This window comes from Argopecten irradians, chromosome 5 (assembly GCF_041381155.1).
Source record: "Argopecten irradians isolate NY chromosome 5, Ai_NY, whole genome shotgun sequence".
In the NCBI taxonomy this organism is placed as follows: Eukaryota; Metazoa; Mollusca; class Bivalvia; order Pectinida; family Pectinidae; genus Argopecten; species Argopecten irradians.
The window spans coordinates 32,797,020-32,855,130 of record NC_091138.1 but is presented as its reverse complement, the minus strand read 5'-3'; the positions used below and the strand labels follow the sequence as shown (position 1 = coordinate 32,855,130).

The 58,111-nt window shown below is 35.1% G+C and overlaps 1 protein-coding gene across 3 annotated transcripts; it reads left to right on the top strand.

Annotated features, from left to right (window-relative positions):
- Positions 1–483: 483 nt before the first annotated feature.
- LOC138323577 (bifunctional 3'-phosphoadenosine 5'-phosphosulfate synthase-like) lies at positions 484–41,989 on the top strand. 3 transcript variants are annotated; one of them, XM_069268279.1, is made up of 12 exons: positions 484–642; positions 30,674–31,024; positions 31,343–31,481; positions 32,525–32,643; positions 33,626–33,739; positions 34,088–34,199; positions 34,496–34,701; positions 35,033–35,164; positions 35,453–35,582; positions 36,094–36,236; positions 40,122–40,247; positions 40,695–41,989. In XM_069268279.1, exons 1-12 carry the CDS (start codon positions 604–606, stop codon positions 40,935–40,937), a joined length of 1,854 nt encoding a protein of 617 aa, XP_069124380.1. In that variant the 5' UTR covers positions 484–603; the 3' UTR covers positions 40,938–41,989. The 3 variants fall into 3 exon arrangements, with proteins under 3 accessions (XP_069124380.1, XP_069124381.1, XP_069124379.1); XM_069268280.1 differs by lacking the exon at positions 484–642 and adding an exon at positions 16,889–17,104; XM_069268278.1 differs by lacking the exon at positions 484–642 and adding an exon at positions 27,021–27,193.
- Positions 41,990–58,111: the final 16,122 nt, after the last annotated feature.

The window sequence follows — 58,111 nt, the reverse complement described above, 5'->3', positions numbered from 1 at the left end:
AATGCTGCATATTTTTTACCTACAGTACATATGCCACAAACAGTAAAGGATGGATACTGTACAAATAAATAAATATATTAATAAAGAAAAAAAAATAAAAGTATTAATTGTGTCTGATTAGTGATTATTTAAAAAAAAAATCAGAAATATATATTATATGTTTCTGAAAAAAATGAAAGTAAAAAAAAAAGAATATTTTTAACCTTTCAGTGAAATTCACCCGTGGGAAAGTTTTACATAAAATTACCTTCCCTAACCACAAGTACGTCTACCGTTAATTTACTGTTTTTAAGATGTTGTCAGATTTTGTGACTTTGATAAAGTGCTCTTTATTACAGTTGTCTTCCGACTGGTCATGGATCATAGATATTACATTGTAACGTGCTACTGGTGATTCCGGATTTATGTACTTGTTCATATCCGGATGTTATCATATAACAGCCTAAAGAAGTCGGGCGTAACCTGAACTATCAGCAACTGGTACAAGGTGCGTGTATATTCCATGTTCCGTGTAATAAGTTTTCTCAAGCTTTCTCATACAGAATCTGAAGCCAAGACAACCTCGATACATTTAGACCAACGAACACAGAATAACGTTAGGAAATGAATCAAGGGGAAAAGATATCGATCCTTTCGCAACACGTAAGTAGGTCTAGTCTAAAAAGAAAATCAGGATTCCTTTTTTGCCGAAAAAAAGCTGAAAACGTTGCGTGTAAAAATCTATGTTATTATTTATGCTCATGTGTAACGCGTTGATTACATTGGTTTTTTATAACTATGAACATTGGTTTTTTAACTATGAACTTTCTAATTAACTTCTAATTAGTAGTGATCACCTATTACAGTATTTATTCAAAAAAGTTAATCTGTCGTTGTGTTTATTAGGCCTAGTGTTATCTTAGTTACCTTCCCTTGTTTTGTATTGACTACATATGTACTAAGGCCTACACTAGGCCAGGCCTGTATCAGCTGCTACCTATTCAATAATTCATTTTATTCCACACTATTGTCACCGCATTATGAATAACCCAGGTACTTGTACATGTATGATACACCTGTAGATACAAGATCCTAATAGGTCAATGCCTCTCCATAAGTGTTTACGCTTTCAACGACCGATGCTGCCATCAGCGAAGTAATGTAAGACAATTTAAGGGTTTGCACCTTGCATCTTCAGAATACTTTGATGTGGATCTGCCAAAGCAACCAACTGTTGAACCTTGGATGTAAATTTACGTACCTTAAATTCAAATGTACACATTAGATATATTATTATACCTCATGTTTAATATGACTGAAGGCAAGGCCTTAAAGGGCACAGCCAGATGTTTCAGTAACCATTAGGTAATAACACAACGAAAAAGTGCAATTTATGGAAATAACTGAGCAGAACACTCTGCTTATTTTTATTCTGATATATATTCACACTCTATCCTTGTCCCAAAACCCGCATTTGAGAAGAAAACCCCAATTAGAAAATAAAGAAATTTTATTTCCGTAACGGGTAGTCCATTTTTAGTCAGCTGATTATATTGGAAGGTGGTCTAAATCACTTGAACGTTTATAAATGAAGAGCGATAGCACTGAGCTTCTGTCGGATAAAGATAACCTTAAATGTGTCATATCCATAGTGATTACCCATGATTCCCCTCCCCATATATATATGTATGAAAAAATGGCAGCCCCAAACTGAAGCTGTCAGTGTGTAGGATTGGATTTTGAAGATTGGATTTTTTCTTATATTTTCGTGTATGTGTTACTTTAGAAGTGCTTTGCTCTTCGTGCCCTGGCACGAAGGGCTGCGCCCTTATAATTATGACAGTGTCTGTGATTAGTGGAAACACATCACAGGACAGGGAAATAAAACATTATTTTTCCCTAGGGGGAAATAAAACATCATATTTCCCTTGGTTGCATGCCCCTGTGGTGACGGCCTGTCTTTCACACGGAGTTATCCCCCCTTGCGATTGTATAACAATTGATGACCAAAGAGTAAAATGTCATTTTTTACTCATCGCAAGTTTAAGGAATATTTATCCAAGAACAGCGAATCGTGAAGTTTTTTGTATAATAAAAAAAAATTGTCCCCAGTGGCAATGTGATTTGAAGGTTTATTTACCCTCAGATGTAATATTTCCCTCAGGCAAGACCTTGGGGAAATATTAAGTACCTTTGGGTAAATAAACCTCCGTACATTGTATCACACTGCCACGGGGCCATAAATGCATATACCGGTATATATAGGGCAAATATATATGCTAATAACCAGCCAACTAGCGCTTAAATTGTTGAACCTGGGACCCTCCAAACATTTGCTATATAGGGATGCATATATATACACTATGTATATATGCAGATCTGCCTATAAGCTGTTGACCATTAAATAGCAATGAAATACCAAAGAGAGATTTGAACCTGAGAGCTGAACCAGTATCCTCCAAATTACATGGCAAATTATTTTTTGTAACAAAAATTACCAAACTCTTCTCCAGTTATCCAATAAAATAAATAACAGAAATATTGAAAAATGATTTTGATTTTTGGAAATGATGAATATCGATATTGTATATTTGTTCTACATATTTTTATTTTTATTGGAATGTTGATTTGCTAACTTAAAAATTGTGAAAATTTTTAGTAAAGGTTATTTCTACATATTTTTATTTTTATTGGAATGTTGATTTGCTAACTTAAGAATTGTGAAAATTTTTAGTAAAGGTTATTTCACATATATTGTATGTATCCATGCAAATTAAAATGTATTGATAACCTTTTTTTTTTCATTTTTCATTTATGTTGTGGTATTCTTTTTTATATATGAAAAGAAACTTTCAATGAATTGATATAAATTGTTGTATAAATATACAAAATGAGCTTAAAATTATGATTAAACTTCAAAGGGCCGATTGACTTGCAGCGTTGTTTTGACACATATTTGTGTATGAATTCGAAAATTGCGGCGGGTGATGAAGTCATGCGTTCACTGGGCCTTAATGTATTTTGAGAATTGTATTCTGAAATTTCCAGTATTGTTGATCGATGCGGCAAACAAGCTTGATCATTTTTCAGAAATAATTCATATTCAAGCAGCAATGAAACAATGTAGCAAGTATTTTTTGCATCCATATTACATACAAAACTTGCGGTAGTCATTGCACGCCAACTTTGCATGCTCCTATAACTCGTTCAACGAGACGCTTGATATGTACATGATATGAACAAGACTACCCTGGAATGGCGGTTGTTACAAGGAAGCATGGTTTCTTCAACTTCATGATTACAAACTTAGGTTAATAAATAAACATATTTGAAAGTGCAAATGCTTTAATTAGATGTTTGAGTCAGTAATGATACTAAAGTAATAATCTACCGCTGCTGATGCAAATCATTGATGCAAATATATAGAGTTGAAAAACAAAATTAAAGAAGGAAAAAATTATGACAGCACAACTTTTATGCAAATATATTCGAATAAGCGTACTTCAATTAGGTGGAGTCTTCTGTAATAGAAAGGAAAAGTGTTAAGAAGTCGTATAGATTTTGTTAGATTTGGGTAGTTTGTTCACATCCCGCCAAACTCTTTTGTACAATTAATTGAACTATACAGTATGATAATTAATTGTCCCCTCAAATTTGCATTTTATAACTCATAAACTCTGTGCAAATGGAAGTGTTTTTTTGGTCCGAACCAACCATTAGTTGTACAATATAGTTACCATTTTCGTTCATATGTCAAAACTACATTTTACTTTCAGTTAATGATTAAGATCATGAACATACTAAACTATAATATTGCATTTCTTCAGGTGTTGTACCAAAGTAGGGGGAAGGGAGGTAACTCCTGCTATTATTGGAATATGAAAATGCAAAACAATGTATCATGGATAGGTTTAAAAAAAAAATCACAGTATTTTGATTATAATGGGCTAAAAATCTAGCTATTATAGTATACATAGAGTGATTAATTGTATTGATAGAACCTTACACCTCAATTAACCTATAGTGTTAATTATAGCACCTACAAGAAATGAAATTAACATTGGAAAGTGTACAGGAGAGTGTACTTTATGAAATGCTCCTATCCCATGTATTAAACAATGTTTTACAACTGTGAAATGTTTATTACATTGGCATTTTATCCCATGTTACATGAAATTCAGGTTAGTTCATGTGTATAAACATGTGAATCATGAGGTAATATATATATAATTACGTCTCAAATGAAAGAAGGCAGATATATATATTATGTAAGTTTCTGTGACAGATTAATTAAAATGCCATTATTATGCATATATATTGTTCAAATATGGTGATTTTATATTATTCATCTACAAAATACCATTTGGTTCATTGATAAGCACTCCCTTTGTTACTTTTTAAACACCCATGGTGCTAATAACGCACCCCCTTTGTTACTTTTTTTTAAACACCCATGGTGCTAATTATGTTGAATAATTATCATAAGGTACCACAAAACTATTCGGTGATTTACAGAAAATTCTATGATTAGATCCTCATCAAATGTGGGTGCTCTATGTTAAAGGGTAAAATTGCATCCATCTGTCTTTTCCTATTGAATTAGATCAGGATTGATAAATTATATGTTTGCCTAAATTCCAATTCGACCCAGGATTTTATGATTGTAGGCCTAGCTAGGTAGGAAGATGGGGCTTAATTAGCTAAGTTGGTAGAAAAGTAGTTTTATTCTGTTTACAAAGTTCATTTTAATCATTCCATCTTTGTTTTTTTTTGCAATTTTATGTACATTATAAAGGCATGGTACATATTTTGATATGTATTTTCTATCATGATTGTCGAAGACGAGTACCATGACAAGCATTTGCCAATAAAATAAATAATAAACAAACATTAATGAAAGTGGCATACTGTACTTTATGAAGTAGATACAATATTGTAATAAAATGATTTGAATTCGATTCAAGTAGATCAAGCAAGGACTCATGATTAACTAATCATGATCACCAGAAGTCAATAACGATATGGTTCAGAGGTTAAAAGGTCATTGTGTGAAAAGTCAAGGTCACTGGGTCACCGTCTTGCATTTTAACATGAAGCAAGTAAATTCCAGGAGTTTATGTTCCCCACTTTACCACATTTAGAATATGGGATATATCATTTGAATATCTTTCAGTGTCCAATGATAGCATGAGAGATAGTCCTGCAGTGTAAAATCAGTAACAGAAGAGAAAACAGCTATTATTCTATTATGGCCCTTTCCAGAGGGAACTGTTCTCCTGTAGTGTTGTCTGGTGAGGTGTAGTCACGGAGTCAAAGAAAAGGGGACTGATAATACTTGCCAGACAACAATATAGGAGAACTGTTCCCATGGGAAAGAGCCACAATAGATTTGGTACATCACATGACATTCATTATATTTATGATGTCATATATTTGGTCGTATGCTCATTCCTGGGGGAATATACTGTGGTATAGTTCCCTTAGTCAGGTATAGTCTCCCGTAGAAGGATATAGGGAACTGTCACAAAATAGACCGTGGCTGTTATCCAATCGCATTCCTAGTATTTATCATGTGAATCGTACTATATACAAATAAAGCAGCGAAATAAAACAACATATTTCAGTTTGTAAAATAGTATGGGTATTTATTCTTAAGGCTCTTAGTTTGTCTGGAGCAGTATGTTTGTTTAGGAGTATGTGATGAATAAATAAACACCTTTATCCCTTTTTCTGGCTACAGCAGCTGTTACCAGCATCGTTTATTGCTTAGTTGATATAGTTGTGTAGTAAAGCTGCTTAGTGATACCAATGGTAAGACTTTGTTTGCCTAGCACTAATCCAGTTTGTATGTATTTCACACAGATGTAGTACATTTATCTTGCAGACTGGATTTATTGTCCCAGGTAAAAAGATTACTTAATCGATTAATAGCTCTATGATAGATTATAGTGTAGGTTAATACATTTTTGAGAACACTGTAATTCAAATTCCATATTCGTTAGCAATGGAATTTCTCACAAGGTTCATGACATACATCCTGCCCTTTTATCAACTAAAAAAAATGTTTGTTTGTTTGATTTTATGTCCTTTTAACAGTCAGGGTCATTTGAGGATGTGATAGGCCAAAAAACCAGCTCTGCAATCAGTACCTGGCAACTGCCCCGCATAGGATTCAAACTCATGACCCGGAGGTGGAGGACTTGTAGCTATATATATATAGTAATTATAATATGTCAAGATATTTTAACCACTCGCAATTGACCACTGCGGCCCCTTTAAAAAAAAGATATACATACATGTGTAAATAATGTTGAACACTCAATTTTATATGTAAAATGTATAGTAGTAAATTAGTAATTATATATATATATATAAAAAAAAACATGAAATTGTATATGATCAGTAGTGGCAAAAGTTAAAGCAGATATCAATCTTATTGTGTAATGTGTATATTCACTGCATTCATTTTATTTGTGCTTTATACAATGTACATGCCAGAAAACACATGATTTATAAATGTGATGCATATTCTGTGTCGTGTTCCTGTCAAAAACACATATGCAATGATATATAATGATATGCATCAACTTGTATATATGTAAAGGATATTTGAATTTAAACAACTTATTGTAACATGTTGTTAAAAGGGGAAAAACTTCAATGATCTATTAGTTGACAGTAATTTGTGGATCTCTTTCGTTTATTCTTCGTCTCTTGTTGGCTTCAACAAAATATACACTGTCACTAATATTAACACATTGTTTCTCTTTTTGTCCCTTTATAAACAATGTATCTCTTTGTCCCATATACACAATATTTCTCATTAGATTTCAATTCTTTTAAAATAGTTAACAGCATGTCTCTTTGTCCTCTATAAACAATTTGTCTCTTTGTCCTCTATGAACAATGTGTCTCTTTGTCCTCTATGAACAATTTGTCTCTTTGTCCTCTATGAACAATGTGTCTCTTTGTCCTTTATAAACAATGCGTCTCTTTTTCCTCTATAAACAATTTGTCTCTTTGTCCTATATATATATGAACAATGTGTCTCTTTGTCTTCAATAAACAATGTGTCTTTTTGTCCTCTATAAACAATGTGTCTCTTTGTCCTCTATGAACAATTTGTCTCTTTGTCCTCTATGAACAATTTGTCTCTTTGTCCTCTATGAACAATGTGTCTCTTTGTCCTCTATGAACAATGTGTCTCTTTGTCCTTTATAAACAATGCGTCTCTTTTTCCTCTATAAACAATTTGTCTCTTTGTCCTCTATAAACGATGTGCCTCTTTGTCCTCTATAAACAATGTGTCTCTTTGTCCTCTATGAACAATTTGTCTCTTTGTCCTCTATGAACAATTTGTCTCTTTGTCCTCTATGAACAATTTGTCTCTTTGTCCTCTATGAACAAAGTGTCTCTTTGTCCTCTATAAACAATGTTTCTCTTTGTTCTCTATGAACCATGTTTCTCTTTGTCCTCTATGAACAATGTTTCTCTTTGTCCTCTATGAACAATGTGTCTCTTTGTCCTTTATAAACAATGCGTCTCTTTTTCCTCTATAAACAATTTGTCTCTTTGTCCTCTATGAACAATTTGTCTTTTTGTCCTCTATGAACAATGTGTCTCTTTGTCCTCTATAAACAATGTGTCTCTTTGTTCTCTATAAACCATGTTTCTCTTTGTCCTCTATGAACAATGTGTCTCTTTGTCCTCTATGAACAATGTGTCTCTTTGTCCTTTATAAACAATGCGTCTCTTTTTCCTCTATAAACAATTTGTCTCTTTGTCCTCTATGAACAATGTGTCTCTTTGTCCTCTATGAACAATGTGTCTCTTTGTCCTTTATAAACAATGCGTCTCTTTTTCCTCTATAAACAATTTGTCTCTTTGTCCTATATATATATGAACAATGTGTCTCTTTGTCTTCAATAAACAATGTGTCTTTTTGTCCTCTATAAACAATGTGTCTCTTTGTCCTCTATGAACAATTTGTCTTTTTGTCCTCTATAAACAATTTGTCTCTTTGTCCTCTATGAACAATTTGTCTTTTTTTACTCTATGAACAATGTGTCTCTTTGTCCTTTATAAACAATGCGTCTCTTTTTCCTCTATAAAAAATTTGTCTCTTTGTCCTCTATAAACGATGTGCCTCTTTGTCCTCTATAAACAATGTGTCTCTTTGTCCTCTATGAACAATTTGTCTTTTTGTCCTCTATAAACAATTTGTCTCTTTGTCCTCTATGAACAATTTGTCTTTTTGTCCTCTATGAACAAAGTGTCTCTTTGTCCTCTATAAACAATGTTTCTCTTTGTCCTCTATGAACAATGTTTCTCTTTGTCCTCTATGAACAATGTTTCTCTTTGTCCTCTATGAACAAAGTGTCTCTTTGTCCTCTATAAACAATTTGTCTCTTTGTCCTCTATGAACAATGTGTCTCTTTGTCCTCTATGAACAATGTGCCTCTTTGTCCTCTATAAACAATGTGTCTCTTTGTCCTCTATGAACAATTTGTCTTTTTGTCCTCTATAAACAATTTGTCTCTTTGTCCTCTATGAACAATTTGTCTTTTTGTCCTCTATGAACAATGTGTCTCTTTGTCCTCTATAAACAATGTGTCTTTTTGTCTTCAATAAACAATGTGTCTCTTTATCCTCTATGAACAATGTTTTTTTCCTCTATGAACAATGTGTCTGTGTTCAATATTCAATGTGTCTTTTTGTCTTCTAAAAACAATTTGTTTCTAAAAATTTGTCTTCTATAAACAATTTGTCTCTTTGTCTTTATAAACCATGTGTCTATGTGTCTTTTAATTTGTAACCAATTTATCTCTTTGTCATCTATAAACAATTATCTTTTCCCTCTATAAACAATGTGTCTTTTTGTCCTTTCTAAATAAAGTATCTATTTTGTCCTCTATTAACAGTGTGTCTCTTTGTCCCCTATACTTAACAAAGTATCTCTTTTTTTCCTCTATAAAGAATGTGTTTTTTTGTCCTTTAACAACAAAGTATCTCTTTTTAGGTCACCTGAGACAAAGTCTCAAGAGACTTATTCTAGTCGCCTTTTGTCCGTCGTCGTCCGCCGTCCGTCATATTTCCGTAAACAATTTACATTTTCGACTTCTTCTCCAAAACTGCTGAAGCAATTTCAATGAAATTTTGCACAAACCTTCTAAGGCATAAGGCCAATCAAAATTGTGAATTATATGGTCCCCACCCCCCAGGGGGCTGTGGGAGGGGCCAAAAGGGGTAAAATTGAGTAAAATTTCAAAAATCTTCTTCTCTACTCGCAGATGTGGTAGGATCAAATACTCTTCATAGATAGAAAGGTCTTATGGTCCTTTACAAAATTGTGAATTGTATGACCCGGGGGTCTCTTAGTTTCCCCCTGGGGAGGAGGTTAAGTTTACTATAGTTTATATTGGGAAAACATATTTTTGAGCATTATTTGGTCATTTGTAATAGGAAATGGGTCAAATGTTGTCAGAATTATCAGTATGAGATGGCCATTTAATCTAATGAACAAATTTTTAATGACTGATCCCCAGGGGCCTTAGGGGCGGGGTCAAAAGGGGTCAAATAGGCTAAAACTTCAAAAATCTTCTTCTGAAATTCTGGAAATGGTAGAATCAAATACTTTTCATAAATAGAAAGGTCTTAAGGTCCTTTACAAAAATTGTGAATTATATGACCCTGGGGTCTCACGTTTCCCCCTGGGGAGGCCAGGGGGGTCAAGTTTACTATATAGTTTATATAGGGAAAACACATTTATGAGCATTTTTTGCTCAATTTTTATTGGAAACGAGTCAAACTTGGTTAGAATTATTAGCCTTAGATAGCATTTTAACATCATATCCATATTGGTCCAGGCCAACCCCTGGGGGCGGGGCCAAAAAAGGTCAAATAGGCTAAAACTTCAAAAATATCCATCTAAAATTCTGGAAATGATAGAATCAAATACACTTTATAGATGAAAAGGTCTTAAAGTTTGTTTTATAAAAATTGTAAATTATATGACCCTGGGGTCTCATGTTTCCCCTTGGGGAGGGGGTCAAGTTTACTATAGTTTATATAGATAAACACATTAATGAGCATTTTTTGCTCAATTTTCATAGGAAATGAGTCAAACTTGGTTAGCATTATTAGCCTGAGATAGCATTTTAATATCATATCCACATTGGTCCTGGCAGACCCCCTGGGGGCAGAGGGGCGGGGCTAAAAAAGGGTCAAGTAGGCTAAAACTTCAAAAATCTTCTAAAATTCTGGAAATAGTAGAATCAAATAATTATAGATGGAAAGGTTTTAAGGTGTTTTATAAAAATTGTGAATTATATGACCTTGGGGTCTCACGTTACCCCCTGGGGAGGGGACAAGTTTACTTTAGTTTATATAGGAAAAACATATTTGTGAACATTATTTGCCCAATTTTCATAGGAAATTAGTCAAACTTGATTAGAATTATTAGCCTAAGATATAGCATTTTAACATCCATATCCGTCCTTGATGACCCCCTGGGGGACCAGAGAGGCAGGACCAAACAGGGTCAAAATGATTAAAATTTCAAAAAATACCTCTAAGTTCACAGGTTTGATGGAAGCAAATACTCTTCATAGTCTAAAAAGTCAAATTTATAAATCACTGACCAACTTCAAGGCCCAGCATATAGTGTTTATATGTCTTTAATTTGTTTCATTATTTGTTTCATTATATATTCTAACTCAGGTGACCGATAAGGCCCATTGGCCTCTTATTTCATCTATTTAAACAATATGTCTTATTGTCCTTTCCAAACAAACTGTCTCTTTGTCCTCTATAAACAATTTGTCTGATTTTCCTTTGTAAAACAATTTGTCTGATTGTCCTCTATAAACAAAGTGTCTCTTTGTCCTCTGTAAACAAAGTAAAACTTTTTGTCCTCTATAAACAATTGTCTGATTGTCCTTTCTTTTGTAAACAACAATTTGTCTGATTGTCCTTTGTAAACAAAGTATCTCTTTGTCCTCTATAAACAATTTGTCTGATTGTCCTTTGTAAACAAAGTGTCTCTTTGTCCTCTATAAACAATTTGTCTGATTGTCCTTTGTAAACAAAGTGTCTCTTTGTCCTCTATAAACAAAGTATCTCTTTGTCCTCTATATACAATTTGTCTGATTGTCCTTTGTAAACAAAGTATCTCTTTGTCCTCTATAAACAATTTGTCTGATTGTCCTTTGTAAACAAAGTGTCTCTTTGTCCTCTATAAACAATTTGTCTGATTGTCCTTTGTAAACAAAGTATCTCTTTGTCCCCTATAAACAATTTGTCTGATTGTCCTCTATAAACAAAGTGTCTCTTTGTCCTCTATAAACAAAGTGTCTCTTTATCCTCTATAAACAATTTGTCTGATTGTCCTTTGTAAACAAAGTATCTCTTTTTTGTCCTCTATAAACAATTTGTCTGATTGTCCTTTGAAAACAAAGTATATCTTTGTCCTCTCTATAAACAATTTGTCTGATTGTCCTTTGTAAACAAAGTGTCTCTTTGTCCTCTAGTATATAAATGTATCTATTTGTTCTGTGTAATTGTTGCTCTTTGTCCCAATATAAACAACCATATTTCTCATTCTCCCATAGACAATATTTTTTGTCTCCTATAAACAACTTGTGTCTTTAATTTCCCCTAACTTGTCTTATAACGACTATGATCTACTATACAAATCATGTTTTTAACCTCTTACTAAAAATAGTTTGGGTTATTTTTGTCCACCGCAAATACTTTATTTTCTGACATTGTCCAATACAATACAAGAATATGCATTAATTCATTAGATTTGCTAATTTATATTCCCATTTCTAAAGAATAATAACAAAAGTACACATATCACACTGAATTTGATGATTATCCCCATTCTTAAATGAAATATCTACAAACCTGTACAATGTAGCAAACTCCCATTTGAACTTATAAACCAGCATGACATTTAAGTTACTGAAAAGTAACGACATTGCTTACAAAATGAAAACACTTTCAGAGTAAATTGGCTCAGAGTACCTTCATGTGAAATCGCTTTTTCAATTAGTAGAATTCTAATGACTGTCAATTTAAACTTGAGAGACTGTCAGTGTATATAAAAGGACATTGGCTGTCATAATTGATATTTTGCCCCAAGGTTGTACACATGTAGATACAGAGGTACAGCCCCTAGCTCTATAGATAGTTATCATGGTAGAAATTGTATTAGTCTGCAAGTACTTGATTTGATTAAGTTCTCAGTCAATCAAAACTGCTAATATTACCTCAACCATTTCTGTATGTTTTTGTTGTCTTGAAAAAGATGTTGGCATTTCTATACATCACAAATTATTGAACCTTTGATGGGAAATCCATTTTTATGCTCAGTTAGATTATACATGGAAAATGCATTAGGTTTTTTACAGAGTGATAATATATTTGGTTGAACACATAGTTAATGGGCCTGTTTGATTGTTAATTAATATGCTGTTTTACCTGGAACAGGACAATATGTCATATTTATTGATACGGACACATTATAGTATTTAATTAACACCTCATGGCCTTTCTGTAATTTAAAGGTTCAGAATTAGATGTAGGAATTAATACGGTATATTGTTTTGAAATTATGATTTTGTAATCATGGTGTACAACACTGGAGATTATATATATATATATGTCTGACTGCAGGATCAAAATTCCTGTACATCCTAATGATAAATGCCCTCTCCCCCCCCCCCTTCCACCTCCTTGCTGACCTACATCCAGTCTCCACCCTTATAATATTACCTGGCCCACAAGTTTAAAATATATAGCTGGTTCATGATAATTAGCTAGTTGGCCTAGTCCTCACCCCTCATACACCTGCATGTTTCAAAAACTAGTGCCACATTACCAATATTGTCAACTTCAGTGCTTTCCTACAAGTTATACAAATAGGCTTATCAGCCCCACCCCTCCTTGCCCAGTAGCTATATATAGCTAGTACCTGAACCGTTTAACGTTCCCAAATTTGCGTTTCGTTTGCGTTTGCGTTATTTCCGTTAGCAATCGTTAGCGTTAGCAATCGTTTATCGTTAATCGTTATCGTTTGCGTTAGCAATCGTTAATCGTTAGTTGCGTTTACAATCGTTTGCGTTAGAAATCGTTTGCGTTAATCGTTAGCAGGACCCACTTCCGCTAACGTTAGCCACTAAAAATAGAACCAAATGCCGGTGAGATGCTTTGACGATCCGGATATGATATTACGTTTACCGCTTCGTGTAGAAGCGATTATCATAACATCTATGAAATAAAAAAAAATATAAAAAAGTGTATTGTATTGCATTCTATATCTCTTTTGGATGTATATATGTTTGTTAGATGTGGTTGAAATAAAAAATATGTACAGTAACAAGATCGCATACATGACGTACGCTCCTATCTGTGAAAACGTTCTGAAATACTCGTATTTAAATGACATTTCAAAACTTAATGTGATTATCACTTTTTTACCATTATTATCAGAAACGTAGTTACTATGATTTCTGCGAAAGCAATTCAAATATTAACGAAACTGTCTTACAGAATATTAATGTCAAAAGCATTATTTTAGAAAGAATCCACGACAACTGAAAGATTACACAAGAAAATAGCTAAACAGATAATAAAAATATAAAAATGTTATTACAGACACGCTGCATAATATTCGTCTTGTTATGTTAAATATTATCAATGTACGAAGAACGCAAAAAAGACTCGGGAGATTTGTAAATAAATTCGTGAAAAAAAATCATTAATATGACGAGTTTGAACACGGGGAATAGGTGAGATTTGGCATTTACATGTACATATTTTTCAAACGCAATTAATTAGTACTTGTATCTATATGAAAATGGAATGAATGATGTAAATGTTTGCAATGTACGAGTCAAGGACGTATAAATCCTTGGTACGAGTATACCTACAACTACATAAAGAACACGTGTAGAGAATTCGAACTGTGCAGGGGTACATGTATCTGTACGTTACATTGTAAGCCTTCACACGTACTGTACGCGTGTCAAATCAGACACGGATATATACGTTTAGCTCATATCAATAAAAACTGGACAGTCACATTCTCACATGTGTTCGTTGTTATTTGTACCTGGATCTTTTCAATTCCCAGCGTGACGCGCACGGGTATTTTACCTGCACAGGTTTATAGGTCACGACTGGTGTTACCTTGTGTCGACCCCCTGTAGCTGGCCACGGGCGGAGTTCACCTGTAATTAACACCTTCTTGGGAGGGAGATTAACTGTATACCCAACTTACCTGTGCCCCGTACAAAAATGTACACTGTGACAGTACATTTCACGGACATAATTTATATGTACTGTCGTATTTCAAAATTTTGATGTGTGCAATATGCTTTCCTATAGATTACGGTGGAATGAATTAGCTTACACTTATACATTGTATGAATAATTAATTTGTTTAAACTGTAAATTGAGGAGTTGCTTGATGTGAAATGTGATCAAATAACTATATTTCTTACACCAGTTACAAATATACGTAGACAATTTTACAGTTATCTTCAGTGTACATACATGTATGCATGTGCATCACTATCTTCATCGTCGTTGTCATCAATGATTATGCATAATTGAAATTAATTTGAATATAAACAACTGGAAGTGAAATATTTTTCATTCTTTATATCTTTATTATATGCATGAACTATAAAATGAGAGAACTGTAAATGGCGAAACACGAATTCAAATGTTCAATCTTTAATCTTTATTACAGTAGCTGTGGCGTATGTACGTGCATTTGTAAATGTACATGTACGACCCTAGTCAATTGTAAGCAATGAGCTTTTATGAATGCACACCCTAGTAATATACAGGTGTAATCCGTTATGAAACAAATATTCCGAGAATACAATTTTCCATGATAAGCGGAAGAGCCTTTCGACAATCTGAAAAAAAACCCTGAAACTTGTGATTGATGCGGGAAACACTATAAGATGTTAATTATTACCATTGTTGAGTTATGGAACATCGATAATAGAAATCAAACATATAGATGAAAATTTGATTTACAGCATTTTAAATGTGTTTTAGTCCGAATGATTCTGACTATCTATCCGGATGTCAGTATAAAAAGCGGATAGATAGTCAGAATCATTCGGACTAAATGTGTTTGTGTGAAAATATTTCCATTTAAAGTACATGTACCAGTATACGCATGATCGCTTCACTAATTATATATAAAGTTATGACATTGTGACGGTAATATTATTAATACAGTGTTGTTGTAACAATTTGTTTGTTATTTCTTAAAATGTCGGACAAATATGACACTTAGAATAATACAATTCTCTCTTAATACATACGGTTGTACAAGTAATTTGTAAACGTACGTGTGAAGTGGAAACTTCGTATCGAGTACAGTCGTGTTTGACTTCATTGTGTGATTATCAGTAAAGAGATGTTGTAACAATTTGTTATTTCTTAAAATATCGGGTAAATATGACACTTTAGAATAATACCATTCTTTCTCCATACATACAGTTGCACATGTCATTCATTTTGTAAACGTACATTATTTTGTCCATGGAAACTTTGCATCGAGTACTGTCGTCTTTGACTTCATCGTGTCCATATAGTTTTCATAGGCAAATGTTTATATGATATACAGAAACTTTAATCCCGAACATACTCCAGTTTTGCCTGTACTTTCGTTTGTATTTCAAAACATCAAGATCCGTAATTCATTTACCGTCAAGCCGTGTCCGTGATTATAACAATGGTATTTCCGGTTTATCATAGCCGATCGTTTTGCGTTTTGCGTTAATCGTTAATCGTTAGCCGGTATTGCGTTAATCGTTTATCGTTAATCGTTAATCGTTAGCGTTAGCAATCGTTAGCGTTAGCTAACGGACGATTTTCTTGCGTTGCGTTTGCGTTAGGCTGGGAACGTTAAACGGTTCAGGTACTGTAGCTAGTCACCCTTAGTCCTCACTCGTCATAGCTGGCCAACAAGTTTGCCCCCACTCATATTCGCTGGCCCATGAGCTGGTCACCATATTTGCAGTTGCATTGTATATGTGCACCCCTTCAAAAACAAGCTAATCCCAAATACATATCCTCATACACTTATATTTGTGTAGCTGCTATATATGGCCAACAAGCTATAGCTGGCCTGCCTACTAGCTATATAGAGACCCCCATCTCCCACACCTGAAGTCAGGGACAGGGTACCTCCTCCTCCAGCTGCTGTTGTCCTATTTTTCCTTGATCTTTGTAGCTATAAAAGTATGTAGGTGATGTAAGATACGAGGTAAACTGGGTCATTTAAATGGGTGTTGTGACAAAGAACAAACAAAAGTTGAGCATGATATTAATTCGTTTAGTCATAGCAAGTGATAAAGAACCCTAAATTGCCAATGGTCGCATTTATTTTAGGTCTGGATATTGAACTGGGTGATTTTGTGTGTCTTCATGTTCTAGAAATAGACCCCACAATTTTGTTCTAGAATTGAACCCCTTAACTGTGATCTAGAAATGCACCTCTCTAGTGAAATCTATGTTATAATTTATCACCTCAAAGTGATTCAAAGTCACTCTGCACCCATAAGGGGTACTTCTAGATAATAAGGGGTACTAAAAAAATATCTTTGCTAATTAATTCATAAATATTTGTAATTATAATTCAGTGTACCAATATACACAGTTTCACTTTAATAATGATAAATACATTGTTCATGATCATTGGACTGTAAAATACAGTTACTGTTACACTCTCTTAGTATATATGTTCTTGATGTTGCAATAACTTGATTAGAGCAAAACCGTAGAAAATGAAAATAGCAAGAAGAGTTTGAGCGATCTAGATCTATACCAATATATATACATTTGTGTAGTAAGATGTCGGTGATACACAGTGTCGTGAACTTGTATATGTAGTGTTGGACAGTCGTTAACACCTGGGATAGGTAGAAAGGTTTCCCTGGTGTGGCCTCCGATGACATCGGTACAAACTCCATGTAACAGCTGGATAAATGGCTGTGTATATATAAAAGTAGATTTTAGCATCTCTATTTACACGTAGACACAACTTCTTACCCAAAAGATCATGGCTTCTCTCAATCTGCAGTTTGCTTTTAATCAGGTAGGTTTGTTTAAATAACAGATCACTTCTGTTTATTTCTGGGATTTTTTATACGTTGTAAACCGTTTAATTTTTAGTTAAAAAATTTGGTGCAAAATTAAAAAAAAAATTAAGCCCAATGTTTACTTTGTGTTTTCGCAATAATTGTGTCTTTTATTTTATATTAATTTAAATGTAGATACAGCAAATGTAATTCTGGCTGTGTTAATATACTGATGGTATGAAATATCTGGCAGAAAGTGTGACCACAAAAATATTTACAATTTCAGTATGTAAACCAACTAAGTTTGGCAGCATTTAAATTTTGCTTTTTCCTGCCAATGACTATTTCATGGCAATTTAATTTCGCAAGTAACAATTAAAACATTCTCTTGAAGTGTGCTAATTATTGAAATTGTTCATGAATTTTCATATAAGCCTGCAAAGTTCGCAAAATTGAATCTAATGCGTAAATAAGTATAATTTACAGTATATGAACATTTTTTATAAAAATTGATTATTAAACTGTAATGTGGAAAAAAAAAACTTTGTAAGAAATTTTAGTGTATCAGCTTTATAGAATAGTATTAGTACAAAATTACATAATTGAATGATATCACCAAATTAAATAGTTTGATATGAAATTGACTGTTTCGAAAACTAAATTAGATCGATATAAAGTCAATGTATAAAGCCATTAGAGTCCAAAGATCACTTTCTTGATAACTTTTATAGGCATTGAATGATAAATTACTGTAGGCAAGGTGATTGAATATTTGTCCAATGTACTACCAGGTTATAGGTCCATGCTACCTATTGGCCATGCCTCAGTAATGTAAACCAACTATCAATTTACTTTCAACCTATGTAAATTCACGAAAGTTTATATTTGCGAATAAGTAATTCCCAAATATGTATTGAATGGAAATTTTAACAAATTTTCATTCTGCGAACTTGTTTGAAACTAAAATTGACTTCAAATTCTATGTGGTGCAGTTGCAATGGAGGCACTAATTATACTGCTGGTCGGTGTTTTTTCTTCGGGTACTCTCCAGCTCGCTTTCCTCCACCTTATAAACCTGGCATATATTGTTAAATGACTCTAGCTATTAATAGGATGTTAAACTAAACAGATCAAATCAAACCTCACAGTGATGAAGACCATTTGCTTTTATTAATTGTCTTGATATTAAAGCTCATGATCACAATTTGAAGATCATTTCTGCTTTAATTGATTGTCAGGATGAAACTTTGACCTCAAGAGTAAAGATCTTAAAGCTTAACTGACAAGTCCATTGTCCTGATGGTCAAAGACCCTTAGCTTTAATTGTCCTAATATAGAACCAGGCAGTGTTAAAGATCCTTAGCTTTAATTGTCCAAATATAGAACCAGACAGTATTAAAGATCCTTAGCTTTAATTGTCCTAATATAGAACCTGGCAGTGTTAAAGATCTTTAGCTTTAATTGTCCTAATATAGAACCTGGCAGTGTTAAAGATCCTTAGCTTTAATTGTCCTAATATAGAACCTGGCAGTGTTAAAGATCCTTAGCTTTAATTGTCCTAATATAGAACCTGGCAGTGTTAAAGATCCTTAGCTTTAATTGTCCTAATATAGAACCTGGCAGTGTAAAAGATATTTAGCTTTAATTGTCCTAATATAGAACCTGGCAGTGTTAAAGATCCTTAGTTTTAATTGTCCTAATATAGAACCTGGCAGTGTTAAAGATCCTTAGCTTTAATTGTCCTTATAAAGAACCTGGCAGTGTTAAAGATCTTCAGCTTTAATTGTCCTAATATAGAACCTGGCAGTTTTAAAGATCCTTAGCTTAAATTGTCCTAATAAAGAACCTGGCAGTGTTACAGATCCTTAGCTTTAATTGTCCTAATATAGAACCTGGCAGTGTTAAAGATCCTTAGCTTTTATTGTCCTAATATAGAACCTGGCAATGCTAAAGATACTAAGCTTTAATTGTCCAGAACCTGGCAGTGTTAAAGATCCTAAGCTTTAATTGTCCTTATAAAGAATCTGGCAGTGTTAAAGATCCTCAGCTTTAATTGTCCTAATATAGAACCTGGCAGTGTTAAAGATCCTTAGCTTTAATTGTCCTAATATAGAACCTGGCAGTGTTAAAGATCCTTAGCTTTAATTGTCCTAATATAGAACCTGGCAGTGTTAAAGATCCTTAGCTTTAATTGTCCTAACATAGAACCTGGTAATGTTAAAGATCCTTAGCTTTAATTGTCCTTATAAAGAACCTGGCAGTGTTAAAGATCATCAGCTTTAATTGTCCAGAACCTGGCAGTGTTAAAGATCCTAAGCTTTAATTGTCCTTATAAAGAACCTGGCAGTGTTAAAGATCCTCAGCTTTAATTGTCCTTATATAAAACCTGGCAGTGTTAAAGATCCTTAGCTTTAATTGTCCTAATAAAGAACCTGGCATTATTACAGATCCTTAGCTTTAATTGTCCTAATATAGAACCTGGCAGTGTTAAAGATCCTAAGCTTTAATTGTCCAGAACCTGGCAGTGTTAAAGATCCTAAGCTTTAATTGTCCAGAACCTGGCAATGTTAAAGATCCTTAGCTTTAATTGTCCTTATATAGAACCTGGCAGTGTTAAAGATCCTAAGCTTTAATTGTCCAGAACCTGGCAATGTTAAAGATCAGTATCTTTAATTGTCCTTATATAGAACCTTGCAATGTTAAGGATCCTCAGCTTTAATTGATTTATCCTGATGGAATGTTCAAGGTTAAAGATTCTGCTTTAGTTAATAGTATCACACCCTGATGTAGACCGTCGATTACACCATGTACATGTTCTGGTGGAACCTCGCATGGCTAAGGTCCTCTGCTGAAGACATCTTGATATAGAAGGTCACAGTTCTCACAAGGATCTTATCTGAACTTATCTTTAGTTCATTGCCGTGGTAGAACCTCACCATAAATAGCATTATAATTAGCTGTTCTCAAATAGAATTTGGCATCAGTCATTATACATTATCAGTTATAATTGTATTATGAGTACCTCTAATTCCTTGTTCCCATCCATATGTGTTAATTTAAAATGTCATTTATTCAATTTCACACCATCTTGACAAAAAATCTGAAGGTTATGTATCTCAAATTATTCACTGTTTATAAATATTATGAATTGTAATTTTGGAAAATGTCAAGCAAAGTTATTTTTATTTCAATTAGTATATATGAACAATGATTTACTAAATTGCACCTAATGAAGTTGACGAGTGTCATTTATATAGAGGTATTATTTATAGACAGATTTCTTTTATATAGAGGTATCATTTATAGACAGGTATCCTTTAGATAGAGGTGTCCTTTATAAACAGGTATTCTATATATATAGGTGTCGTTTATAGACAGATTTCTTTTATATAGAGGTATCGTTTATAGACATTTCTTTTATATAGAGGTATCGTTTATAGACAGATTTCTTTTATATAGAGGTATCGTTTATAGACAGATTTCTCTTATATAGAGGTATCCTTTATAGACAGGTATCCTTTAGATAGAGGTGTCCTTTATAAACAGGTATTCTATATATAGAGGTGTCCTTTATAGACAGATTTCTTTTATATAGAGTTGTCCTTTATAGACAGGTATTCTATATATTGAGGTATCCTTTATAATCAGGTATCTTTTATATAGAAGTATCCTTTATAATCAGGTATCTTTTATATCTATCCTTTATAATCAGATCTTTTATATCTATAGAGGTGTCCTTTAAAATCAGGTCTGATGTATTATTTGTTCATCTTTTGTGCTTTAAAACATTACTTTTGAATATGCTAGATGTCAATGTAACATCTGTGAAATTACTTAAATCTTATACAGATGCAAACTTACTTGTCATGAATTTTGAATCTACAAATATTCAGATTTGAGAAATAGTGTATTTATAAAAATATGCATATGTAATAAGGGACCCAAGATGTGCTCTATTGAAGTCAGTTATAAGTTAGACAAATCATTTTATACACTCTCAACTATCCTCATCATTCTTAAATCTGATCATGAGTTGAATAAGAGTTTACCTATAGGTTACAATGTTATTTACCTATCTTTGAAGCATGACAGTTTTTAATCTCAGGGGTGTGGTATTTTCAAGGACTAAATATATGTATTCATCTCTAAGGTGTGAGCTTTAAGTTCTTGCGTCATAGCTAGGGAAATTGACAAGAAGAATATGTAAACAAATTACCTAAATCCTAAGGACAATGAAAAATGTCATTGATAAGATAAACAAACATCTATAATCAACTTGAGATTTGCAAAATTAGATCTCTGTGAACTACTTTTAAAAATCGTCATATTTAAAAAGCAAAAACATTTACTTTTAGAATTATGATTAAATTAACAAAACATGTAAATTTTGAATTTGGCAAATTAGATATACTGTGATCTATACTGTTACAAGTTCCAATCTGATTAAAATACAGATCGTTATTATCACTACATTTGATAAGAGGATCTGACAACATTCCATTAGGGGTCACGTCCAGATGACCTTTGGAAATGTCCAATCAAATTTGGACTGCCAGAATTTTGACTGGGGACGAAATATTTTGAAAAAGCTGTCCTAATTATTCTCGTGTTCGTAGTCATCTCACCCAAAGAGCACAAATAAGCTAAACGTATACATATACTCGGATGAAATGGCGTTATCAGTTGACGTAGCAATGTGTAGAAAAAGTATATGATCTGAAGTACACGTGGTAGGAAGGTCATCCGACCATGACCCTTTATGGGATGTTCTCAGATCCTCTATTAAACGGAGTGGTTATGAGGAACTGTATTTTATCAGATTGTTACAAGTTCATTAGACAATAAATTTAGAAGAATGACACATTAATGATGAAGAAAATATAAAAAGTTTGAATTTGTCTAAATAATTAAGTCACTGAGATTTACCAAAAACTTGCTTTAAGACAAAACAACATTATCATATGATATACATCTGTATCAGTATCACTTCATGCTGAACTGGAAATTACAAAATTGGTCATTTTAAACAGCTTTTCTGAAATGGTAAAAAAGGGCTATAGACAAATAGGTAAATGTATGTTCTTGTAATCTTTACATTTTGAGAAATAAAGAATGACGATAACGATGATGATGATTTGATGATGCAACACATTAGGCTTGATGTGAATATTGCAAAATTAGGTCATGATGTGAATTGAAGTTTCAACGTACGCCATCATTGTTTTGGGTTTTGAGCAATTTTCATATAATGAGGTGAGCATTTAGTGCCATGAACATTTTTCTAATGTTGAATGAAATATAGTTTTATGTATTAATTGGATCAAAGCTAAGAGTAACCATGTTCTTATCAAGTAACATCTAAGAGATGTTAATATGTATGCTATCTAATCATGGTAACACAATACTCTTTGTGGTATCTGTGTACATGTGTGTAAACTAAACCTGGGGACTACTTGAGCTTGTCAACCCTAATAGGGTCAGAAACTAGGCCGAGTAATATTGTGAGTTCAAAATTTGGAACATTCGATTTTTTAGTGTCAATATTTAGTAAGCTTAGAATCAGAATTTGACAGCTACCGTATTTAGAATTAAAAAGCAAATTTTACAGTGTCATGATTCGAATTAAGAAATAATGATAAGAAACACATTTACAATTTCCTTTTTCTTAGATTATAAGTTCAGACTGTTGTGAAAAAATGACTGGCAAATATAAAGTATGAGTTATGCTGTCTTGACACATGACCAAAGATATGTTAACCACATTTGTATAGTGTTTTTTCTTCAGATAGTCTATATCTTTCCTCTACCTCCTATATTTTGTATGTCCTTTAATAACCCAGGCTGTTAATTTACAATAAGACATAAACAAAAAACAAACGATGCTGTCACAAAGGTTTAAAGTTTGGGGTGTCTCGATTTCAAACGTCATGTTCTGGCATGTATGGTAACTATTTGGCTACAGCTTATTTTTATTTAAGTACAAGGAAAAAAATAAGTATCATTTACCAGTATAATAAGCTTTAAAGTTAGTTAAGTATGTGAGCAAGATGCACTCCACTGAAGTCTGCAGTTTTAAGTTAGACAAATCAATTGATACACTCTCAGTGATCCCCATCATGCATTCTTAAATCTGATCATGATTTGAATAAGAGTTTACCTATAGGTTACAATGTTATTTACCTATCTTTGAAGCATGACAGTTGTTAATCTCTGGGATGTGGTATTTTCAAGGACTATAAATATATGTATTCATCTTTAAGGTGTGAGCTTTAAGTTCTCACGTCAAAGCTAGGAAAATTGACAAGAAGAATATGTAAACAAATTACTAAGTCATGCTGACCAAGCCACTATCCTAAGATACATGCCCTAAGGACAATCTAAGAATGCCATTGATAAGATACACAAACATCTATAATCAACTTGAGATTTGCAAAATTAGATATCTGTGAACTACATTTAAAAATCGTCATATTTAGAAAGCAAAAACATTTACTTTTAGAATTATGATTAAATTAACAAAACATGTAAATTTTGAATTTGGCAAAATAAGATATACTGTGATCTATACTGTTACAAGTTCATAAGTGTTACAAGTTCATAAGTGTTACAAGTTCATAAGTGTTACAAGTTCATAAGTGTTACAAGTTCATATAGTGATTGGATTTCGTTTTTATGTTAACCATGCTTGTATGGAGCAATTCCTCTAAGAATATATTCTATGGGGCGCGTTATATTTACACTCACACGACTTTTTATTAATATTTTATGCAATAAAATTGTCATTTGAAAGTGACGTAATTATTCAATAAATGTCAGTCAAAAGTGGGAGGAGCTTACTCATTTGAACAGCGAATGGTGACACTTCACGTAAGGTAGAATTATTCATCCGCGACGACAAAAAAGTTCAATATTTTAGTGTAAAATAAACATGACAAACAAAGTAAATTTCAGAGATAATTTTATTTAATCAGATCAGAACTTTAAATATATATTCAATTTTGCTAAAAGTTAATATATAGCGTAATAACAAAGAATTTGTACACGGCCACATGTATGAACTCGGTGACCGTTATTGTGCAGCGAGGCGAAGCTGACGCACGCTTACACACTTTAGTTTGCCGAAGTTGGCAAAACACCGATTTTCAAGTAGCTCAATGTGTTTGAGATGTCGTCTGACTTGATGGTATTACATCCTTGGGAGCCATGTGATTATATAATCTACGCTTAGATCCATATCGCCATCGATAGATGAAACAAATTCACTTGTGTTCGATGGATACAATGTATTTGGGGTGACGCGGAACTGTCAACACGTGGATTATTAGCGGTGCATGTTTTTTTTATAATACACATGATTAAATACTCAAAGAACAAAGACAAGAGGATATGTTTATAACTGACCTCTATCAGAGGGTCTCACACCCGTCCACCCCAAAGGCTCGATCGTAGGATGAACATAGGCACAGAGGTAATGTTTACATTTGACATCCATCATTTTTAACAAAAATGAAAGCACGTCACCCCGGTCGGGATATTTTTCCGTTTCTTTATTATACAATTGTAAATTTAAAAATTGTTTGAATCATATATAAATATAAAACATGTATATATTGTTTACATTTTTCCAAAATTCTATGAAAAACAACAATATACACGTAATGTTGCGTCAAAATGTAAACAAAGCCATGTGTTTCTTTTTTTAAAAAAGTAGCCCCTTTTACGTTGCACAGAACATTTCCTTACGCAAGTTCAAAGTTCAATGTTACCATGCAGTTATGGTAAACAAAATCGGCTAGTATTAGCGTATGGTGACCAAGCATAGCAAGTGTAAATATAAGACAATAAATTTAGAAGAATGACACATTAATGATGAAGAAAATATAAAAAGTTTGAATTTGGCTAAATAGTTAAGTCGCTGAGATTTACTCTACCAAAAACTTGCTTTAGGACAAAACAACATTATCATATGGTATACATCTGTATCAGTACCACTTCATGCAGAACTGGATATTACAAAATTGGTCATTTTAAACAGCTTTTCTGAAATGGTAAAAAGGGGCTATAGACAAATAGGTAAATGTATGTTCTTGTACTCTTTACATTTTGAGAAATAAAGAATGACGATAACGATGATGATGATTTGATGATGCAACACATTTGATGTGAATATTGCAAAATTAGGTCATGATGTGAATTGAAGTTATAAAGTACGCCATCATAGTTTTGGGTTTTGAGCAATTTTCATATAATGAGGTGAACATTTAGTGCCATGAACATTTTTCTAATGTTGAATGAAATATAGTTTTATGTATTAATTGGATCAAAGCTAAGAGTAATCATGTTCTTATCAAGTAACATCTAAGAGATGTTAATATGTATGCTATCTAATCATGGCAACACAATACTCTTTGTGGTATCTGTGTATGTGTGTGTAAACTAAACCTGGGGACTACTTGGGCTTGTCAACCCTAATAGGGTCAGAAACTAGGCCGAGTCATATTGTTGTGAGTTCAGAAATGGAATGTCAAGATTTTATAAACTTTGAATTAGAATTTGACAGTTACAATATTTAGAATTAAGAAAGCAAATTTTAAGTGCCATTATTTGAATAAGAAATAATGATAAGAAACACATTTACAGTTTTACTGTTCTTTGATTATAAGTTCAGACAGTTGTGAAAAATTAAAAATTGACTGGCAAATAAAAAGTATGAGTTATGCTGTCTTGACACATGACCAAAGATATGTTAACTACATGTGTATAGTGGTTTTTTCTTCAAATACTATACAGTGTATATCTTTCCTCTTTCTCCTTAACTTGTCCTTTAATAACCCAGGCTGTTAATTTATAATAATACATAAACCAAAATCAAACGAATGCTGTCAAAGGTTTAAATTTTGGGGTGTCTCGATTTCAAATGTCATGTTCTGGCATGTATGGAATCGTTTTGGCTATAGCTTATTTTTAATTAAGTACAAGGAAAAAATAACATATTATTTACCAGTATAATAAGCTTAAATTTAGGTATATAAGCATGTACTTGTATACTTCTATTTATTCCATATTTGACCCAATAAGCGACCAGGGCGTTTAAAAAAATTGAAAAAAAAAATTTGAAACAGTGTTTTTATAATAAGACTAAATATTTGGAAACCTGTACATGTACAGTTATGGTCTTTATTTATGCCCATGCAATTGAAATTGAGGCCTCAAGAGGGGGAGCGGCACTTAAAGGGACATGGGCGCTTATTTGGTCAAATACAGTACATTGACAACAGATTGCAGCTCAACCAGTCACTCAAGTCTGAATTAAATTTATATGCTTGCCTACTATATGCTCTTTTATAACAAAATTTTGTTCAAAATACAGAAAATCAAAAAATGATATTAAATTGTTTAAAGTTTAACTCTAGTATTACTAATTTTTCTGTGGTAAAAACTCCATAATTATATATGCCTACTGACAATGTGAGTTTGCATTTCCACACAAAGCTTTAAATACATAATTACATAGGAACTGGGTCAGTTACAGCCAGGGCTACTAACTATGTATAATAGCCATGTATCTGAATATAAGAGAGACCTACTTGCTGGGTAAAACTGTCAGAATTGCCTATAAAAAGAATAACAGACCAAAAAAACCATAATACATGTACCCTTTAAAAACTATATAGAGCTTATGAACAAATAATAATAAGGTTAAGATCTTAACCTAAGATAAAAAGACAACTTTCTTTTCAATAGATAGTGGTAGTATTTCCCAATGACAGTCTGTATGGGTGTGTGTATTTAGCTCGGGTATTGTGGGTAGAAGGACTAGAAGCCCCGGGCCTACTGTGACGTGAGAGAACTAGATTGTAGTTTAAGTCAATATTAAGATAAAGGATAGGTGAGCCGCCACGTTTTCAGTGATCGCTGTACTGTCAGACACGCTTGACTGCCTACTGCATGCCACATCACCAGGTTTCCATTCTATATATATATAAATAATAATTCACGTAGATATAAAAAGCAAGCTCTTCTGCTCTCACCACCTCACAGTCATGTCGACTACCACTCAACCACTCTCTTCAGTACAGATGAAGGATATAAAGAAAACTTCACAGGTATGTACGGTTTACGATAAAATCATCCAGAGATACAATATAAGTTTAAGTATATTCTTATCATAGTAATCTTCTCAGGTATGTGTTTGTGATAGTAAAAATAATAGAAAACATGGAAGTCTACACTATTTATATAGTACATCTCTATGTATAGCTAGCAGTAGAACAGTTTCTCAGGTAAAACCTATAGAAAACATGTGTTAACATAGTAAATATTGGTTGTGAGGTGTGTCTAATTAATTAATGATGAAGGAGAGAATATCTTTACACTAATTTAAGGTTTAATCAATAATGTGAGTATTTACGCTGGTACAATTTGTAATTAAATGATATATATATACATCTGTAGAACACTACATATACTATTGGAGTAGACGGGGTCAAGACCAGGTGGCTTATTTCTCGTTAAAAGCCTGTAGGAACCCCAACCATCTCGGGCAGCTATTAAAGATTTACAGACACCTATTCAAAACACACTGAGAACCCTGTAGATATGGTTATGTAGTAGCAAAATGGCAGGTTTTGGAATAGATAGCTGGAGAGAAAGAAAGCAGAAGGTAGAAATAATTTGACACTATACTGTACATATACTGTACATATACCTTTAATAGAGGGAGGACCGAGGATGATTTGGAATATATCTTGTGAGAAAGAGGGAATTTGTAGAAATAATTTGACAGTACCCGATATACTACTGTACATACATAAGGAGAAGACCGTGGATAAGCTTTTGACAATTACATACATTTTACTGTAAATAAATGTACTACTGTCATAGGTGTAACCGCAGAAGCATGAGGTTGTTTACCTTTCAGAAGCAATATTAAATTAATGCTACAGTGATTTCCTTGAGTACAGGGTGGAGTTAAGTTCATATAGCGTAACATAGCTGTAGTGTGGATACTTGAGTTTAAAAAACCGGTTGTTTTACTTAAAACTTGTGTGCAATGTTGAGTTTATAATCTTGTCTGGGAAGGCTGTGATAGCACACTGCTTGGCACTCCACACACCATTCAACATTAAAACAGGATATATAGCCTTAATTTGCCAAAGTCTACACTGTACTGAGGTTCTGAGAGGTAGTCAGGGTTATGTACTCTGGTATACATGTATTTCACTTCTGCTTTATTTCGCAGAACAAAACTGAGCTTTACCTGGTACATTAAAACTATTGAATTTTTGTTATAACATTCAATCTAAGGGTAGGTCATGAAGCAGTTTGGTTTTCAATTAGTTTAAAAATGTTATAAATTAATTGATCATGAAGATGTGGAATACGACTTCAGATTGATTTATTTAGCAATGTGATCGAAACTGTGGGATCATTAATTAGTATAGTGATAAAGATTATTACTGGTATGATATATATTTCACAAAACAAAGGCAAGTCGGATATTAAAACTCTTACTTATACATTTTGAAAATAATCGTATATCGATCCTTTTTCAGTTAATCATCTTATCTTTGTAAAACGTTTATGTGTATAAAACGGGTAGGCACATGATATAAAAAATATGCTACAACCCATATATCTCAAAGTAAGGTTAAAAGTTAATAGATGTAAACAAACAGAGAATCTCTATAGACAAGTGGTTTTATACATAGGTCAGGCTGTTAAAATGACTATTCTTCTATTCTTTTGTCTTATCTTTCTTCATTTCAACAAATTTTAATGACATGTTGCAGTCAAAAGGATTGAATAACAGGCAAAGCCTATATGAATTCTTCCCTTGTTAAAATGACTAATTGTAACCCTAAAAATTAAAGTCACTGGATGACCTGTATTTCATATAAAGAGGGTTGATATACACTGTATGACACAGGTTTATCTCATATTCATCCCTGAAATTCAGTAATGGACTGGTCTAATCTTTGATTTAGAAGAGCCTAAATGTGTCTTCAGGGGTGAATTTATTGTCCATCACCAGAAGGTTAACATATATTGCAGATTTTAAAACATATGTATCAGCAGAATTTACACATATGCATCTACATGATGTACAAACTATAAATCATCTCGAGTGAACATGTTTATAAACGTAACTACTTGAGACAATGATAAATGTTGCTACAAAATTTACAGTAGCTGGTTTTGCCTTTTTGGCAATTCATTAATAAATAAGGTTGTTAAAGGTGTGACTGGTTAATGTTATCACCTTATCCATGTATTATTCAACCCTATGTGATTATATATCATCAGATATTGACCTCCGGGCCGTGGTGGCTGATCATGAGTGGGTAAGATATACTGATATATTACCACAAGCTCTCTACCTTTTGGTCGTGGGTTTGAATCCCATGTGGGGCAGTTGCTAGGTACCAACTGCTGGTCGATGGTTTTTCTCTGGGTACTCTGATTTTTCTCCACCATCAAACCTGGCAGGTCTTAACATGACCCTGGCTGTTGTCGGATGTAAAACTAAACAAACCAAATATAAATCACCGATCTACATATTCTAATTCTGCAGCTGTATAACATGAATTTTTGTAACCATACATATCAATGTACCGGGAAATTGCAAAAAAATCTTCACAGAAATAACTGGCCATACATGTACAGTATACAGTACATGACCAGCAGTCTTGTACTGTACAGTAAACAGACACACAGATCAATTACTTGGATCTATTTGACAAACTTTTCATGAATAAAGTACTTAATTTATAGGAGGTCTGTTTCTGTGGCTTCTCTTTTAATTTGTTTTCTTGAAGTGAACACAAATGATGTTTGACGACGTTACATGAAAACAGCTGTCGCTGTACAGTGGTGATGTACAGAAATCAATGTGTAGAGGCTATAAATGTGGACTTACCCTAGCAATGCTGGACAGGAGGCGTTCAGGCAGAAATACCTTAAATCTTATTAATGAATATATGCATTGGTTTGCTCTGCAAAAACTTTGGATCCGTAAAAGTTTTGCTGCGACCAAGATAATGTTGTCATCCTGAAAATCAATACCCTATTTACATATACCATATATATAAACATGTCCGGATGACAAGGCTGAGAGAAAATTTTTTGGTTATCTAGGGCAATTATGCCTGTGATATTAGAAGAGCAAAAAAAAAACAAACAAAAAAAATATCATTTGCTCCGTCCTAAAATGACGTTGGCTGTTAATAGGACTTTTAACGTATTAGATTAAAGCTGAATCGGCTAACAAACACTGTGATACGTTCAAAATATTCTGTTAGCATTTCTGTTTCTCTGAATTCTGGAATTGGCTTACTATATAATACAGATTCAGTGAAAAAGAGCAAGTTCTATAGCTAAGAAAAGCATATTTTCAGAAGATTTAAAAAAAAAATAAAAATAACGTGGTATGATTATGCATCTGACTGTTAAATGTTGGTGAGAAAACGTAAACATATACCTCCTAGTTCAAGGTTTTATAATAAGTTGACATTTACAACATATATAATAGTCCTAATCTGAATGTCTAGGTGATATTTAATTTCTGTGATAAATTGTCATTGCAGGCGGTACAGCGGGCGACCAACGTCGTATTCCAGCCTAATCATGTCTCCCGAGACAAGCGTGGGAAAGTCCTGGGAGCCAAGGGCGGGTTCCGAGGCTGTACCATTTGGCTGACCGGCCTGTCTGGTGCCGGTAAGACCACTATCTCCTTTGCTTTAGAAGAGTACCTTGTTAGTCAGGGGATCCCAGCCTATAGTTTGGACGGTGACAATATCCGTACCGGACTCAACAAAAATCTTGGCTTCACTCCTGAGGATCGTGAAGAAAACATCCGCCGTATTTCTGAGGTTGCCAAGCTGTTTGCTGATGGCGGGATCGTCTGTATCACCGCCTTTATCAGCCCTTATGAAAAGGTAAGATTGCACTTCACCATTAGATTGTGCTTTGCTTTATGATGTCAAAAAATAAAAATTCAACATCAGTATAATAAGGCTAAATGAGTTTATTTTTTTGATAAGTGTTAATGGACAAACTTGTAAAAATTTACAAGGAAATCTTGTATTTATATAACTATAGGCGAAAATTTGAAAGAGAGAAAAGTAACTACCGGTAGATAGAAATCTGAAGAAAAATATCTTGACTGTTGTAAGCGAACTTGTTTTAAAATACTGGCCAGGTTTAATAAACTTTTGAGATATATTTTTATTCCTATACTATTTTGTGCTATATAGGACCGAGCTAAAGCAAAGGAGCTCCACGAGGCTAACGGCCTGAAGTTTGTGGAATGCTTTGTGGACACGCCCATAGAGATATGTGAACAGAGAGATGTTAAGGGGCTGTACAAGAAGGCCAGGGCTGGTCAGATCAAAGGTTTGTAGTGTTACAATTCTCTCTTCATGTGTATTACAGAGTTACCTGCCCTTGCAAGTATGTAGGTATTGATTGTTCCCATTTTATTGACAAAACTTTTAAATACCAATAAGATTAAATAGCAGGCAAGGCATATCTTAGTCCTCTCCTTGTGTAACAGATGGTACAAACAAACAGATATGAAACATATGTGTGTAGATACTAAGTTTGATGAAAGAGAAAGGAGGGGAGGTAACTCTATGATGTTTGGTTTGGTTAAAGCATACTATAATTTATAGACAGGGTTAGTTAAGAAAATATCAGGTTAAGGAGCTGGAGGAAAGCCAGAGTACCTGGAGAAAAAACACTGATTAGTGGTCAGTATGAACCTGGCAACTGCCCCATATGGGGTTCAAACTCACAAGTGTGGAGGACTTGTGGTAATATGTCTAAACCGCTCGAGCTCGACCTCTGCGGCTGAATATTATTACTCTGATGAAGAAGATTAAATACATTAATTATAGTTATAGTAATGCCAAACTTATCAGAGAAAAAAAATAGCAAGTGTGATGTAACAATACCTATACCCTCTAAAACAGATCATTCCGTAATATGTAAAGATTAAATAGAAAAGGATGTGTGATTTCATGTCATTGTAAAAACATGTACCCCTGTAGATAATCATAAGACCAGTGTTTCTGTATATTGTCTCTTTTTTCATTACTTAATTTTACAGTTGCATTCCTTTATTTAGACATCAGAAAAAGCTCTAGTCATATATACCAATAAAATAGATTTTCAACCGTTAGTTACACTTGATATTAAGCTTATATATGTATATAATCATTCCCGTGTCAATAGATACAGCATATATTCATATAACAAACAAAAAATTAATGAAATCAAAATATGGTTGACATATGAAGTATTCCTGTATAATCATGTAAAATCATCATACCTGTAAGTACAAATATATATAAGGTTGGTTGGATGGGCCTTATGTCCCAGAGTTATATATTAGGTGAACTCTCTAACATACAGTAATGAACAGAACTTTGTTACAGGCTTCACTGGTGTTGATGCCAAGTATGAACGTCCTCCTAATCCTGATGTACGTGTGGAGGCTGGAACTGATACCATCGACGAGTGTGTGCAGCGTATTGTACAGCACTTACTTGAATTGGTGAGTTACCTCCCCTTCTCCTAAATATTACATGTAAACTATATACAGCTTCATCAACAGTGATATAATATATAGTAACTGGAACTTGGAATAACCTTCCCTTCCCCAGACATTGAACTGTGTCTATACAGTGATATACAATGAGCGAGTTCGATCAATGACTATGGCCATGCTGTTCTATTTATTGAGATTAAACATGCGTATAAGCCACAACCAATCACTGCCATGTTTTCAAAAAATGACGCATGCGCAAAAGAAGTTTAGTTATTGTTGAACGACTAAAGGAAATCGGTGGTTGAGCTCTAGTCGATAAGACATGCGCATTACAATTTATTGTTTCTGTGCACATGTGCACAACATGAAACTAAAGTAAGTTCGATCACACTTTAGTTTCACTACGGTGACTATAGCTTGTGATTGAACTCGCTCAATGTAATAGTAACTGGAATCAAAGAGTTACCTCCCATTACCCTAACTGTTAAATAACTAAAACTTTTGAGTAACCTCCCCTTCCATGAACTGTTAATATAGGGCCTTTTTCGTTTATTCGGAACAACCGGTTCGACCATTGGTAAAAGTCATTATTTCAAGTATAAATCCAGATGGACCTGCAGTTTTTGATACAGGCCTGTGAGGGCTTGATAACAGTGCAAAATCACCAGGTTCATCTTTAATTAATAAACAAACAACTTGGTCCAACCAGTCAAACCATATAATCGAAACGGCCTAGACATAGATGATATACAATGTAATGGTAACTGGAACTAAAGAGAGTTACCTCCCCTCCCCCAAACTGTCGTACTGTATACAGCTTATAGTAAAGTCTTTTGATGAATCATTTTTATGTCCTTCTTGAAATGGAATGGGACTTAAAGTGTATTGTATGATGTTTCATTTTGTCCTATATGGAGTCGGGGCATTTATTTTTCACTTGAACATAAAATCAGCCACAGCAGTAATATATCTTATATGATGTTAACAGGAAGTCGTACCATCCTCTGCTGTCAACACTGTACATGAGCTGTTTGTACCTGAGAACCAGGTTGAGAAAGTACGAGCTGAGGCAGAGAACCTGCCATCACTGGAAATCACCAAGGTAGGATTTAGGCTAAATGGTGTTAGTTATTATATAAAAAACTTAACATGAAGGACAGTTAATAAATTTCATGGTTTATTCTACAAACTTGCCTAAATATACCAAGTAGTCTAAAGTCTAAGTTGTATGAAAAATAATTGCTAAAGGAATGCATTATGCAATTTTTTTAATGATTATTTTAGTTCAAAATGTTAGAAATATGAAATTGAATTTCAAAAATTTCTGTATAATTAAAGAAAGAACAATTATTTAAATAATATTAAAAAAAATAATGCATAAGAATGTTTTTGTTGTTTGAAATGATATAATGAGAGAATAGAAGAGTAAATGTAGCACTTGTTTGAACAGCTTGACAAGCAGTGGACTCAGGTGTTGGCCGAGGGATGGGCATCTCCTCTGAAAGGATTCATGAGGGAACGAGAATATCTCCAGTGTCAACATTTCGGCTGTTTGTTGGACGGTAAGATTATAAGGAATTTTTTAATAGGCTGTTAATTCTATTAAAAAAGGCATTTTGATCAAATTGAAATAAAGGCAAGGTTGCAATTGTGTAAGGAGTAAGAGTTGTCACCCTTTAACCAGAAGCATGCATGAAGCCACTAAAAAAATAAATAAGTAGAAATTTATTTCTGGATATTGCCATGTAAATATGACTATCGCCTCATTATGTAACTTTTTTTCTTTTTGTGGAGAGAGAGAGTCTGGATATTATTTGGTAAAGATATCAAAAATGATTTGACTATTTTTGATGTTCAGGTGGAGTATCAAATCAGTCCATTCCGGTGGTACTGCCCGTCCAGACTGGAGACAAGGAGAGACTTTGTGGATGTGATGCCATGACTCTACGCTATGAGAACAAGTGTATTGCTGTGTTGAGGAACCCGGAGTTCTTCCCTCACAACAAGGAGGAGAGATGCTGCCGCCAGTTTGGTACCAGTAATAATGGACATCCTTATGTCAAGGTACAGCAAGACCTCTCTATATACTGTTATCCTACTTCATGTGCGATTTACTTTCACGAATTTCACAATAAAAGTAATTTTGCGAAATGTAATATAATTTTGCATATATGAGAATAAGACCAGCTTCCTAAGGCTATATTTTCAGCATCCTAAATGGCCAATTTCAGCGCAATTTGACCTCTGTATAAAGACCACTTGGTTTTAACGACAACTTTTTCTTTTCCTTTCTGTGGTCTTTATTGACAAAATGGACATAATAGTGCCAATGTTATGTTGAAAATGTTTCTGCCAAAAGTTTGGCTAGTAATACCCAGCCTGTGTTGAATTGTAGATGATCTACGAGAGTGGAGACTGGCTCGTGGGTGGAGAACTGGAGGTTATAGAGCGGATATACTGGGAGGATGGACTGGATCAGTATCGACTCACACCCATGGAGCTACGGGCCAGGTTCAGGCAGCTAAAGGTGTGTACAGGCTAAAAGGTGTTGTTTCCATAGGGCATTATCATTCATGAACATTGTCATGTACATCTGGCATTGATCAAAGTTTTCTCATATTCAAATGGTCACAAAATGGTAAAGTCATAATATTAATATAAATAGTTACTTGAATTAGGTGCAACAATATTTTAAAAATTTGAAAAAAAAGAATGGCCTTAATCTATTCTCCATATTATAGGAGTCATATTTGTTAAATCTTTTAAAGAACCTAACCCTATTCCAAGATGTTACTTTATCCATTGTATTTTACAGGCAGATGCAGTGTTTGCTTTCCAACTACGTAATCCTATACACAATGGTCATGCCCTGCTAATGGCGGACACCAAAAAGAAGCTTCTAGAGAAAGGCTATAGAAAACCTGTGTTACTCCTGCATCCACTAGGTATGTATCTGTTTACATGTCGTGCTTAGAGCTCCTTGAGGAACATGTATGTAGGAGAGAAACTTCTAGAAGAACTTGTATGTTAATGTTTATATTGGAGGGGATTTTCTTGATAACATATACATATGAAGAAACTCTCAAGACTCATGTTAACTTTTATGTTTGTGAGAACTCTAGTGTAACTTGTATGTAGAAGGGAGCCTTCATGTTAACTTATATGTAGAAGGGAGCCTTCATGTTAACTTGTATGTAGAAGGGAACTCTCATCTTAACTTGTATGTAGAAGGGAACTCTCATCTTAACTTGTATGTAGAAGGGAACTCTCATGCTGAATTGTATGTAGGAGGATCTCCCTTATTACAGTATGTACTTTGTATGTTAAATGGGAAAATGTTCACCTGTAAAACTTATATACATGTTTATAGAAGGTGAATTTCCCTTGTTAACTTTCAAATTATCAATGGGTACAAAAGTTTCAATGATTTCTCAATTCAGTTTGTGTATTTTCTAGGTGGATGGACAAAAGATGATGATGTACCACTGCCAACAAGAATGAAACAGCACCAAGCTATATTAGAAGACAAAGTTCTTGATCCAGACAGCACTGTACTCGCAATATTCCCATCACCCATGATGTATGCAGGCCCAACAGAGGTAATGGTTTTATACTTCTCTCTTTAAAATCTACATATTGGTAATCTTAAGATATTCCTGGTTCTAAAAACTAACACAGTTAAACTATACCTATCATAAATTCTTAAGCTTGAATTTTATATCTGTTCCTTAGAGTAAAATATCAAAGAGTGTATAAGAATCATTTTCAAGGTTTGTCTCTGAGGGCCATTCAAAAATCTGACTTATCACTGGACATAAAAATCACCACCCCTTACCATATATTGAAAGCCAGAATGCTCCTCTCTACTCTTATGCATTGTAACTGCTGCCTCCTGTCCTCTTACTCCTTATATATCCTCTGCCTCCTGTCCTCTTACTCCTTATATATCCTCTGCCTCCTGTCCTCTTACTCCTTATATATCCTCTGCCTCCTGTCCTCTTACTCCTTATATATCCTCTGCCTCCTGTCCTCTAACTCCTTATATATCCTCTGCCTCCTGTCCTCTTACTCCTTATATATCCTCTGCCTCCTGTCCTCTTACTCCTTATATATCCTCTGCCTCCTGTCCTCTTACTCCTTATATATCCTCTGCCTCCTGTCCTCTTAACTCCTTATATATCCTCTGCCTCCTGTCCTCTTACTCCTTATATATCCTCTGCCTCCTGTCCTCTAACTCCTTATATATCCTCTGCCTCCTGTCCTCTTACTCCTTATATATCCTCTGCCTCCTGTCCTCTAACTCCTTATATATCCTCTGCCTCCTGTCCTCTAACTCCTTATATATCCTCTGCCTCCTGTCCTCTAACTCCTTATATATCCTCTGCCTCCTGTCCTCTAACTCCTTATATATCCTCTGCCTCCTGTCCTCTTACTCCTTATATATCCTCTGCCTCCTGTCCTCTTACTCCTTATATATCCTCTGCCTCCTGTCCTCTTACTCCTTATATATCCTCTGCCTCCTGTCCTCTTACTCCTTATATATCCTCTGCCTCCTGTCCTCTTACTCCTTATATATCCTCTGCCTCCTGTCCTCTTACTCCTTATATATCCTCTGCCTCCTGTCCTCTTACTCCTTATATATCCTCTGCCTCCTGTCCTCTTACTCCTTATATATCCTCTGCCTCCTGTCCTCTTACTCCTTATATATCCTCTGCCTCCTGTCCTCTTACTCCTTATATATCCTCTGCCTCCTGTCCTCTTACTCCTTATATATCCTCTGCCTCCTGTCCTCTTACTCCTTATATATCCTCTGCCTCCTGTCCTCTTACTCCTTATATATCCTCTGCCTCCTGTCCTCTTACTCCTTATATATCCTCTGCCTCCTGTCCTCTTACTCCTTATATATCCTCTGCCTCCTGTCCTCTTACTCCTTATATATCCTCTGCCTCCTGTCCTCTAACTCCTTATATATCCTCTGCCTCCTGTCCTCTTACTCCTTATATATCCTCTGCCTCCTGTCCTCTTACTCCTTATATATCCTCTGCCTCCTGTCCTCTTACTCCTTATATATCCTCTGCCTCCTGTCCTCTTACTCCTTATATATCCTCTGCCTCCTGTCCTCTTACTCCTTATATATCCTCTGCCTCCTGTCCTCTTACTCCTTATATATCCTCTGCCTCCTGTCCTCTTAACTCCTTATATATCCTCTGCTCCTGTCCTCTTACTCCTTATATATCCTCTGCCTCCTGTCCTCTAACTCCTTATATATCCTCTGCCTCCTGTCCTCTTACTCCTTATATATCCTCTGCCTCCTGTCCTCTTACTCCTTATATATCCTCTGCCTCCTGTCCTCTATATCCTCTGCTCCTCTCTACTCTTATGCATTGTAACTGCTGCCTCCTGTCCTCTTACTCCTTATATATCCTCTGCCTCCTGTCCTCTAACTCCTTATATATCCTCTGCCTCCTGTCCTCTTACTCCTTATATATCCTCTGCCTCCTGTCCTCTAACTCCTTATATATCCTCTGCCTCCTGTCCTCTTACTCCTTATATATCCTCTGCCTCCTGTCCTCTAACTCCTTATATATCCTCTGCCTCCTGTTGACTGCCCCTTTCTCCTTGTCCTCTGTCCCCTACCAACTGCTTGTTTCCACTGTCTGTTGCAAACATCCCATTCTCTTGAATACTATCCCCTTGTCTTCTACCAAACAGCCCAGCCCACTGCAGCATCTTGTTTTTTTTTTTGTCCCATGCCTTTGCCCCATGCCGATTGCCCTCTTTTCAATACAAAAGACCTACTGTCCTTTGTCTTTTGCATACAATTCCCTTGCTTACAGCCCCCTTGTAAGTTACTGTCTCTTGAATACTATCCTCTTGCCTTCTTCCCGACCGTCCAACCCACTGCAGCATCTTGCATTTTGTCCCATGCCTTTGCCACATGCTTTGACCCCATTTTCAATACCAAAAGTATAATATCATTTGCCTTTCTTGCTTACTGTCTCTTTTTAAAATGTAAATTTGCATTTGCATCTCTCTTACTTAGTTTCTTGTAAATTTTTCTCTTTTCTACTACCCCCTTCTCTATTGCCCCCTTGAATGCTGTCCCCTAGAATACTATCCCCTTACCTACTGTCCCCTTGACTGCTTCCCCTTGAATCTGTCCCTTTACCTACCGCCCCCTTGCCTATATACTACCCTTTCCATACTGGCCTATTGAGTACTGCCTACTCCCTGACTAACTATCCTTTGACCATAACTTTGGATCACCTTTGACCCTTATTGTATGACAAAACCAATCAAGACCTAGAGTTTCAGACATGCTTTCATTAAGATTAGGGTTTACCAAGAACACTTGCTTTAAAGCATTATAGGCCCAATCAATACGACCAGGAGGATGAGAGTTAAGGCTAATTGTACACTGTCTCATCAGGTAGCGCTGTAGACAGAGACCTGTCTCCTGTAGATCGGTGGGGAGGAATATTTCTCTAGTGAAGAGCAAGGCCATACCAACAATTACCGGGGAAAAAACAGCAAGATGAATATCACACCTTCACAAAACCAACATTTAAATGGATTAGAACTGATGGAATAATGCAAGGGTTGAAACTTTGTGTTGAGCAAGAGGTGCAATAAGGGGAATTTCTGTTAGAATTAAATTATAGGATAGTATATGGATTGGAAATGCCTTGTTTAATTTTAATATAGGGAAAACAGTGAAGTTTAGTATTGGACATGAGGTACAATTAGGGGATTTTCCATTAGAATTTAATTATAGGACCGTATATTGATGAGAAATGCCTTGTTTAATTTTAGTATTGAGAAAACAGTGAAGTTTAGTATTGGACATGAGGTACAATAAGGGGATTTTCCATTAGAATTTAATTATAGGACCATATATTGATGAGAAATGCCATGATTGATTTTAGTAAATGACAATTGGTGAAGTTTAGTATTGGACATGAGGTACAATAAAGGGAAATATCAATTGGAATTAAATCAAAGACAATAAATATGTACAAATAGGATCAGCATACACTATTTCAATGCTGCTTCATTCATCTTCGTCCGCCTCCCGGCATACGTAAACTTTTCACATTTTGAACCTCATCTCAAAGGTTACAGTAAGGGGAAATGTTTATTGGAATTAAAGTATAGGACAATTTATACAAATGGGAAATGTCTCAGTGACGTTTATTAAAAAAATAAGGGGGTACACAGTAAGGGGAAATGTCTGAAGGAACTTTAACATTGGACAAAAGAGAACACTGAGGACACGTGCAATAGAAGTTTAGGATAGGATAAGTAAAGGAAAATTGAAGCTTAGGACAGGAGGTACAAGTAAGGGGAAATTTTAGAGGAAACATTTTAGTTTAGGACAGGATGTGTAAAAAGGAAATCCTCAAGGAAGTTGGTTTAGGACAAATGGCTGAAGGAACTTCAAATAAAAATAGTCAAGAAGAGTGTCATATCTTATTTCTTTACAGGTGCAATGGCATGCCAAAGCTAGAATGTCTACAGGTGCAAACTTCTACATTGTTGGTCGTGATCCAGCGGGAATGCCACATCCGGACGGCAAAAGAGATCTATTTGATCATACACATGGTTCAAAGGTGAATATTTGGTGTTAGCTATGATAAGCTTAAGGTTACAACTAGTGTCTATAGCTGGGTGAATACTGATGTTTGATGTTCATACCTTGGTTACACTGGAACTGATGTTTATACCTTGGTTACACTGGAACTGATGTTTAAACCTTGGTTACACTGGAACTGATGTTTAGGCCTTGGTTACACTGGAACTGATGTTTATACCTTGGTTACACTAAAACTGATGTTTATACCTTGGTTGCACTGGAACTGGCGTTTATAGTTAGGTGAATAATGATGTTTATAGCTAAATGATACTGGAACTGATGTCTTTATATAGCTGAATGTTTACTGATCTCTGTGGCTGGATGATAAATGATGTTTACAGATAGGTCAAACTGATGTTAGTCAATAGATGCTTATTGTAGTTGATCATAATAATAGATGTTTTTGTTGCTGTTTTTTGTCCAGGTGTTGACCATGGCTCCAGGTTTAACACAGTTGGAAATCGTCCCATTCAGAGTAGCAGCATACAACACCAAGCTCAAACAGATGGCTTTCTTCGACCCGGAGAAGAAGGAAGAGTTCGATTTCATCTCAGGCACACGCATGCGCAAGATAGCAAGAGAAGGGGGCAATCCTCCGGACGGATTCATGGCACCCAAGGCTTGGACTGTCCTCAAGGACTATTACCAGTCACTCCTACAGAAATAGACACTACACTGCGGGCATATGTATCCTAGAACATTTTACTGCTTTAGAACACTTTATATTTTTGAGGGATTTGGCATTTGGAAAAAATTATTTAGTGCTTAATCTTTTTTTTTTTTTTTTTTTTTTAAATCTGTGGACCAGAAGTACAGTATTGAATTTTACTACTTATATATGACATGGAAAATGTCGGTCATCAGCGGCTGTGATTTTTACATTTCCTTATTGATTCTACAAGGTTAGGGATACTCTAGTTCTAATTTAGGGGTGTAATCATTTGGGTATATATACTGCTGTTGTAGCATTGTCTGTTGCTGGCATGACGTTCACACGCAAACTGCTGGAACCTATCGTTAGAACTTCAGATATTAGTTTGTATCAACATCATACAGCTTCAACTCTCAAATAACCGTTTTATACACAAACCATTTTTATGGACCAAAATTTTTAATGGACCAGTGTTGATTTGATGAGTATTTTTTGGAGATTAATTGCATACATTTTACCTGGAAAACATCTAGTTTACAAATGAAGTAGGCATTCTGTCTATAATTAGTTGTTTGTTATTTAAATCATACATTGTTACTGTATTTAAAAATTTTATGAAAAACTATACTTTTGTTGTCAATTTATATTTACATTGAGTGAAAAACAAGTTATATTGCTGTTTCTGTGTCCATCATATTTACATTGAATGGAAAAATGTTTTAAATCACTGTTTCAATCATTGATCAGTCAACTTCTAGTAAATCATGTGTCGATTTATGGTATTGCATGGAAATGAGAAATCAATAAATTATCACAAAGCATTTCATTTCAGCATTCTTAATAATTTACTTAATGATAGCCAGATTTATTTATTTAATGTGACACAAATTGTTCTTAAAAGTGTTCATATTGTTCTTAATGAATTGTGATAATTGTGGAGACCAAATTCAATTAAACAGACCCTTTACAATAGTTAAGAATTTAATGAGGAGTTTTATATACATGTAGCCTGTTATACAAATTATACCAAAACTTAAACAAATTAAAATCTGTAAGTTTTAGCTGAACACTGACTTATTTGTTATTTGTAAATTTTTTGTGACAAAGGGGACTAATATGGCCATTTTTCAATAACTCGGTCACCCCTGACAACACATTTAAGCTTTTCTAAATCAAAGACGGGGCCAGTCCATTATAAAACTTCAGGGGCGAAGGAGTCACATGAATTATATATATAATGCATAGATCATGTTTGTTCATCATACGTATGGATAGATATATAACAGAAAGATAGACAAAAACATCATATCTTGTTTCAATGTATCAGCAGTGCATCAGGTAGGTAATGTACAGTGGGAAGAAAGGTTATTAGACCAACACCGCCATTAACTTGAATATGGTGATATGTCAAAGCTGATACTATTCATTAGAATACAATATATGATGAAAGAGCTCATTCATGAAAATGTTGAATATGACGTTACATGTAGGACTGACACTGTCTATCAATTGAATATAGTGATTGACATTAGTTTTCACACTGTTTATCAATTGAATATGATGATGAGACGTTAGGTTTGACACTGTTTATCAATTGAATATGATGATGAGACGTTAGGTTTCACACTGTTTATCAATTGAATATGATGATGAGACGTTAGGTTTCACACTGTTTATCAATTGAATATGATGATGAGACGTTAGGTTTCACACTGTTTATCAATTGAATATGATGATGGACATTAGGTTTGACACTGTTTTATCAATTGAATTTGATGATGAGACGAACATGTAGGTTTGACACTGTTTATCAATTGAATATGATGATGAGACAGGTTTGACACTGTTTATCAATTGAATATGATGATGAGACGTTAGGTTTCACACTGTTTATCAATTGAATATGATGATGTGACGTTAGGTTAAACACTGTTTATCAATTGAATATGATGATGAGACGTTAGGTTTGACACTGTTTATCAATTGAATATGATGATGAGACGTTAGGTTAAACACTGTTTATCAATTGAATATGATGATGAGACGTAGGTTTGACACTGTTTATCAATTGAATATGATGATGAGACGTACATTTGACACTGTTTATCATTTGAATATGATGATGAGACGTACATTTGACACTGTTTATCAATTGAATATGATGATGAGACGTAGGTTTGACACTGTTTATCAATTGAATATGATGATGAGACGTTAAGTTACACACTGTTTATCAATTGAATATGATGATGAGACGTACATATGTAGGTTTCACACTGTTTATCAATTGAATATGATGATGAGACGTACATTTGACACTGTTTATCAATTGAATATGATGATGAGACGTACATTTGACACTGTTTATCAATTGAATATGATGATGAGACGTAAGTTTAACACTGTTATATCATTTGAATATGATGATGAGACATACATTTGACACTGTTCATATCATTTGAATATGATGATGAGACGTACATTTGACACTGTTTATCATTTGAATATGATGATGAGACGTTAGGTTTGACACTGTTTATCAATTGAATATGATGATGAGACGTTAGGTTTGACACTGTTTATCATTTGAATATGATGATGAGACGTAGGTTTGACACTGTTTATCATTTGAATATGATGATGAGACGTAAGTTTAACACTGTTATATCATTTGAATATGATGATGAGACGTACATTTGACACTGTTTATCATTTGAATATGATGATGAGACGTTAGGTTTGACACTGTTTATCAATTGAATATGATGATGAGACGTTAGGTTTGACACTGTTTATCAATTGAATATGATGATGAGACGTACATTTGACACTGTTTATCAATTGAATATGATGATGAGACGTAGGTTTGACACTGTTTATCATTTGAATATGATGATGAGACGTACATTTGACACTGTTTATCATTTGAATATGATGATGAGACGTACATTTGACACTGTTTATCAATTGAATATGATGATGAGACGTAAGTTTAACACTGTTATATCATTTGAATATGATGATGAGACGTACATTTGACACTGTTTATCATTTGAATATGATGATGAGACGTACATTTGACACTGTTTATCAATTGAATATGATGATGAGACGTAAGTTTAACACTGTTATATCATTTGAATATGATGATGAGACGTACATTTAACACTGTTTATCATTTGAATATGATGATGAGACGTACATTTGACACTGTTTATCAATTGAATATGATGATGAGACGTAAGTTTAACACTGTTATATCATTTGAATATGATGATGAGACGTAAGTTTAACACTGTTATATCATTTGTATATGATGATGAGACGTACATTTGACACTGTTATATCATTTGAATATGATGATAGTCTAACAGAAAGGCTATTCATAAAGTACTTGAAAACAGTTCACGATCACAGAAATGGACAAATGTACATGTATTAGAACTCTCGACAGTTTTTCTATATATTTTATTCATTGACACTTTATGAATGTCTTGTGAAAATTAGCGTCATATATTTGTTAAAGGGACAAATCAATGAGACTAATTCTGTTACATACCGATAACCACAAAGCAAAATATGGCATACATGTATTGTTCTACATTCCTTATGAAACATATAGCAAGAAATATTGACAAATTCCACGACATTGTTAAGTAATTTTATTAATACCGTTGAAATTCTAAATCGTTGATCAATACGATTAAGCAGGTACAATATTATAACATGTATGCTGTTCCCAAACCCGAGCAAAAGTCACGAACGTTAATCAAATGCAATACATATTCATGGAGTGTGTAAAATTATATTTAGACAGGAATATGCACTTAATAACGTAAACATACTACTGTAAGAGCGATTTGATTAGTTCTAGACAAAAATTTCTTTACTACACTGGCAAGGGGCAGGGTTCGGCATACAATACGTTCGGCCACAATGTGCAATGGCGGACAGCAAGCGAGATTGAACATTTCACATATATTTCACTACAGTGGACTTTTCTGGCACATCATAATAAAACCAACTAATCTAATTTCCATTAGAACTGATTTGTTTCTGATATGTATGCAAATTTAAATGTACTCTTAAACTGCATTGTCCCTTTAAGAGTTTAAATCTGCTATTTAGGAAAAAGACAACGCAAAAAATATGTTTAAATATTGTCAAATGAAGTCATTCTCGATATACTGAATTTTCAATAGAATCTATTTGAAAACGAAGCTCTAGAAATAAATGAAAATATATCCAAATGATTGAAATATATAGCCAAAATATTGAGCGTTTGCTTTGTACGTAGTTTCATTAATGTTCATGGAATATTTTTTTTAATATTGAAGTACTTTGTCATACTTTCCCCCCGCCATTAGAACTGTTGCGATGGCTTCTCACTTCATCGTATTGTACAGAAAAGACGGTTCAAGGAAACGTTGATTTTGGCGGCAAAACGCACGATGTTTCCGAACGGGTAGAATGCCGTTTTTAGAGGTCAACATATAACGTTTTATTCCTATTGATCTACAATTTGATGAAGCAGTGACATTTTTTCCATTCAGTGGATTAATAGAATGAGGTATAATGAGATAATATGATGCTATTGGTCTAACGCGGTTTATTAAATGGATATGGTGGTGTGGTGTTTATCGTTTGGTATGTTGTTACGCCTTACCCCGTATAATTATAACAATTAAATATGATGATAGGATGTGTGTTTGAGTGAAAATATCGCGATGATTATCGATAATTCCGCGTGTGACAGTACACAGTACAGATATTGACTGTTTGGCATTTCACGTGCGCGGTTAATGCCACTCCACCTGCCTTTTGTCAGATTACGTGTTATTGCGGTGGTAGCCATTTTATAACGTTCATCATCCAGTTTCTGGCCTCATGGTTCTTTTTCTTGTCTTTCCACAACGTGATAAGTATAAATAAGCCTCGCTCCTGGCCAAAACGTGCCACCCAACGGGTCGGCCGAAGTCAGAGCAAAGACATTTATTCTGGATTCGTGAGTCACGTGGCCTTTGTACCGATTGATTTTTTGCTTTCCTGCCCTTTGAACGATTTGGCAAGAGTTATTTTTTGTTCCTCATTCAACGACATAGTTTCGTGTAAGCTTTATTAAGATTAACAGTAGACCTCGCCAACCAGGTTAGCAATGGTTGTTTCAGGATGGGGGTATAGTTAAAGATGCATGGTTCCCTTCTCGCGTCTTTGCACGCAGTTTTCGTTTTCTGCAAAACAAATTTCATCTTTCTTGAGTTGTATAAATTATGATGTTTGCATTAGTTTAAAATTTTCAAAGTTACTTGCAGAATAAAAAAAACTCTTTAAATAACTTATGTTTCGAACTAAGCTCAAAAATTACAAAACCCAAGGAAAGTACAAAATTGAAATATGTTTGTAGAGAAAACTGAGCATTCGGAAACCCATTCTTTATGAAACATAACAAGAAATATTGACCAAATCGACGGCATTGTATTTTGATCGATACCGTTGAAAATTGAAATTCCCAATCGCTAATCGATACGATTAAGCAGGTAACATTAATGCTGTACCCATACCCGGACAGCAAGCGAGTTTGAACATTTCACATAGGGCTTTTCTGGCATTTCACAGTAAAACCAACGATTTATACCAGAACTGATTTGTTTCCGAAATATGTGCAAATTTTAATGTACTTTAAGACTGAAATGTCCCTTCAACGAAATACTAACAGAACAAATATTTCCCCTGAGATTGATCCTATGAAATGATAGTACTTAATAAGAACTTAATCAGGACTGTGTAAAATCAGATTTTTAAATATGAATAAGCAGACACAAATTCACACCCAAAATACAGTTAAATCTTTCCATCGTATTTCATAAAAATACATTTTTGCATATTCAATGAGTAACTTAGCTATTTTTTTCAGTAGAAGTAAAAGTTGATCGTAAATCCTCAAAATTCACCGAAGTTCTGAGTTTTTACCCAAAAAATGCTAGAAACGGGTGCCGAATGATTTTCTTTCGCGTGTGTTCTTTTAAATACTAAGGATAACTTTTAGAAATATAAGTTTTTAGCCTATATACCATCATCAGATGGTGAGCTATTCAAATCGCCTTTCGTCTGTGGTCCTAGAAAGAATATACGTACCCGGCCTGCTATACCTTTCGGCCGGGTACGAATTGGTCCCTATGTGTCGTAGTTGAGCACTGCCTCCGAAAATCACTCGGGCACATTTTTCTATACTTTTTTGTAGGTTTCCAATTATTTTATGCGTATACATGCATTTACATATTATTTTTGTCAAAAACAAACATAACTACCATTCTTAATATCTACCGTACCGCTCACAAGACGTCAAATTCACAATTTGTGGACTTGCCGTATAAATAACCTTCAGAAAGACCTCCATACGTATTATGTTAAAAAAATACCTCGATAAGAATTTGATGTTTTATGTGGTTCAGTTTTATTGCCTAGTAGGTGATATCAAACAAGTACGATAAAATGCCAACAAACGTTTTATTATGGTTTGCATAATCATTAATTTGCTCCATTAGCAGTAATAGGCACCGATTGTAGCTCTAAAGACGACACCATTTTCTGTCTTAAAGTCTTTTGAGCTACAATATTGCAGCTACTGTGGTCCGTGATCCGTCCATCCGCCCGCCCGTCCGTTAACGATTCTTATTACCTCTATTTCTCAGAAAGTCCTGAAGGGATCTTTTTCCAAATTTCATATGTAGGTTCCCCTAGGGCCTTAGTAGTGCATATTGCATTTTGGGACTGAACGGTCAACGAGATGGCCGACCGGCCGCCATCTTGGATTCTGATAGTAAAAGTTTGTTACCGGTATTTCTCAGAAAGTACTGAAAGGATCTTTCACAAATTTCATATGTAGGTTCCCCTAGGACCATAGTCTCGCATATTGCATTTAAGAACTGATCGGTCAACAAGATGGCCGATCGGCCGCCATCTTGGATTTTGATAGTTAAAGTTTGTTACCGCTATTTCTCAGAAAGCACAGAAGGGATTTTTCTCAAGTTTTATCTGTAGGTTCCTCTAGGGCCACAGATGTGCATATCGCATTTTAGAACTGATCGGTCCACAAGATGGCTGGCCTGCTGCCATCTTGGATTTTGAAAGTTGAAGTTTGAAAAGCAGAGAAAAAATCTGTCATATGTCAGATATAGATAATTCTTTGGTGGGCGCCAAGATCCCCCTTGGATTTTTTTGTTGAACATTACTCGTATCTTTTCTCTAAATTCTGGACGTGATTTTTTACGTCATGCTTTTATTAACGTAATGTCTTTTTTTTGCCAGAGAGAACGATGTCATTTTTGCCACAAGGCAATGACAATACTGAAAAGGATATAACTCTTTATCATGCCGAGACGGAATAGGAAGTGGGACGACTGCGATGTTATTTGATAAGGTGTGGTTTCACGCTGATATTCTATCCAGAATGCTTCATTGAGAAAGCACTATAAGAACAAGACAACGAACGAGACAAAGCCATACAGATTTATCAAGAGTTTTAATTTCTTTAGTTTTACTCCGTCGGTACTGACGGAGCGAAACTAAGGGAAGTAACTCTGATAGGTCAGAATGAACTGAGCTAAAGTTTACAAGAAGATATCCACTCACTACATAGACATGAAAGGTTTCACTTAAAAATAGACAAGACGCCGTTAAATGAAATAAACACGACAGGTCCAACCTTTATTCTCGATGTACCGAGGTTTAGCAGTGATCTCTTGTACATACAGTTGAAGAATGACTGTAGTTATTGTATATGACATACAGCCCTGTTTTGGCTAATGAATCGCAATTCCAAGTTTTATTATGTGTAGCCATCGTGTCTGTCCGATTTGCTCTGTCTACTCTGTTACAAAGGCCGACCAAAGTACTGGCTGATGACCAAATATCCATGCAAATAGCCTATAGCCTTCATTGGGTACCATTATTGACCCGACGTTCTGCAATTTATGTTTCTCGTCACAAAATGTGACATAGTCATCTCCTGTCATCAAATGTGACACACATTCGTTTTTGTAACGCACGATCTGTCATTACGTGTAACATACGTTATACCTTGTCATCATATGTGACATTCGCAACATTTCGGAGAAATGTGATCCACGACGCCATAAGTCACTATACAGATATGTGATTACAACATTTCCCATCACCAACAGTGACAAATCTCAACTTGTCTCAGCATACGTGGCGTGGCGTCATACATTTGGTCAGTACATGCGACAAATGATCTCCCCTCAGCATACGTGGTGCCATTTGTCACTCCAACCGACAAATTACATTTCCCCTCAGCACACGTAACGTGACGCCATTTTTCACCACAAATGACATTTCCCATCAGCACACGTTACATGACGCCATTTGTCACTCCAACCGTCAAATTACATTTCCCCTCAGCACACGTGACTTGACGCCAATGACATCGGCCCCTCAGCACATATGACGTGATTCTATTTGTCACTCCAATCGACAAAATACATTTCCCCTCAGCACAAGTGACGTGACGCCATTTTCACCACAAATGACATCTTCCCTCAGTACACGTTACGTGATGCCATTTGTCACTCCATATGACAAATGACATGTCCCATCAGCATACGTGACGTGACGCCATTTGTCACTCCAACCGTCAAATTACATTTCCCCTCAGCACACGTGACGTGACGCCAATTTTCACCACAAATGGCATCTTCCCTCAGCACACGTTACGTGGTGCCATTTGTCACTCCAACCGACAAAATACATTTCCCCTCAGCACACGTGACGTGACGCCATTTTTCACCACAAATGGCATCTTCCCTCAGCACACGTTACGTGGTGCCATTTGTCACTCCAACCGACAAATTACATTTCCCCTCAGTGCACATAACGTGACGCCATTTTTCACCACAAATTGCATCTTCCCTCAGCACACGTTACGTGGTGCCATTTGTCACTCCAACCGACAAATTACATTTCCCCTCAGCACAAGTGACGTGACGCCATTTTTCACCACAAATTGCATCTTCCCTCAGCACACGTTACGTGGTGCCATTTGTCACTCCAACCGACAAATTACATTTCCTCTCAGCACACGTGACTTGACGCCAATGACATCGGCCCATCAGCACATATGACGTGGTGCTATTTGTCACTCCAACCGACAAAATACATTTCCCCTCAGCACAAGTGACGTGACGCCATTTTCACCAAAAATGACATCTTCCCTCAACACACGTTACGTGATGCCATTTGTCACTCCATATGACAAATGACATGTCCCATCAGCATACGTGACGTGACGCCATTTGTCACTCCAACCGTCAAATTACCTTTCCTCTCAGCACACGTGACGTGACGCCAATTTTCACCACAAATGGCATCTTCCCTCAGCACAAGTTACGTGGTGCAATTTGTCACTCCAACCGACAAAATACATTTTCCCTTAGCACACGTGACGTGATGCTATTTTTCAACACAAATGGCATCTTCCCTCAGCACACGTTACGTGACGCCATTTGTCACTTCAACGTTCAAATTACATTTCCCCTCAGCACACGTGACTTGACGCCAATGACATCGGCCCCTCAGCACATATGATGTGGTGCTATTTGTCACTCCGTGCGACAAATGATACCCCTTGACACACGTGACGTGACGCCATTTTTCACCACATATGCCATTCATCCCAGCACACGTGACGTGGTGTCATTTGCCACTCCATGTGACAAATAATATCTCCCCTCAGTACACGTGATGTCACGCTATTTGTCACTCTATGCGACAAATGATATCCCCCCTCAGCACACGTGACGCGGTGCCATTTGTCACCACAAATGACATCTCCCCTTTCATCACACATAATGTGACACACGGTATGTCTCGTAACCATATGTGACCCACGACATTATGTAATTGTACTTTGCTTAATCTCGCTCTGCTCCTCGTACATAAATCTAAAATCGATACTAAAACGTCAAGAATTTTGATATGTTAAGTCAGTTTGTTTTTAGAAATAAAAAATAAATGCTTAATGTTTGCATATTACATTTTAACTTGGTTGAAATAGAACCTGTTTACAATAAAATACTTGAGAAAAAACTTAGCGTCATTACATCAGAGTTGTCCATTGATCCCCTGTTTACGGCGTTTCATCGCCCGTTCTAACTTCCAACATTTGACACGGGTCCATAGATCTTCCATAAACACTATGCTGCACTCTAAACTTTGATTACCCCATCGTGTGCACGCCTCGGACGTCATAAATCTAGCGGGGCTGCAATCTGGTGTTTGGTGAGACGCCATGAACGGGACCTACAAATCACGCGCTAAAGGCGCGAGCAGATTAGGCGCCCTTATAGTGACGTTAGTCTCACGTGTCTAAAGGGTTTCGATAGTTAGGCTAAAGGTATTACTATAAATCAAGACCTTACGTTACCAAGGAAGTCTTTATTTCCAGTACCAGTGTTATATAAAGATCAAGCAATAGCCCTGTTTGTTGTCGAGAACCTTTTATCTGTATTCCATACCAATTGCATATAATGCAATGTGTGTGGGGATGGGAATATCTTATCATATCTCACTAAAACAAAGGCGATTTCTTTATTTGGATAAGTGTGTATGACAGATTTGCTTTTGGAATCGATCTCGTGAGTGAGGCCGGAGATGCACGCGACAGCTACTGTCGTACAAACATTGACCGATCAGATTAAACGGCAGCGATAGTCCAAGTACTGAAGCACGTGTTCCTCATACTGACGAACACGTGCTGGAACTATACGCCTCAAAGGATCGTTTTCATTTATATACTTTTATATCGAACCGTAAATACACGCAATTCACGTTCAAATGAACTACAAAGTCATCCTAATACAGCCACACAATTAGCATCAAGAAAGATAAAGCATTACAAAATATACGTGCAGCAACTTACATCAACACAAAAGAGACACATGAAACAAAATGCAGCTATATAAATAGTATACAGCCAAACAAAGCTTTAATATAGCAATAGACACGTGACGTCAAATACAGTCATAGAAGCAAAGTAAAGAAAATATAGTCACACAATTACATCATATTCCTCGCGACGTCAAGTATCGTATCCACGAATACCGGCCACGTTAGGTCAAACAGCAAAGCAAGCCACGTGCCGTCAATAGCATTAATGAAATCAATGTGACATCATTTATAGCAACGTAAGCCATGCGACGTTAAGTTTAGCAATGCAAACCATGACTTCTAATACAGCTTAATAAGCTATGTGACGCCAGCAACACTAGTCACGTGACGTCAAATACTGTAATAAAGTCATGTGACGTCAAATATAGCAATACAAGCCTTGTGACGTCAAATATAACAACACTAGTCACGTGCGCCAAATAAAGCAACACATGCACGTGACGTCAAATACAGCTGTCACGCGGTTTATGACAGGTTCCTATTCGGACATTTGTGATGTTGTTTATTTGTTTTAATCTACTCGAACATAATTAATATTCTATGTTTAGAAGTAAAATACAAAGCTTCATTTTGAAAATAATAGCCGTTTATTTATAGTGATGTATTGCTTTAACGTATTTAACTGTGTTTCTTTTAGCTAATTCTTCTTAGCAGTTCTCAATACCAGTAACGCTTGCGTCAGTTAATTAGCGACTATTGTATATCACGTTTAGACTAAGTGCTGTTTACATGTTTGTTCCTGTAATTTTGTATATTATCATTTTGTATTACTTGTATATTCACTTTAGGCCTAGGTTTGGAAGTGTAGAGTTGGATATTTCTCCGCTCCGCACCCGACTGTAATAAATCCGTATATAGAAAATTCTATCTTTGGATTATCCTTTTTCACAGACTACGTTAGAGCTATTTCCCCAACACACTAGCTGTAGCGCTGTGAAACAGCAACACAAGGCACGTGATATAAAATAAAACAATACAAGTCATGCGAAGTCTAATACAACAACACAAGTCATGTGACAGTCAATAATAACAACCTAGTTACCAACCTCTGGAGATGCCAAAAAGGGAGATCTGTTGTGTGACCATAAAATGAGGTTTAGTGCACTTTTATCGAAATCACGGTAACAGTTTTTAAATTTTCTTCTGTTATTAAAGCTGCCCAGGAGACGCCATATAAAAATAGGCCATATACTGTTTATGATATCAAAGGATTTCTTTGTTATATCTGTTAATTTGTCTGGCTGTTTGACACTTAAAGATATCACACACAGGTTTAGCGGTAATATATATATATATATCACAAATCTTCGTGTGCGAATCTGTTTCTGTTTTTTGTTTGTTTGTTTTTTTCCAGCGTTGCTCAAAACACGTTTTTGTCAACCGGAGCAACTGATGTATGCCGAGGGATAATGTATGCCGAGGGGAGATAATGTATGCCGAGGGGAGATAATGTATGCCGAGGGGAGATAATGATTTCATAATGCCCAATGTCGTTCAGGTTGACGTCTTGGTGGGAGGCAAACGTAGAATAAAATTTTCTCATCGAGAACGTGCAAGCTAGCCAACATGCGTTAAAAACAGTTATACAAAATTCATGACATTAAAAACAGTCACATGTACATGGTAGGTCATGCAACAGTCACACAAACATATGATGGCGACAAATATAGCCACATAAACCACGTGCCATCAAATTAAGTTACAATATTGTACATAAATATAGAATCGCAAACCACGTGATATAACTTCTCGCTGAGCTGTAAGAGAAAAGCAGCTGCATAAACGCGTGACTCAAAATGACATCACTTGCATCAAATAGAATAAAGTTTAATTGATCTAAATATATCATCAGAAGCTATGAATGCCGGTTAAACACACATTTCACCGTGACACGTAGGCTAAGTATTTGAAAACAGTGACGTAAAACAATCAGTTTAGTAAACTGTTCTCTACTTCAAAATGTACGTTATAACCAATTGTTCTACTTGACCTTAAGAAACAAATGTCGGAAATAAACAGGGATTCATAGGGACGTATTACACTTAACAGCATGTGTACATATCAAACCTTGAACATCCAACATACAAAGGGTTGTGTGCCCTTCTAAGGTTTCAGTCTCATTAAAATATCAAAGAGCTTTTTTTGGGAGGGGGGGATTTCGAATATCTTTAGCTATTTACTACAATACATGTAATTGCAAAATAAGACTTGTTTGTTGTTGGTAGATTATAAAAATATTATTTTTACAATACAATGTATTGTCAAATAATATAATCCATAAGAAAAAATAGAAGCGTTTTTCTGGTGCAATTTTAGAACCATATAATTTTATTATATTTTTACTTGTCTTTTCTTACTAAAATTAGTAATGAGTGTTTCAGCTGTGCATCATTTAAGTATGAAATACTTAACATGTGACTGTTGCTCAAAGTTAAACTTCACTCTAAATACTTAACAAATATTTTAAGAGAAAACATATGTATGCCGGCTTAAGAAATGGCAATCTTTTCTGCTATTGATCTTCGAAGTATCTTCAAAAGTTTTTGAAATTATGTGGACAACATATGTTGCCTTTCTGAGTAAATTAAATTGTTTAGAACACAGACCAATTTAAATGTTGTTGTTTTCTTTTAAGAAAACAATGGCTTTGTCAATTCTGTAATTTTTCACTTTCCATTTCAATTCCCATTAAAATCACATATATGTCCCATATCCGAAGATCTATTTGGGCAAAAACATGAATAGAGGAAATTGTTGGCTTTCTTTTAATCTATAATGTATTCTTCATGGTGCGCTGTCATGTTGGTATAAAAGTTGGATGTGTTGTTGTTTTTTGGCTGTTTTGCATCTGCGTCCTGGTAACTTTTATCACATGGATGGGGGACTTTTTTTTATTTAAATGAACGATAAATCAAAATTTAACTCTTTTCAAAATTTAAAACATATGTATATTTTCTGGTGAAAAAATGGACACAACCTGAACAAATGAATACACAACCTGAACCAATGTGAACGTCTGAATTTGTGTTTATTTGTATGTGTTTCATCGCCTAGCTGGCTCTATGGCAGGATTAAGAAAATCAAAATGATGCGAAACAGAGAAAAAACCCACGAAGCAAACTTGTCAATATGCAGAGCTAAGGACAAAGGGGAACAACAGTTGAAATCAAAGAAGATCCTTTCAGAACTTGCTGAGAAATAGGAGCAAAAATATATTTTAAGGACAGATGAACAGAAGGATGGACGAACAACGGTATTTTGAATTGCCCACTATCTGATGATTGTGGACAAAAATGGTCCTTTCGGTTAATGCCAGGTTTTGAGACCCCAGTAAAGTACGTGGTCTTACTTAGCGACTGATCTTTATACGGCGTGGTCGCTAAGGCAGGCCTTGTTGTAATATTGCACACCAATGGACGTTGTAAATTAAATATGATATCTTTAGATATAAAGATATGATATTATTTTCAGTAATATCGTATATCAGTGTCCGACTGAATCGAGACGGCGATACCAGAAACACGTTGACATTAATTAGAGAAGTGCGATCTCTACAATGACGTCATAATTTTTTCGACGTCACTAGGGTCCTATGCCCTGTGTATACCTCGCATGATATGGATACCCCTATCAGTCGAGATAATAGCGAGGTCATCCGGTACAGATGCTACGCGCGTCATATACACAAACATTTACCAGTGAGGCAGAGAGATTGTTTCCGGCCCTACATGACCCATCCCAAAAATCTTATCACACATTCATGTAGCCTTCACAGGCTTATGTAATATTGCATGTTTTAATATACATTATCTTCCAACTTACAATAAAAATGCCTGCCTGTTATTTATATCAAATCATTCTTTCTTAAAGATGCTCCACCGCCGACAGAGCATAAATGATATTCATCATTTGAACAATAATTGGTGTTATATCGTGTATATATATGTCTAATTAACACAAAAAATAATACAAAATAATTTATTTTGCCTTTGGTGCATGAACAATCAGTACTTTATTCCATATAGGATATAGTGCCACGGAATTTTTTCGGGATGCAATTAATTATTATTTTTTTTATATTTTTCAACTTGAAGTAAAATTAAAACCTCAAATTTTTCAATGTCGGTAATGGTGTAAATTAAGTAACTTTTGTAACTGAAGAAAAATATTAAATCGTCTGCTGTTGTTTTTAAAAGTGAAAAAATCCATTTGTCAGCGGTGGAGCATCTTTAAGGCTCCACGATAATAAAATAATATCAGATTGATGTTACAATGCTGCTAACCGACGGACAAAGTTTAGTAAAAAAAATTATAGAAATGAAGAAAAAAATATTTTCCGAAATCGTTGTTAAAACCAAGAAATCGGTATCGTCAGAGGTACGATGACTTTAAACCTTAGCCAATCATAAAATGACGTTACTATTCAACGTCATCTGTGATTTTAGAAGACTTAAGATTGTTTTGTGATATTGGAACAGAATCATTTTCTTATTTATATAAAATAATAATAATAATAAAAAACACACAATAATGTGTTTGTAGCCCGAGTTATACAACAGAATTACATCGATGGTCGTTAATTAAGCCGTGCCGCAGTTAGCGACGCGCTTCACATCAAACGGCCACAGTACTAGTGCACTAAATGTACGTAATCCGACAGACTTGTGCGGATAAGATGTTTTTTTATTAATTGAAATATATCGTCGGGAAATAAAGTGCACTTGACGTCGATTTTTGCTATCACTCATCCGCTCTCAGTAGTCCTTATGGCTTATATCGATTTTCTATGCTGATATGTCAGAAAATGAGCCAATTGTCTCAGCTGATTGCACCAAATATACACTCGCATATTTTTTTTCTATAAACACAAATATTTGGCGACGCACGTGCGCTTTAAACAGTACAATCGCCCAAAATATCGACATTCGATGATTAGTATCATGGTATACAGTTAGAGGCCTTGCAGCATGAGGCGCTCCCGATAAACTGGATTCGTGTACTTACTGCCCAGTGTTAGGGGTTTATACCTGCGAGCTAAAAGCGCACATGCGTTGCATGAGCTGGCTACAGCTGCGCTTCAATGGAGATATCGACGTTTTACATGAATCAGTCACGTGACTGTTATCTCAGGAAGAAGAAGTGAATGGAATGCCAGACTAGTTACTGAAACTGGTGCGCTAACACGCGTACTTACTACCGTCTCGCGCGCTTAAAACCTTGGATAGTTCGGACTCTCGCGAACAGCAATGTATAGTTTAGGTAGAGCAAAGGAAAAAGGCAAGGTGTAGCGATGTGTGTGTGTTTATCGATCTCATGAGCGCGTGTTTCCGTGCGGTGGTTGTGTGACAATACAGGTGAATAGCATCATCAGTACCGAGCTTAATATAATACCAGTCTGCGGCGGCGCTGTGACAATATCGTCCATCGACAAACAGATCACCGACTGTGGCCGCTAGGCCATGTAACCTCACTAACTATTAGTCAAATTGGGAGGGGGAATTCCACTGGAGAAATTTGATGCCCAAAGATGTTACCAAAGCCTGTCTTCCTACTGTGCCGGTGGCAAGTGTTTTCCGCGGAAACGTTACTCTGTTTAGTGTTGGGCTAAATAATACAGTTACCGTTTCTATAACAAAATTACAAACAGGAAGAGAACGAGAAAATATGCTGCTACCATGGCCGAGGAATTAAATAACCCAGGAGATATCTCGTTGACAAATCAACAGTCACAGGATTTTTCCGACGAAGATGAGAAAAAAACGACAAAGGTGAGGTTAAATTCCAGAATCTCTGACCACTCCGCGGACAGAGAGAATCAGGAGAGTGACGATGATGATGAACTGCCATACCCAGGATTTGTGGCCAGATCATTACGCTGTCTCACTCAGCGAAACAGATTCCGTAACGTATGTCTACGGATACTCACATGGTCATATCCTTTTTTAACCACACGTATCATAAGTTTTTTTGTCTATATCAATTAAATATTGTTCTCGTTTATTTTTCAGGCTTTTAGAAATGTTCGTTTGTCATGTAACCCCGTTCAAAGGTTGATACCCTGTAAATGAAGCCTCTGTTTTCGGCGGAACTCGTTTACAAAATATCTTGAACAGTATGTTTAAATGATTTGTACGTGAAAACTTGTTAAATAAACTTGGCTTCAATGTTGTATTATGTGGGGGAAATGGTGGTAGGTTAGTAGACCAGATGTCTGTACTCTCCCC

Coding starts and splice junctions, on each gene's coding strand:
- LOC138323577 (XM_069268278.1), top strand. CDS start 27,131: ATGTCGACTACCACTCAACCACTCTCTTCAGTACAGATGAAGGATATA. Junction 35,165..35,452: donor CCAGGTTCAGGCAGCTAAAG/GTGTGTACAGGC, acceptor TGTATTTTACAG/GCAGATGCAGTGTTTGCTTT. Junction 36,237..40,121: donor TGTATGCAGGCCCAACAGAG/GTAATGGTTTTA, acceptor ATTTCTTTACAG/GTGCAATGGCATGCCAAAGC.